Here is a 72089-nt window from a genome sequence, read left to right on the forward strand (position 1 = left end):
CGGGTCTGAGCCAATCACGTGAGGCCTTTTCCACTACCCAATCATAAAGCTCCATAGGTCTCCATGGCAACATGGCAAACAGGGTTGCCATGTTGCAACCCCAAGAGTTTTAAATGCAACATAATTCCATTGCTCAGGAAATAAACAACGGATTACAATAATATAACATTCCCTATAATCAGTAACATGTAGGTGATACCTATGTCTATCAAATATGGTTTTATTGAAAGGCAATTAAAGGCTAGATCGAGTTTAGAAAGCAAACAAGTCATGTCTGGGGGCCTCAGTGCGGCTGCAGAGTTTGATTGAGTGTGAGACTAGGACCCACATGCCATATGTCAAAATGAGCGGCTTCATCGGGAATCGTGCGCGTGTATTTTGCTAAGAGATTGGTTACATAGTTTAATTGATATTAATTTATTAGTGCATTAAATTTCCCCATCCACTTTAATGGGAAAATTTAAAAACTCGATTTCAAGTATTTTTTTCCCCAGAAACTGTAAGGGCTAGAGTTACAAGACTTGGAGGGGAGGTTCATAATTTAATCCGAAATTATCAAAAAAAGAAATACACCAGTCGGCCTCATGGTGGCGCTATAAAAGCCCCCTTTACGTTTTGGCCTATAACTCTTGAACCGTAGGTCGTAAAATAAAAATCATTTTTTCCCTAGATTCCTTGGGTCATGACGCAACTCCCCGTATAGGCCACGCCCATTTGCGTCAGGATAGATTTTCCTCCATTTTGAATTTTCTTCAAAACACACTTTTAGCTCCTCCTCCCACATATTTTGTCCACATTTCACAAAAATCGGTACACATGATCTCTGGACCCATGCAATAAACATCTCCAAACCAAATTTTGATAGTCCATACGGTTCTTCCATAAATGGCTTCCAAAATTTGCGGGAGGGGCCTGTTTTACAAAAAAGCCCCCACCCCCTCCTCCTCCTCCAGCAATAGGCTTGACAGCACTGCTACTGACCTATAGGGTGTACCAACGTCGCGTCACCAAAAGTTCGCCACGCTCACCTTTTCGATGCTACAGCCCTTGAGGGGTCAGACTGTACATAGAGACACGCTTAAGACTAGAGAGTGACGGTGGTTTGTGTTTGTAAACATTAACTTCTTTGCCGACTACATAGTGATCATTGCACACTGCACATGTGTGGCTGGTCTATGAGAAAGCTGTCGCAGCTCTCCTCTTCAAGATTGAATACAGTGTGAGGCTAACAATGTAGGCTATTCAAGAGACGTAGTATGGCTTGGATCTCAGCTGTACCACACAAAGATTTAACGTTCAAGAACCTACCCAAATACAGCCGTGTTTGTTCACGACATTTTCTCAAAGGTACATTTTTACCAAAAACATGAAACTGCTATTTTGTTTCTGCTAACTAAAAGTAACTAGGTAATGCAACTATAGGGTGGTCCAGAGTGTTAAGTGACTTTTTTCCCCCTCTCTAACGATTTGACATGCGGGCTGCTCTGCTCATAGACCGAACATTCCACTACCGTGCGAGGTCTCCAACTTTAATAAAAACTAGACGCGTAGCAATTCTGGGAAATTGCAAAGTGTGGTTGCGCCGACGCCAGTGGCGCCGGAGCCTGTTTAATTAAAGGACACTTTGTCCCCCCACTTTTCAGTCCAGCCAAAAAAAAAAAAATAAATAAATAAATTATTTTTTATAAATAATAAAATCAGTCCAGTCCCCCGCACCTCGCGACCACCGCGCGCGCGAGGCGAACCGAATTAACCGAAATAACCGCATTATCCCCCCCAAAAATCAACAAATCCACCCGAAATAACCGCAAAATTTCCGCGCGCGTGCATGTGTCTCGGATGTGTCCCCCCACCTCATATTCCGTTCCGGCGCCCCTGGCCGACGCCGGTCGCGGGTCTCGGCCGCGGGACTCGAGGGATACGCCGGGAGGAATACCGTCGCAGGCCGTGCGACGTGCCATTCGAATCGGGTGCCGATCGGATCCTGCCTTCGTGATACGTGCTGTTTTGATTTTAAGAAATAGGCCCCTCCCACTAAATAAATAGGCCCCTCCCACAAATGTAACGGGCCAATCATATTGTCACGTCACTCCTATCGCTTTTATTACATTTTGAAAGGATTGTTCCCCCCAAAAATCATGTTTTTTCATCAAACGGTTTTGTGCATTTGTGAGGCCCCCTAGTCAAAGTGGAAATGCTTTTGGGGATTCGTTGAGTAAACCACCCTCGACATGTGATTTAAATATGGGATTGACCGGACGTTTCGTTCGTGATTTCTGGCATTTTTGGTAAAACAGGCCCCTCCCACTAACTTTGGAAGCCATTTACGGACGAATAGTAAGGATTATCAAAATGCCGTTTGGATATGTTTATCGCATGGGCCCAGAGATCATGTGTACCGATTTTTGTGAAATTTGGACAAAATATGTGGGAGGAGGAGCTAAAAGTGTGTTTTGAAGAAAATTCAAAATGGCGGAAAATCTATCCTGACGCAAATGGGCGTGGCCTATATGGGGTGTTAGATTTTTATTTTACGACCTACGGTTCAAGAGTTATAGGCCAAAACGTAAAGGGGGCTTTTATAGCGCCACCATGAGGCCGACTGGTGTATTTCTTTTTTTGATAATTTCAGATTCAATTATGAACCTCCCCTCCAAGTCTTGTAACTCTAGCCCTTACAGTTTCTGAAAAAAAAATACTTGAAATCGAGTTTTTTTAATTTTCCCATTAAAGTGGATGGGGAAATTTAATGCACTAATAAATTAATATCAATTAAACTATGTAACCAATCTCTTAGCAAAATACACGCGCACGATTCCCGATGAAGCCGCTCATTTTGAAATATGGCATGTGGGTCCTAGTCTCACACTCAATCAAACTCTGCAGCCGCACTGAGGCCCCCAGACATGACCTGTTTGCTTTCTAAACTCGATCTAGCCTTTGATTGCCTTTCAATAAAACCATATTTGATAGACATAGGTATCACCTACATGTTACTGATTATAGGGAATGTTATATTATTGTAATCCGTTGTTCATTTCCTGAGCAATGGAATTATGTTGCAGTTAAAACTCTTGGGGTTGCAACATGGCAACCCCGTTTGCCATGTTGCCATGGAGACCTATGGAGCTTTATGATTGGGTAGTGGAAAAGGCCTCACGTGATTGGCTCAGACCCGGAAGTGCAGAGTGCCAAAAATAAAGTTTTGCAATCCTTAGAACAGATCTTCGAGCGAGCAAGCTGTTGTTTTTTTCTGGTCACAATGTTCATTGTAAATGTAATTCTACAATTACAACACACATTTTTATCTTACGAATACAAAACTTTGTTTTACGAAGACAAATATATTATTTACGAATACAAATATTTTATTTACGAATACAAATATTTTATTTACGAAGACAAATATTTTATTTACGAGTACATATTATTTTTACGAGTACAAATATTTTTTTTACAAATGCAAAAAATATTTTTACGAGTACAAATATTTTTTTTACAAATGCAAAATGTGTTTACAAATACAAATTATTTTTACAAGTACAAAATATTATTGGCACTAATTTAAGCCCATAAACAAACTATGTCCCATTTTGTTCTATCCCGGTTAGGGGTATCTCAAAAACTAAGGCTCTTGTTTTGATATGTCAGCTACCATTGTGTTTTTGATTGATTTGTACCATTGTGTTTTTGATTTGATTTTTGGTTTTGTACTCTTTGAGTTATTTAACTTTTAATCAAAGATATACTAAACAATAACACTTTTAACTTAATTGTGGGATCGCTAAAGCGATCACACTATTGTTATTGCCACTATTTATTGTGGGATCGCTAAAGCGATCACACTAATGTTATCTTCACTATTTATTGTGGGATCGCTAAAGCGATCACACTAATGTTACCTTTTCTATTTATTATTGTGGGATCGCTAAAGCGATCACACTAATGTTTCAAACCTTTCAAACCTTTCAAACCTTTCAAACCTTTCAAACCTATAACACTACTAACACTATCAATACTCAATACCAGCAACATTCTTAGCGATCCCACACTGTTTCTTCAGGAACAGTACTTTCTAGTTGTGTTTTTAGTCTCCGCCAGGAGACTATGTTTTCACTTTCCGTCCCCGTCCCCCCCCTCGGCCAAGCTAACATTGGTCAAGCCTCATGTGACACGTGACAATACGTTGAAAGAGTGTGCTCTGATTGGCTAGTGAAACGCATGACGTATATCGGCCTATAAATAGATGTGTCACTTCGGAGCGCTGCGGTGCGCGTTCCGAAGTGACATCAGTGCCATCAGCCAAGCTAACATTTAGTGGTTACATGTCGCCTTTCCGACAGACGGATAGGACACTTACACAGACAGGACGGATAGGACACTTACACAGACAGGACGGATAGGACACTTACACAGACAGGACGGATAGGACACTTACACAGACAGGACGGATAGGACACTTATACAGACAGTGTGTCATGTTACTATGACACAGTAACATGTTCTATTTTTTGTAAGAATTAGAACATAAGAATTAGAACATTCCCAACATTCCCAACACAAGTCTGCTGGCGGAGACTTGTGCTCCGAGGAGCACATTTTCTAGTTGTTCTTGTAATGTCTTTTCCTGAATTGACAGTCCTACAACCGAATCGGCAATTATGACATCAATGTTTGTATATGTCCTCTGAAATCCTTAAAGCATCAGCTCATATGCACATGTCTTTGGTGTGTCAGAATAATAATGGTATACAATAATCCTGTTAACTAGATCATCCAATGTGAAATTAAGTTTTAGAGTAGTACCCGGTCTGCCTTTGCCGTGGGGTGAACCATCAGGTCCTATGGAACATTGGTCAAATACACAGAATATCCCAGATTTGTTCCTGAATACAGCAATTACTAAACCAGTCATTACCAGCCATGCATAGTTCACCTCACCTCTGACACAAAGAGCTATGTCCTAACACATTGACTGCCAGTCGCGTAGATCTACGCGAACCGATTAAAAGCTGCCATGTGCCAATCGCGTAGATCTACGCCGACTGGTGAAATTTTGAAAATCCGCGTTAATTCGAAAAAGTGCACTTTCCGATTTGTTTGATCCCCTTCCGGTTCCGGTAGCACGACCGGAAACGAAATTAATCGGGTTCCGTTTTTTTCGATCGTATCCGCTTCCTGTCTGGGATCCGGTTTTAAAGACGATTATCTCGTTGTTATTTTTCCCCTCGCTGATCACTGTCTAGCGTTCACCGCTGTAGCTTCAAGATGGCGGAACGTAAGGGGACGCGGTTTTCACTGCTCGTCGCACACAGATCCCCTGTGTGTGTAGAACCAAATGAACGCACATTTTTAAAGGATTTAGCAAGGTCTATGGCGACATGAAAAAAACTAAAAAACAACAATAAAACCTTGGCACTGGTGAGTACATTATGAGATTAAACTCTGGCATGGAATGTGTTGGTTCTATGACATTCATTTTCACTTTTTTTTTATTGTCTCCGCCAGGCCGAAAGGCATGGCGAGAGAGTATGTTTTACCCCCTGTCCGTCCGGCCGTGTGTCCGTCCGTCCTTCTGTCTGTGAGCAGCTAATCTCCGCCACCGTTGCTCCGGTCGCTGTGCAACTGCGCACACACACTCCCTGGATGCCACAGCAGAACCTCTGCCCCACATTTTTCAGATCAGCCTGTCATAGCGCCACCATGAGGCCGCTTTTTGCAAAACACATTTTTGGATTTTGTCCAAAAAACAGGCAAATCGGTACACAGTATCTCCATAGCCATGTGATCAACACGGATCTGTCTGCTTTTCCAAATTCCTTCCTGATTGGCTAAAATTGGCTTCCAAAGTTTGCAGGATTGGATCATTTCGAACAAAATGCCTCAAATCAAGAACGCAGCATGCGATTTTCGTGAAATTTTCCACGTAGATTTCCCGGGAAGAAATGCCACTTGAAAACGTTCAAATCAGCCTCATGGTGGCGCCATAACAGGCCGATTCACGTTTTTAGCTATAACTGCACCGATCTGCGTGAAACTTTGCACGCACACTCCCTAGAGGCCAAGGAAAAACATTTGCCCTGCATTTTTCACATATGCCTTTTAGAGCGCAACCAGGAGGCTGAGTTTTTTGCTCTTACTCCTTCAGATTCTGTCCAAACATCACGCAAATCGGTACACAGTATCTCTATAGTCATGTGATCAAGATGGATGTGTCCAATATTTCATATTCCATCCTACTTGGCTAACATTGGCTTCCAAAGTTTGCAGGCTAGGTCCGTTTTGAACAAAATTCCTCAAATCATGAACGCAGTGTGCGAATTCCGTGAAATTTTGCGCGCACATTCCCACTAGGCCGAGGAAGAAATGCCACCCTTTTCACATTGCCCTGTTATAGCGCCACCAGCAGGTCTAATTTAGCAAACCACATTGTTGGAACAAAATGTCTCAAATCATGAACGCAGTGTCCGATTGCCTTGCAAGGCCTAAGAAGAAATGGCACCCTTTTCACATTGACCTATTATAGCGCCACCTGGAGGCCACAATAATCTACCTGACCTGGCGGAGACTTGTGCTCCGAGGAGCACTTTTTCTAGTTTTTAATGTTTTTGGTTTTTGTCACTGCTTGCATAGCTTACAGAGAAGTACTCTCTCTCTCTCTCTCTCTCTCTCTCTCTCTCTCTCTCTCTCTCTCTCTCTCTCTCTCTCTCTCTCTTTCTCTCTCTCTCCAGAGTCTGTGAGGTTGGTGAACGGGACTAGTTTGTGTTCAGGCAGAGTGGAGGTGAAGTATAATCAGTCGTGGGTCTCAGTGTGTGAAGGTGACTTTGACCAGCAGGATGCAGAGGTGGTCTGTAGGGAGCTTGGCTGTGGGGCTCCTTCAGTCCTCCAGGGGGCGGTCTATGGAGAAGTGAAGGCTCCAATGTGGACTGAAGAGTTCCAGTGTGAAGGCAATGAGACTATTCTCCTGGACTGTAAAACCTCAGACTCAACTAGAAACACCTGCTCACCTAACAAGACTGTTGGACTCACCTGCTCAGGTAAAAAGACTAGCCCCTTTTGGAACCCAGTTTATCTTTTTGTATTTTGGACGGAGGTAGTAAAGTGTTGAAGAGAGATTTCAAAGATAGAACTGCAGTAGGGTCCCGCAGATCGGCACTGATCAATCTTTTTTTATTTAGTTCTGCTCTCCCTGTTCCATGTCCCGCCTTCCCCGCCTTGTGATTGGATAGGCAGAGTGCAGCTAGCACTTTTTGCATTCTCTTCTCTTCAAGTTGATTTTCAGCTAAAATGACGGCCATTATGGCTAAGCATGTTGTCTTTGTATCATCCTGTTTGTACAGCATGCTGTGTATGGTGCCCTACCTACAGTACTGTATTATGTTTGTGTAGGAGCCTTCTTTTGCAATTGTTCAGTACATAGCTGTACTGATCCAAACGCCCCGTACTGAAACAGTTCGGTACGAATGCATGTTCCGTTACACCCCGGCTTATTCTACAATGAAAGTTATATTACATTCATGTTGCCTACTCTCTTGTCTCTGTACAGATGTCAGGTTGGTGGGAGGTACCAGTCACTGTACTGGTAGACTGGAGATGAAACACCAGGGAGAGTGGAGACCAGTGAATGGTTTGTCCGACAGGAACGTTAAGATATCAGCTGTAGTGTGTAGACAGCTGGATTGTGGCTATGCTATTTCAATGGAAAGGAGTGGTTCTACACATCTACCGGTATGGAGGATCAGATCTTCCTGTGTTGGATCTGAGTCTTCATTAAGGGAGTGTGGAACAATGGAGTCTGATAATTCAAATGGCAGACTGGAAGTGAACTGTTCAGGTACAACAAACTATGACTTCAATCTATGCATACATACATCCATCCATCCATCCACCCACCCACCCATCCATCCATCCATGGATGGATGTTTATATATATATCTATCTATATATACATTTCTAAACCCAAAACCCCCCAAAAAAACCTGCCACTGTGTGGGACTAAACACAAAAACAACATATCAATGTCACTAACAAGACACGCCACAACGTGCAGAATTACTACGCGCAGTCTGTAGGCCAATTCATACTGCTCAGCACACATCTGCCCCCTCGCAGCATAATTAATTGCGGCCAACACAAACTCACAACATTACAGTCGGCCATGTTGTTCCTTAGCGTCATCGCCGACCACCGCCCAACGAGACCCAAGTGAGGTCAGACAACACACTCCATATTTGGGCATAGCTCCATTGGGAACATCTCCTATTATGGCTTTATATATTATAGAGACCAACAAACACAAAGCACCGCGCAGCGGATAGGGGGGAGGGGCGCGCAGCGCCCCGACCCTCTAGTATATATATATATATATATATATATATATATATATATATATATATATATATATATATATATATATATATATATATATATATATATTAGAGGTGGGCATAGATTAATTTTTTTAATCTAGATTAATCTATCTGCAATCCTGGAGTTAATCTAGATTAATCTAGATTAAAATGGCTCATTTGAAATCTGCCGAAGGCATTCAAAATATGTGTGTTCTAGGGATGCACCGATGGGAATTTGGCCGATATCGATATCCGATATGATATATTGCTGTTATGACCGATAACCGATGTCGATATGATCGATAAAAAAAACTGTTTTATCCAGTCTGAAAAACATGTGTAAACACTGCATTTGAAAAAGCAAACCCTGTTTATTCCAAATTATTTTATATTATCATCTGGATAATCCCCAGAGCAAAAAACATATGTGTCAACTGCAAAAAGTACCAGTGACAGCAGCTTAGAAAGAAACTTGGCAAATATCATTGATATTGAATAATTGAATAAAAAGTTTGGGCCCCAATACTGACCTCTGGGAGACGCCCAAATGATTTGAGCTGTATTTGCCCAGCTTCACAAACTGTTGACGTCTGTCCAAATAACTTTGTTTTAATCCAGTCTACTGCAATGCCTCTAATACCAATTTTCTCCAGTTTGTTTATTAATATGGTGTGATAGATAGTGTCAAAAGCTTTTTTGGGGTAAATTAATATTCCAATTGCGACTGTGATTCTTTCAATGGATTCCATCAATGCCTGAGATGTTGATCTGTTAGTTCTAAAACCATATTGACTCTCTGAGAGTAGGCTACATTAAAAATTTCCAAAAAAGAATCTAGTCTGCTATTGAAAAGTTTCTCCAGTAGGCCTATCATTGAAAATTGTGAACAATTGGTTCCATTTGGACACTGAATTTACAGACCCATAAGGGTCCATTTGGTTTGTACACTCCCGAGTTACAGACCCATATAAGGACCCACTTTTAGAACCACTGTCCTACACTGTGTGTGTGTGTGTGTGTGTGTGTGTGTGTGTGTGTGTGTGTGTGTGTGTGTGTGTGTGTGTGTGTGTGTGTGCGCGTGTGCGTGTGCACCCGCACGCTTAATGGCATTTGTTGTTGTTAGCATGTAGCACTCATTAGCATGCTCTAGCAACAAGTATTACCAAACAGCGCCCAACTACTGCTATGTTTGTTCATCAACACGGTAGCGGAGGCTCTGCTTTTGTCCAATGACCACTTTAATAAGCTTCGCTGGGCTTACAGACCTGAAGCAAATGAATTAACGAGTGGAGCAACACGCTCGCACCGACACATACTCAGCCTCTCTCTGTCTGAGTGAAATGAATGAGAGGCAGTGCGCACGCCTGTACACCATGTGAAACCCGACACCTACCCCCCCCCCCACACACACACACACACACACACACACGCATTGCAGTCACACACAGACACAAAGTAATTCGCCCAGCTACATCAGCTAATGTTTTGGCTCCCAGACCCAACTTTGAGAATAGATTAACGGCGGTAAAAAAAATGTATCGCACGATAAGAGTCCGCGTTAACTTAGCCCGGTAACGGCGTTAACGGCCCGGCCTTAATATATATATATATATATATACATATATATATATCTTTCCTTACATTAATGAAAGAATAAAACAATTATTGAATAGCGCTCTCTCTCTCTCTCTCTCTCTCTCTCTCTCTCTCTCTCTCTCTCTCTCTCTCTCTCTCTCTCTCTCTCTCTCTCTCTCTCTCTCTCTCTCTCTCTCTCTCTCTCTCTCTCTCTCTCTCTCTCTCTCTCTCTCTCCAGAGTCTGTGAGGTTGGTGAATGGGACTAGTGTGTGTTCAGGCAGAGTGGAGGTGAAGTCTAATCAGTCGTGGGTCTCAGTGTGTGAAGGTGACTTTGACCAGCAGGATGCAGAGGTGGTCTGTAGGGAGCTTGGCTGTGGGGCTCCTTCAGTCCTCCAGGGGGTGCTCTATGGAGAAGTGAAGGCTCCAATGTGGACCAAGGAGTTCCAGTGTGAAGGCAACGAGTCTGTTCTCCTGAACTGTAGAACCTCGGACTCAACTAGAAACACCTGCTCACCTAACAAGACTGTTGGACTCACCTGCTCAGGTAAAAGACAAACTACACCGTAGGTTTGGTTTATTATTGTATAATCAAAGTAATATGTGACAGAGCCTGGTGTTTTGGGCATCAACTCGCCCATTGACAAAGAGTAGAAAAGAGCAAATTAACTTTTTTTTGTTTTCATATTAACACAGTTCGAATGTAATTAAGTACATTTACTCAAGTACTGTACTTAAGTACAATTTTGAGGTATTTTTACCTTACTGGAGTAATATCAACTGGGTGAATATTCAACCTGAGGCTGAAAGTAACTTCACCACGGTGGGAAGCGGCCAGTATTGCGTTTGTCTTTTTCGGGACAGAATCTAGTTGTATAAACAATATAACATTGTAGCGAACACAGCAGCTATACCACAATATAAAAATGCTCTGTTACAAGTAAAAGTGCTCAAAATGTTACTTGAGTTCAATCAAAGTAAAAGTACTAAAATATTGGTATCAAAATATACTTAAAGTACCTAAAGTATAAGTACTAAAATGTTTGAAAATAGCTGATCTACAAGCTCACAACGCATCGCAATGCGCATTGTGAGCTTGTAGATCGGCTATTTTCAAATAGACTATGTATAAATAGGGCTAAAGTGGTTAATGTATGTTTTATAATGTAATCATTTATATCTGCAAAGTAACTAGTAACTAAAGTTTAAAATGATTGTAGTGGAGTAAAAGTACAATATTTTCCTCTGAGATGTAGTGGAGTAGAAGTTAAAGTATTGGAAATACTCCAGTAAAGTAAAACATACCTTTTAATTAATTGTGTTGCTAGAGTGTTAGAGTGGACAGCTGACTAAAGATGTCAATGGGGGAGTGATTAGAGGAGTGGCTAGGTTGAATAAATTACCCATTGTTCACGCCCATTACCTGGAGCTGAGAGGTGTTATAGAAGTGGAAATTCTTTAGAAGGGATTATCTCAGTTTGGACTATTATAGATAACAAGATTCAAATGAGCACGTCTTCTTCAAATATATTCCAATTTCAATGAATGATACATCATATGAAAGCTTATATTATGTACTTTAACAATCTGTAATAAAATGAAAAATGACAAAATGACTAAAGCACTGTACCCGCTCACATATTAAATTGCATTTCTCATTTTCTTGTCTCTGTACAGAGCCTGATGATGTCAGGCTGGTTGGAGGAGCCAGTCACTGCACAGGTAGACTGGAGGTGAAACACCAGGGAGAGTGGAGACCAGTGATTGGTTGGTCTTGGAACCATCAGTCATCATCTGTAGTGTGTAGACAGCTGGACTGTGGCTCTGCTGTTCCCACCGAAAGTAGTAGTAGTAGTAGTAAACTTTTTACAAAAAAACATTTGAAGAGAATAAAACAGCCGTACAGATTGAGGCCTAGGCTACACGTATATGGATCTTTTACTAAACGGATTTTTTAGTCCTTCGTTTTTAAAAAGAATCCCTAGCCACATGACAAAGATTAAAAAAAAATCCCTGTCCACACGTAAACGCAGAAACGCATTGATCAGCGGCAAGTTTCAAGTTCAGATTTTATATTTACATTTATTTTATATATGAGGGGCGAAATACAAATACATTTTAATCACATGTTAAGGCCCAATACTGCAATAGCTGCATTATTTTAATAGCATACGTGAACAGCATACGTGAACATAAACGAAAACAACATTATTAGGGCGCAGCTGCAGCGCAAACAGTAGCCATGGTTCACAAAGCGTCATGGTGCCGAGTCCCTGGTTTATAGTGGTGTTCGTTTTTTTTTTTACATTGCCAACTCTCACATGTACATAAACGTTCAGATTTAAAATATAAAGTGCATATCCCCGAGCCACGGATGTTACAAGGCGATCCGGACCGCGATAAGTACCCGTATCTCCCGTATTGTTCAATAAAAAGCATTTTTTTGGTAATGTATCAGATTGCAATACACCTCCCAACCATTAGTGTCGCATTGTTGAAAGCATCGGAGAAAATATGGAGAAAATGGCCGGAGATCGGATTAAAATGCTTTTTATTGAACAATACGGGAGATACGGGTACTTATCGCGATCCGGATCGCCTTATAACGTCCGTGGCTCGGGGGTAAGCACTTTATATTTGACATCTGAACGTTTATGTACATGTGAGAGTTGGCAATGTAAAAAAAAATCACACCCTGTGTGAAGGAAGCGGTGCCTTTGGAGCGGGGCTTAACTCATTTCAGTTCGTCCCTATTGGTGGTCTGAGGCCACTTACCAAATTTGTACTTGGTAGCATGCTGCAAACTGGAATGATGGCTGTTTAAAGGCCAGCCAATGGGCAGACAGAGGGGGCGGGGCTTAAGTAATGACAGTTAGTCCCTATTGCTGGCTTTAGTCCATGTACAAAATTTGTACCCCATAGCATGCTGCGAACTTGAGTTATGGCTGTTTGAAGGCCAGCCAATGGGAAGACAGAGGGGGCGGGGCTTCAGCAATTCATGCTGGTCCCTATTGGTGGTCTAAGTCCACATACCAAATGTGGACTTGGTGGCATGCTGCAAACTGGAGTTATAGCTGTTTAAAATCCCGTGCTCATCCCGTGCTCATACGGGCGCTGGGGGTCCCTGGACCCCTCTTTGATAACTTCAGCAATGCATGCTCGTGCCTATTGGTGGTCTAAGTCCACATACCAAATGTGGACTTGGTGGCATGCTGCAAACTGGAGTTATAGCTGTTTAAAATCCCGTGCTCATCCCGTGCTGAAACGGACATCCCGTGCTGAAACGGGCGGACGGACATAACTTACGGGGGGGGGGGGGTCCCTGGAGCCTGCTTTGATAACTTCAGCAATTCATGCTCGTCCCTATTGGTGGTCTAAGTGCACATATCAAAGTAGGACTTGGTGGCATGCTGGGAACTGGAGTTATAGCTGTTTGAAATCCTGTGCTCTAAACGGGCGGACGGACATAACATCATTGGGGGTCCCTGGACCCCTCTTTGATAAGCAGTGGCACGTGTGGCCAAAGAGAGGAGAGATGGCATAGGCAATGTCCAAGGCCGTGTGTGTGTGTGTGTGTGTGTGTGTGTGTGTGTGTGTGTGTGTGTGTGTGTGTGTGTGTGTGTGTGTGTGTGTGTGTGTGTGTGTGTGTGTGTGTGTGCGTGTGTTTGTATGTGTTTCTTCTTTGCCGTCAGGCTCATACGGACGGACGGACGGACGGACGGACGGACGGACGGACATACGGACAAAGTCAAGTGTAGAGCGGTTGGCACCGCTAAAAATCGAACACCACTATAAAGCAGGGACTCTCGGCACCATGACTGTCATGGTATGCCAGTCATGTTTCAGGGCTGAGTTTTACTTCATCAATTCATTCCATGGGCGGTCGTCCCAAAACTCCCCGCCCCACGCACCTTTGGAGCGGGCCACCCGCGGCCGCTCCATGGTCGCTGGATTTTGACCCGGGGCGATTGTGTTTTAGGACGACAGACCCCAGGCATTCAACCTGTGTGCGCGCCGTGTGCTCTACTCGGCGCAGAGAAAGGGGGTTTTCGTCACACAGTGAATGAGCTACTTTTCCCACCACTGTCTTATTATTAATTATGACATTATTTTGCCATAAATGAGCGTGCCTTGTTTCATAGACTGTAAGTGTTGCTCTCTCTCTCTCTCTTCATTTATTATTATAATGACCATGAGCGGTCCGGTGTGTATTATTATATGATTTATTATTATAATGACCATGTGCGAATGCGCGATGACGTCATCGTTTCTCAAAATCTCCGGATTACATGTCCACACAGATCCACTGAAACGCATGGTTTGGAAAACCTTCACTTATTTATCAGTTTACAAAAATATCCGTTTTAGCGACCAAAAACACCGTTTGCGTGTGGCTGAAAGGCCCAAACGCACACAAAAATGTGCGTTTAGAAAAAGTAATGTACGTGTAGCCTAGGCCTTAGAAATAGACCTACTGTATGTTAATATACATGTTTCAGGCCCTATTTGATCTGCCCACAAGTAGGACTGTAACCTTATTTATTGATATGACATCATAGACGTCCCATGGTTAACCACCCACATTCCAATGGTTACACGATCAATATCATTGGCTTCTGTTACACATATGTTGTTTCAGCCAATTACCTGTGTCTTGTTACAGATCTGCTGTTTAAGCCAAACATCACTGTCTCCCCCTCCATACATGGGGTTTCTGAGGGCCAGCTGGTGTTTGAGGGTTCCAACTTCACCATCATCTGCTCCATCCAGCCACAGTACCCAGGAGGCTCCTTCCACCTCACCTTCACTGGATCCAACTCAACGCAAAACCACACCCAGCCAGCTGACAATCACTCTGCCAACTTCCTGTTTACTGCAGCAGACCACACCCACAAAGGGAACTACAGCTGTGCTTATCGCGTCAATGTTTTTAATCATAACTTCTCCTCTGAGAGCAAGCTCCTCTCTCTCACAGTCACAGGTAAACCAAATGAAATGGACTTTAAAGTCAGAATTTGAAACTAAGACACACAAATGCCTGACAAATGTCAAATACAGATGTGCCATTTCAAAACTTCAACTGTCCTGCCATCGGCAAGACAGTACATTTTCAGGGGATTCCCTTAATAAGATGGACAAAGAAGGGCATTTAAAATGCTGAATTATTTTGATGATCACTGCTTCTATGATGCTAATTAATTTGAGCAACTGGTCAAGGACCTCTTCAAATCACCTTTCGCCTCATAATGAGTCTGACACCTTCTTCAACACACATTCTTTTGTTCTCATGTATATGGATGTCTGTTGAAGGTAAAAACGGGGGTGTGTAGTGACAACTTCTTTTCAGAGGCAAAACAGTGCATTTTTAAGGGCAGAAAAGGGAGGGAAAAAAATGCATTTTCAGGGCACTTTCAGGGAAAGAACAGTAACGTGTGAAGTTTTGAAGTGGCACATCTGTAAACATTTTTATGTTCAATGATGTTTGATGATGTTCTTATTCAAACATATATTTTTCACAGCCCCTCACCTGACAGATGACATCATCAGAGTTACAGTCACAGCGGTGGTGGTGCTACTGCTGCTGTTGGTGGTGTTAATCATAACAGCAGTCCTATGCCTCAGCAGGGTAATTATACATCTTCATTCAATACAGTATTGTAATGCAAATGAGGTAGTTAGACTGTTTTGTTCTTTTATGGTAAATAAACAAACCTGATCCAGAAACTTCAAGTTGGGTGCTGCTGTGTTTCTCCAGGCCACCAGAGGGCAGAATGCAGGAGCAGAGAACATTGAGCTGGTTTATTATAGAGTCATTGGTTCTGATGCTGAAGCTGGGCCGAGTGAAGAGGAAGAATACCACCTGTACTCAGAGATTGATCTCCTAGGAGGTGGCGAAGCTGGACCCAGTGAAGAGACAGAATACCACCAGTATTGAAGAGCTGGATATTCAAGGTGCTGAAGCTGGACCCAGTGAAGACGCAGGAGTCCAGGAAACAGAGTTCTAACTCCAAGGAGCTTATCACAGAACTTTCATCATCTCAGTCAAGGTTTTAACATTGACATAACGTCACACTGAAATCAAACCAGGAAGTATTCAAAAGGAAGACAAAATGTGTGATTTGTGATTCAGTGTGATTGTTAATTTGTCATTAATTGCATAGGGTCTGAGGTACAAAGTATTGACATCTCGCATGGATCTGGATGGATTTTTCTGCTTCTGTTTGGCAGAATACAGTTTGTAGGTTTGTTAATACAGTATATTATAGATTTTTACTATGTACTGTATATGACAAGAAATCAGTGATCCCTGGTGGGGTTAGAGAATCTGCAAACAAGTACTATGTTTTGCAGACTTATCCCCCAGACCCATCTGGGGGATAAGTGATGTCCTGTGCAAAGACAGCAGCACGAGGCCTTTATAAATGTTGCATGGTAACATGACATGACATCCCGAACCAGCGTGCATGTGGCACATTATTAAAAAAATAATAATAATCCAGCCTGGTCCGAGGCCCTCTAAGCTCGAGGCCCTGTGAGAGGCCCCTCGTGGTGGCCCTGGGTTGGGGTTAAAGGAGAAATCCGGCCATTTTCAGTGTTATCTTTGATGTGTAGTTTAGCACTCACCAACATTGAAAGGGTCATTGCGTTAATCCCATTGAGTCCGTTTCGTCGGTTCTGACGACCCCCTCCGTCGGCATAATGGAGGCGCCAGCATAGCAGCAATTCGCCTATTTTAACAAATGCAAAGTCTGTTTTTTTTCTTCTAGTACTCATTGTGGAGTCTCATGAGACCCTAAGAAAGTTCCCGACGAGCTAATGCTAATACAGAACGGAGCTAATGCTGGTTGCCGGTTTCTCTCCCAACCTGGCAACTCTGTGTTGCCAGGTTGTGTTGCCAAGCAACCAGCATGGGGGGGTCGTCAGAACCGACGAAACGGACTCAATGGGATTGAATGATCCTTTCAATGTTGGTGAGTGCTAAACTACACATCAAAGATAACACTGAAAATGGACGGATTTCTCCTTTAACTATAACTATAAAGATATCGTTTAAAAAATAAGTCAAGTGGATGGCAGAGTCCACACCACAACTATAACAAAGACAATATTGAACAATAATGGTTGCAGATTCACTAGGGAATCAGCCAATTCCTTAACCCACCAGGGATGTGGGGATCGCTGGGCTCGCTGGGCTCATTCAAAACAGCCCTAAAAACTCATCTTTCTGGAGGCCAAAAGAGGAGCTAGTACCAGTTTCCATGTAGACAGACGACCCCCCCCCCCCTCCCCCCTTTTTTTGTACATAGTGGTATTTTTTCTCTGTATTTTATGTTACTTTTTGAACTGTTTGGTTGCTACTATATATGTCTATGAAATTAATTCAAGGACCCCAACGGAAACAAGTCTGCAAGGACTTTTTTGGTCGGACCTTTTAGACAAAAGTGTTATTATGTAACTGTGTTGTTTTACATTATTTTGCCTAATAATAATGTCAATCAATCAATGTTGCGGATCCACTAGGAGTGAACCTGCAGAATCACTGATTTGTCACATTCACCATAACATATACAATCCTATGTGTTTATGGTGATTTATAAGCACTGCTTTAGAAGATCCTGAAAAGGCATCATCATTTTATTGTAAATTGTATGTATCTGTATTTGATATATAACATTTGTATCAGTGATGTGATTTCTATACTTTAAAAAAAAAAGTGTTTTGTTTTGTTATTTCTTTTTTATGATTTATGACATTTTATTTTATGATTCATGACCGAAGGCGCGCCTCCGCCCAAGTGGAGCTTACTATGAAAGTCTGCTCGGCTTGTGTGTGTGTCTGTCTGTCTGTCTGTGTGCAGTGCACTGCCTGGGTGCGGCCGACAGAGGGCGCCAGAGTGCAGCTACAGTCAAAACACAAACACACACACACACACACACACACACAGAGTCCGTAAATACACAATATTTTCGAGCTGCGTTCGCTTCCAGCGTTCGCGCGTCTTACTTGTTTGTAAAGCACATGGACCTGTAATGTTGACTGTTATGTTTCAACTGACAGCAGTGTTAATCCTTTGAATTCTTTACAGCTTTATATAGTTTTACCTTGATATAAAACATGATAAAAAATCAATAAAGACAAAGTCCTTGAATAGCATGGAAGGTGTAGTATTCTCATTGTTACCATGAACAGAAACAAATCCAAACACACCGTAGATCAGTGGTTTTCAACCTTTTTACACCAAGTACCACCTCAGAAAATATTTGTCACTCGAAGTACCACCATTATGACTGATGTTAAAATACAGTCTACACCTACGTCCCATCCTATGAGCTATGCACAGTTCACACAGGAGGCAAATTAATTCCTAATAATAACATACAAATAATATATAAGAATATATATTTTTTCTCAGTTTTCAGCCAAAGTCATGCTGTACAAAATGGTAACAATAAAACTGGCACTTTAAGAGAGAAGGACAGAGAGACAGGCAGACGCAGAGAGACAGACAGAGAGACAGGCAGGCAGGCAGGCACGCACGCACGCACGCACGCACGTACACACACGCACACACACACACACACACACACACACACACATACACACACACACACACACACACACAGACAGAGAGATACACGCATGCACACTCTTGCGCGTGTGTGCACACACACACACACACACACACACACACACACACACACACACACACACACACACACACATACACACAGTGTGCGAAGACAGCTTTTTACCACAACTTTGCAATGCGCGACGCCGACGCATGTCAATGGCTTTATTGGTCACAGATGATTCAGTTTGTCTCGTTATTAACACATCAACTCTTTTCAGTACGCTACGTGTGTTTGGTTGTAAGATGCTGTTTGAAATGGGTTTCATGCATGAATGTTTCATTAACATACCACTGTCTGTAGGCTAACTCCTCCGCCCCACTGCAGTTCTGTTGAATCCCAGTTTCCGCGTCATATTAACTGGGTTATTGTGCCATTTGAACGGCACCAATTGGTGCTGGGAGTCTGAGACCACAGGTACCGGCCCGGGTGCGATTTCACTGTGCTCCTGGAGAAAGTGCTGTTCTGTGACCCAAGACATCCACCACTTCAGTTTATACGTGCTGCTGGTCAAAATATTATCCTCTTGATCCACACTTAGTTTCAGTTTTGAGCCACGATTATATAAATGTATATTTAAAAAAGCATCCATAATCGTTAAACTCATTATTGCATAGCTAAAAATCTGCCCCAGGGAAATCCCCTCAATGCAGAATTTTCAGTGCAGCTGCTTCACAATAGGGCGACAAACTAAAATAATGGGTTCTTTAGTTTGGACAGTAAGAACAAATGTTTAACTGCTTCTATGTTTGTTTTGTCACGGTCCGCTCCTCGGGCCGTGTACTGTGCCCTTATTATTTGGACCTTGAATGCCCTTATATGGTGTTGAACTCTTAAGGGCTGTTCTGTAGGCCTGTGTAGGCCATTGTTCTTGATGTTCTGTATGTATTCTTGCATTGTTGTAACTCTGTTACAGGGCGACAGGGCGAGGGTATGAATCCAATTCTACACAATCTCTTGCGTACTTTACCCACTTCCCGTAAGCGGGATTGGGTTGACTGCCTTCCGCAGATGCTCTTCTGCTATAACAATACTCCCCATCAGGCCACGGGTGCGACTCCTTATTTCCTGTTGTTTGGTCAGGAACCGCGGCTACCTGTGGACTTCCCGTGGGGAAGAGTCCTTGAACCGGCAGTGGGTAGTGTAAATGGCTTGGTCATTGAACATCAGACCCGGCTTCAGATGGCTTTTGAGGGGGCCCGGGACCATTTGAAGGTTGCGGCAGACTGCCGAGAAACACATCATGGCCGCAGGGTAGTCAGAGCTCCCAAGCCCGGTGGTGCTAGGTACACCATTGCACCGGTGCGTGAACCAAGCAGAGTGAAGCATGTGCATCGCACCTCCCTCAAACAACGGGTTGGGCGAGAGTTTCCGATCGGGACCGCCCCAAATGACCAACGGGTCGACAGTTCACCACCCTTGGTCGGCGAAGACCAGAACGAGGGTGACTGGTTTGTTCTTCCTTCAGAAAGGCCCCAGTCCCATCTGGCTTTGCCTGCAGATCCACTTCTAGCAGGGGCTCCCCTGCGTCCTTCTGGCCAACCAGACCACGCCTTGGTTGGGCCTGTTAACCCGGATGAGCAACCTACTACACTAGTAGTCTTACCTTCGGGATCCTCCGTTTCTCGGTTGGACGAACCACCCGGCAACAGAGACAGTGATCCACAGATGAGTCCAGAGCGTGGGGAATCCACCGGCTTCGAATGCTATCAATGCATTGAATGGGAGATTATCACGTTTTATCAGACCATTGAATGGGCGAGTAGGTGACGGAGTAGGCGATACACGGACCTACCCGCGATTTGTCAGACCATTCATTGGGTGTAATCAGGAGCTACTACTGGAGCCTACTGACCTAGGCGGAGCAGTCCCCACAACAATATTTACGATTCTGTGCCTATCGGTACATAACTCCAACGGCGCTGAGTAGGCTCAGGCGAGCGTCGCACCGATCAGGACGGCAACTCGGTCGCTTTCGCTCCCTCGGTGGTCCTTCGCGGGGCTCCAGCTCGCCTGAGACTGCGCGCCTCCGTCATGGTCCGAAACCAAAACAACACATAAAACAAATTTCAAGAAATGCCTTTTTTCACCTGCGTAATATTGCAAAAGTTAGGCACATTCTGTCCCAAAGTGATGCAGAAAAACTTGTCCACGCATTTGTTACTTCTAGGCTGGACTATTGCAACGCTTTACTATCAGGCTGCCCAAGTAAGTCCCTAAATAGCCTGCAGCTTGTCCAGAATGCCGCTGCACGCATACTGACAGGAACCAGAAGAAGAGATCATATCACTCCTTCATTGGCCTCTTTGCACTGGCTCCCGGTTAAATACAGAATAGAGTTTAAAGTTCTCCTCCTCACATACAAGGCTCTCAATGGACAGGCACCAGTATATCTCAAATAACTCATCGAGCCCCATAATCCAACCAGAACACCACTGCGTTCACAGTATAAAAAAATGCTTAAGGCTCCAGTAAACCCCAAAAAAACTAGAACAGGAGGCAGAGCATTTAAGTTTCAAGCACCTCAGCTGTGGAACCTTCTCCCAGTCTCAGTCCGTGAAGCAGACACACTCTGTATATTTAAAACTAGACTAAAAACCTTTCTCTATGATAAAGCCTATAGCCGAAGTGTATAGACTCAGTCTCCCTATAGTCATCCTCTCTCCCCCACCTCCCCCTTTCTCCTCTCTCCCCTTGTCCTCTCTCTTCTCGTCCTCCCTTTGGTTGTGTGGGTTTGTGTCCCATTGGTACAATCGTAATTAACCCTGTACGGATTCACGCTCTAGTAAGGCCTGCCACTAATTCTACAACCGGGGACTCGTTCCCCGGAGTTTCTTCTACCTCCCACGTCGCAGGTCCATGGACTATTACTATGGACCCCCAGCTGCGGCTCAAGACTGTGACTGCGGACCGGGCCTGGGCCTCTCCATGGAGTCTATGGACTGTTACTACGGACCCCCAGCTGCGGCTCAAGGCTGTGACTGCGGACCGGACCGGGCCTCTCCATGGAGCACGACCCTGGACACGACCGTGGATTTCTACTACACTACACTATACCACTACGCTATACTGTATATTATATTATCTTAAAGATTTTTATATTATTCCATTATATACTGCATACACATTATTGCTGTACTATATTATACTATCATATGCTAGTATCTTACACTATTATATTTGCTATTATTGTTATTGTTACTACTTGCACTGTATCTCTTTCTGTCTCTCCTCTGTCTCTCCCTCTCTCTCTCTCTCTTCTTTCCCCCGACACGGTCGAGGCAGAAGGCCCCCACCCTAGAGCCAGGGTCTGCCTGACGTTTCTTCCTGTTGAATTAAGAGGGAGTTTTTCGTTGCCACTGTCGCAAAATTGCTTGCTCAGGGTGGGATGTTAGGTCTCTTCTCTACATGTAAAGTGTCTTGAGACAACTTGTTGTGATTTGACACTTTAATAAAATTGAATTGAATTGAATTGAATTGAACCAAAACCGAAACTGAACTATTTAAGTCATCTCCGTTGGTAGGTCAGTATCTGTCTTGATAACACCCAATGAATGGTCTGATAAATCACGGGTAGGTAAGTAGGTCGCCTACTTCGCCCATTCAATGGTCTAATAAAAGGTGATAATGTCCCATTCAATGCATTGATAGCATCCGAATCAGGTGGGGGAATCTTACGATGATGATTCGGTCCCCATCGTGCTGGTGGCTCTTCAACCATCTGCGGTTGTGCCGGTGGACTCTGGTCAAAGGGACCATCCCTCGATCATACCTTCCATCTCAGTCGAGTCCAGCATGGTACTGCCATCACTGGTTTCTCAACCTGAGGACACATCCGGTAGTAGTGAAGTTGTCCAACGGAGAACTCCAAGGTCTACAGCTGGACACCATTCCAACCCTTACCATCTCCCACAGGCAGTAGAAAGGGGGCTTAATGATTCCCCTAGTTTGGCATTGAATGCGGTCTCGGCCTTGTATAGACCCTGGAATCAGGGTTTGGATGTAACTGGTGTGAGTCATCGTCGGGCCGACGATGCAATTGGGGGGGATGGATTGTAGCAGGATGGGCGTTGACTCCCACTATACCCACGGCCCATCCTCCGCCCACTCATCAGTGGGCTGATGGGCAACAGTATAAAAGCAACACACCTCCAAACACAGTTAGCTGTCTGTCTTCTCCACACTGGTCTATGATCCGTCCAGGCTGGCCTGTTGGGCTCGCCTGTGTCCTCATCGTGCATCAGCGCAGGTATGTCTCTCCATCTTGCTGTTTATGCACTTTGCTTTATGCGGTGTGGTACATGGTCGTGAACTTGACCATGACCGTTTGTTGCCCTTTGTAGCCCCGGTGTGTCTACCATCCTATTGGCATTTCGCTCCGGGTGTGTGGTGTGGTTTCAAGCTGCACAAAGGGTATGTTGGTGGTCCTCCTTCTCTGCAGTATAATAAGTTGATTTTTATGTCAGGCAGACACTATAATAATCATGGCCTTTATTATTATTACTACAGTTTATTCCTACCGGTGTCCGCCGCTGCAAGCGGGCCATCGTGGCTTCCGCCTTTGCTGCATAGTGGTACGTTAATGTCTGTCTCTCTGCTCCTGTCTTAATGAACATTAGTATTATAAATTGGTTGAATGACACGGCCATTTATCGTTTCAGGCACCGTGATACTTGCTGCTGCTTTGCGGGTTTTGAATTACCCTCGCTTTACGAACCCTCTCACACTGACGCTCCACTCTGAGGTTCCCCTCCAGCTGAGCGTATGCCCTTATATGGGTTAACGTGGGCCTACTCTTTTCGGAAGCATCGGTCCACATTCTCAGGCTCACAGCCAGCCTCCTCGTTTATTTTGCTTATTTAGTGTTATTGTTTATTCTGTTATTTTGTTATTGCTTATTTTGTGTTATTGTTTGGTTTACTCTGGTGAGACCATAGGCCTACAGACGGCATCCTATTATAATAATTAATATACAAGTTAAATCTATTTCCCTGCACTGCCTAAGCTTTATTTCCTGTCTTTCAGGCCTGTGGCTGGGGACCCCTTGGTGCGAGGGAGCAGGTGACGGCTGCCCAGTTGGGTTGTGGTAATTCCCCTCCCCCCTTTGCTGTGCTTTTAGTGTGAAGTCATTTTAATTTTGTATTGCTGTGCCATATTGGGGTGCCCTCCTCTGGGTCAGCCGGCCTGCTCATCCTCCCCCTTAACCCCCAGCACTGGCCCTATAGGCGAATAGGTTTTATTATTAAGTGCATTATCATATTGTTTTAGCTAATGAATGTCATGCTCTTTTATTATTGTTTTAATTAATTGTACCAACGAACCTGTGTGAGGAGCAATATATGTTCAGGCGGTTGATTTATATTATACATATTTCCTGGGGTGCAACTCCCCAGGTGGCGTAGTTGGCTATATTATATATTAATGCATACCGCCCTGCTACACATACCTATATTAAATTGTTCATAGGGTCAATATGAGTAAATAAATATATGATAACCTTTCCACAGTAGTAGCTTTTTCATGGTTATCACACATTTTGTTATGTTCCCCATACGTACATGACAGGTGAAAAAATGACAAAATTTAAAAAAGAGTTATCATAATGAAACTTCCTGATTTGATTACTTACACGAAGACATAGACAGGAGGGATTTCTGAAATATGTGATTGTTAGAGGCATTTGGGGGTAAAAGTTGGGAACAAGGCCATTTTACATAATTCAAGGGTGCTGAATCAGAAAAACACTGTTCCCAAGCAAAATTCTTAGTGCTTAACCTCCTAATTTGCATATCAAAATGGCTGCCGATTTTGAAGTATTTCTTAAACAACTCTATAACAAAGCAAGCAAATCTGACAAATAAAGTATATATATTTATGTTCTGAGGGTCATACAATGTGTGGAAGGTAGTTGTAATGTAATAGATGTAAATAAATGTAAATAATGTAAATAAATATGCAAATTAGAGGCCACCATTACATAAAACGATTTACCGTAGTACTCAAACGGGTCCATGTGCATCCCCCTTATTTTGTTTCTAATTATCTGTATTTTTGCCATCCTTAGGACATCTAAAATACATACTTTTTCCCCATGCTAAATGTTTAGTTTTTGACCTTCTAATCTGCATATCTGAATGGCTGCCAAATTGGCAAATTCGCACCTTTATCTTCAATAACTCTGTGGCCAGGCAAGCAAAATTGACAAATGAAGTGTCTATATACATTTTCTACAATGTGAGTAAAGAATTTGTAAGTAATATAATATGATAATATAATAATCAGCCTACTCCGAAATATGTAAAATAGCGGCCCCCATAACAGATAACGGTTTAGTACTCTAAAGATACTGGCCATTGTTGAACGAAAGTCTAGACACTAGACCACATTCATACAAGGAGGTTGATCATCACTTCGTTGCTGACATGCACACATGGCTGTGCATCGTAACCCAGATTTCCGGCATTTGCAACGACGTGTTGTGCATTGCTTATGGCATGCACATGAAATCATTTCTATAGGCTATACTAGCATGGAACAGGCTGGACTAGGCTAGACTAGGTTGTACTAGGTTGTACCAGACTCTAATAGTCTCTATTAGGCTTTACTAGTCCCTTGTCAGCCCTGTAGATACTCAGACCATAGGGACTAACAACTGTGTACACGGGCCATAGCTTGTGTGTGCACGAGCAATAGTTTTGCATGAACCTTTGTAGACCATAGTATAGATCTGCCTTGTAAAGCCTAATATAGCCTAGTACAGCCTAGCAAAGCCTACTAGAGATTAAAACAGCCTATTAGAGACCAATAGAGTCTAGTACAGTACAGCCGAGTACATCCAAGACTAGTCCAGCCTTTTGGGAGAACAGACTAGGGGAGGGTGGTATAGGCTATACTAGAATGGAACAGGCTGGACTAGGCTAGACTAGGTTGTACTAGGCTCTATTAGGTTGTACTAGGCTGTACTAGTCCCTTGTCAGCCCTGTAGATACTCAGACCATTGGGATTAACCACTGTGTACACACACCAACCAAACCAATGGTTTGTGTGTGCACGACCAATAGTTTTTTTTCCCTGTTGGCCATCTAAGTGTACCTATAGCCATCCCCATCCCACTCTATATAGTTGTGTTGAAAGTAGTTTGTGTTCAGTTATCAGTACCAGTTCTGTGGCTCTAACTCCTCCTGGGGGTGAGTTATACAAGGCAGAAATCCCCATGATAGCGTATTTATGGAACGTCACATTTATTTTTTGGTCATCAGGGGCCAAATGTACCAGGATTTTTACATCATCTAAATATATATTTTAGATGTCCTAAGGATGGTAAAAATACAGATAAGTAGAAATAAAATAAAACTAGAAAAAGTGCTCCTCGGAGCACAAGTCTCCGCCAGCAGACTTGTGTTGGGAATGTTAGAACATGTTACTGTGTCATAGTAACATGACACAAGTGTCCTATCCGTCTGTATAACTGTCCTATCCGTCCTGTCTGTATAAGTGTCCTATCCGTCCTGTCTGTATAAGTGTCCTATCCGTCCTGTCTGTATCAGTGTCCTATCCGTCCTGTCTGTGTAAGTGTCATATCCCTCCTGTCTGTGTAAGTGTCCTATCTGTCCTATCTGTCCAATTATGTATCCTATCCAATTGTTACAGTATCCGCCATTTCGTGATTGTTCCTGTCTTACCTCACTTTGAAAGAGGCACAGACTCTTTCAAAGTGACACATGTATTTATAGGCCGCTATACGTCACTAGCCAAACAGATCACACTATTTCACCGTATTGTCACGTGTCACGTGAGGCTTGACCAATCTGTGTGTCATATTTAGAAAGTGAAAACAAAGTCTCCTGGCGGAGACAATAAGGGGGATGCGGATGGATCACTTTAAGTACGAAACCGTTTTCTGTAATAGTGGCCTCTAATTTGCATATTTATTAACATCTATTACATTATAAATACCTTCCACACATTGTCTGACCCTCAGAATATAAATATATACACTTTATTTGTCAGATTTGATTGCTTTGTTATAGAGTTATTTAAGAAATACTTCAAAATCGGCAGCCATTTTGATATGCAAATTGGGAGGTTAAGCACTAAGAATTTTGCTTGGGAACAGTGTTTTTCTGATTCAGCACCCTTGAATTATGTAAAATGGCTTTGTTCCCAATTTTTACCCCCAAATGCCTCTAACCTCCTTATAGAAGGCCTTTTTTCTGGAATCCCTCCTGTCTAACAATGATTTATCGTATTACAGGTTTTCTGAAATTGTATATTTAAATATGCAAATTAGGCATTACGAAAATATGCCCGAATTTGTATTAAACTTTCCAGAATCAACATTGGAACATTGGACAAAGCCAGAGTGAACATTCTTATTTCATTTTGTTAAGAGATGTTGGAGTCAAAGGTTTTTAACGAGGGAATATTCAATATCTGGCTCAATTTTGGGGCTCTGGCTCATGGACTAAATGCCTAATTTGCATATTTAAATATACAATTTCAGAAAACTTGTAATACGATAAATCATTGTCTTCATGCAAGTAATCAGCTCAGGAAGTTTCATTATGATAACTATTTTTTAAATTTTGTCATTTTTTCACCTGTCATGTATGTAGGGGAAAATAAAAAAAATGTGTGATAACTATGAAAAAGCTGCTCCTCTGGAAAGGTTATCATATATTTATTTACTCGTATTGACCCTATGAACAATTTAATATAGGTTTGGTTTTGCCCACTCTTTCGATAATCATTGCTCAATTTTGGGGCTCTGGCTCATGGACTATCACAGGTGTATTTCATTTGTGTTTGAAAGTCAGAGGCACGCGCACGTGGAGAATCATTTGCATTGCTCCACACCCCATTTAAGACCATAAAAGGCATCACTCCTCAAATTGGACAGATCTACAAAAGCTTACAACGTGGCGGGACGCACTCATTTTACAATTTGTAGATCAGCACAATCAAGTCCCTCAATCGATACGTTAATAAAGTAAATAGCCTACTCTCACGTGTAATGAGGATAAGAAGTTAGTTTACAAGGTTTAACCTCACGACCAAAGGCTAATACAACTTGGAAAGGATATTATATATTGCCCTTTCTATTGAACATTGATCACTCACCTTTAGCGAGGTAAAAATATTATGCTGGAATCCGCCAGTATCGGATCATTTTGCATCCTATGTCTATATTATGCATCCAAGCAATAGATCGTTTGACATGCATCTTTTTCCTTTTTTTATGTGTTATGTGTTGTGACAAATGTGGGGCACATAAATATTTTATTTCTACACTACATCTCCACGACTACATCTCCTGTCAATGTCATACTGTACCTCTGTTTGTGCCATAACAAACTCACATACAAATGCATCGCATTACAGCAATTGTATTTAACTACAGTGCAATATCAATATGTTGTTGGCAATGTAGTCAAATAAGACACTCTGTAATGTGAACAAAACAAAAACAATTCGGCCTTTTTTTCTCCAGCCTTTTTCACTTGCATGCATTGCAAGTGCAGTCTAAAAAAATATATTTGGATCAAACAGCAGTGTAGTCAAATTTAACTAGGTGTGACATTGAAGTAATTCTGCAATTAAAATGTATTCAAATTAGGAATTAGGTTAGGAATACTTACAAAGTCTACTGAAAAATCTGCCCAGGTTAATTTAAAACACTCAGAAATGTGCATAAATAATACATTTGTGACCGCTTACAGTGTTTGGGTACAGAACTTTTTTTTTTTTTTTAGAGAGAGTTTCTGTGCGTATTTTGGGGGTTGAACAACATTCCAACCAGAATTTGCATAGAGTTTCGATTGGCCTGGCTAGTCATTGTTCTCCAGTTTCACGCACCAGAGTACCACCCTTACGTAGCAGCGTGTTTCTGTCAGAGAGTAAACACAACAGCATTCTTCATGGCTAGTACAACTGTTACTATGTACAGAAGTTAATAATGTCGCCGTGGACAATGATCGACCAGCAGAAATGGAGAAGATTAAAAACTTGATTGCAAATGCGAAAAGAGACCCAAATCCAAAGAGAACGTAGAAGGGCTGCATGTTGCATGTTTCGTGCAGTCAACAACTCGATCCAGACATGATTTGGGAGACCAGGACGGACATGGCATCATTGTCGAAGGACCAGAAAGACATGGTTATTTTGGGGATTATAAAGACGCGTATGAATGACTCAGAAGTTACTCAGTCCACCAAGAAAGTGAATAAGAAGCGACTGATCAACAGATCAACGTACATGGTGAATGCCGTCGTGGTGTGCCGCGCTACATTTTGCTTCGTCTATGTGTGAGTTTCAGTTTATTATTATTGTCTTGTTTATATTCAGGGGCTAGTCTCTGAAACCAGTGTGTTTATGATGCCTTTAGAAAGACGGTTAAGAGAAAAAAAAGAGCGAGTGTTTTGGTTTTACACTGTGCTGTTAGCAGCAACATCCGGCCTAGACGGACACGGAAACAGTTAGTGAACGTTATGCATGTGTATGGCGTAAATAGCGGATACAATGGGCGGGCTCTAGACCGGATCCAAACGCTGAACAGTAAATAGAAACCAAGCATACAGCCACGTACAATCAACATCCGGTCTAGACGGACACGGAAACAGTTAGTGAACGTTATGCATGTGTATGGTGTAAATAGCGGATACAATGGGCGGGCTCTAGACCGGATCCAAACGCTGAACAGTAAATACAAATCATGTATCCATGTATTAAATGACGTTGTTAGCTGTTAGTTTGTAACCAAGTGTTTGTGTTGTTGTTTTGTCCAGGATCAGCAACAACCTTCTCCATGCCCTTAAGCAACACTACAAGGAGAATGGTTTAACACCACGCCAGAGAAAGAAAGGCCCAAGGACAAACAAGAAATTCCTGACTACAGAGGACATCAAAAGTGTCCTGACATTCATCACAAACTATGCAGAGATCCATGCCATTTCCCTGCCAGGTCGACACCCTGGTCACAAAGATTACAGTTTAAAGTTGCTGCCAAGTAATGTCACCATAATGTGGCATCTCTACAAAGCTGCTATGGAAGATGGTATGTGATTATTCTTTATTTGTTTTAATAAATAAATTAAAAAGGCACTGAGCTTGTAGATCTGCTATATTTTTAAATATTTTACTTTTTTGAAGTATTTATATAATTTTTGAATATGGATTAAATAGTTTATAGGATGCACCCATGTACACAGCCCATTTTATTCTATTTTGTGAAAATTATGTGTTGTAACAGTGGACAATATTCTTTTTTTAAATGTTTGCTTCTACTCTATTACAGCTTTGATGCAGATAAACCTGGTGTGGTGATGGCCCAAAAAGACCGTGACGCAGAAGTAGTGGAGTTTCAGCTGCTCAAGATACCTGGTGTCTTTCCCCCAGTAGATGGTTTTCCAGTGCAACCCCCACCTGGACTGGACATGGCCCGACAGGAATATCTTTTTAAGGAAATCAGAAAGTTCTGTCGCGATGATGCAAAAGACACCACATGCCCCAAACCAAAGTCCACAGCACCTCAGAAGAAGACTGTCCGAGTATAGCACCATGGTTCACGAACAGCTTTCACCTGGCTGCCGTCAGGCTGCTGAGCTAACTGTGGATTATACCAGGGACAAGTGACTTGACTTTTTGTCTTCTGTATGTGGATTATGCGGTCGACGCACACTGACATTTTGCACATTTTGCACCTTAATTCCATGTACAACGCACCGACTGGTCTTTTTTTGGTGAGTTTTTCTAGCACCTTAACGTCCACGAGTATATCATGCACATGCATTATGCTCACTCTATCTAATCTCAGGTACTATGTGTAAATATGTAGATACTTTGTAAAGCTCTATAGTTGTATAGCTATACCCTCTGACCATCCAGTGTTTTTAGACTGCACAAATGCTGTTTTTTAAGTAATGTGTTTTGTTCTTTCTTGTAGTCATGCACTGTGAAAATAAACAAACTAGTTTTATTCTCTTCTCCCTTTATTATTATTATTATGATTATTTGATGATCTACTGACTTAAAAACATCAAACGTTCTAGATTACTTTATTCTTCTCGTAGGATTTTCTCCTGGTTTATGCCAGCTGCCCTGCCACATAAAAATACATACAAGGTCTCTGTTTCAATTATTGACAGCTGACAGTTGACAGTACAGCAAGTGGGGGAGTGGTTAGGGGCGTGGTTAGGGGTGGAGTTAACACCTATGTCACTCCCATTTTCACACCCATTTTCAGGGCCCCAGAGGTGTTGAAAGTTAAAAATCTTGCCAGGGCATTTTCTTTACTTTGGGGTTTCTGGTTCAACAAGTTTAAAATGATCACATCTTCTTCAAATATTGTCCAATTTCAATGAATGATACATCATATGAAAGCTTACATTCTGTACTTTCATATATATTTTTTTTTTTGCAGGGCGTTGCTGAAAATGAGCACTTGTGCTCAGCTACTACCCTGGGTAAATAAAGAAAAAAAAAAAAAAAGAAAAAATAATATGTAAAAACCTGAAAAATTACCATGGCCCCGTTGTGTCTCAAACCACTGTGAGCGGTCACATTTTAGGAAAGTTGGGCCACGATTGGCCCGCGGGACAGCATTTGGACACGTCTGTTCTATTCAGTGGTCATTGTGTCGACTAAAACTATGACAAAAAATGTTTGCCGACAACCGTTTTTGACTGACGGAAACTAAAGAAAAACGAAATAAAAACTAACCTATGATGACTAAAACTTTTACTGACAACAAATGAAAACTAGAACTAAGACACGGCATTTAATGATTGGCTGCGTGTGGGTGTCACACTCCGAAAAAAAAGCCGATCTACAAGCTCACGTGTTTCAGGCAGTATATAAATCAGGCATTTCGATGCCATCAACGCGTCTAAATCAACTGTAGTCGACGAAAATGTGACTAAAACTACATGGAATGTTATTTCTTATAAGACTTTGACTTAAAGTATGTCAAAATGAACACTGGTTCTAATGAATGAGCAGACCTTAATGTTTACATTTATTTCATTGTGTAAATAATGAATTTATGAAAAGATTGTTTCAGCCCGACAGCAGTGATGTACTGCGAGTCAGTGGTTCTCAACCGTGTCTGCATCAGGGCCCACTTGAAAATCACAAAGGCATTTGCGGCCCACCCATTTGTAAGCGGTCACATGGGTGGACCGCATGCATTTTCAGAGCAATTTTATTTTAATGATCAATCCATTGATTGTGTTCTGGCTTAGATAAATATATACTTTAAAGGAGCATTTCACCCCTGGAAGAAACTGCAATCACTCAATGGTAATAGTATTTGTAGTAGATAACAGTAGCACAATTTAAAATTTGCACCCTATGGCCAGAAAAATAATGAAATCTGTGTGTTTGACTAGGTTTTGACTGGACTGCTTATCTTTCCACTCAAACAGAGAGCGTCTCCTTTCAAACCCCAATGGTTCTAATCAGCCCCCCGCCCACAGGAGTGGCCCAATTCTCTCACAACTTGCTACAAAAATCCCTCATGAAAAACTATATAATCTCCTACCTTTCATTTTCAACCTTAACATGTGTCTCCTTCTCTAATAATCAAAAAGTGCTATATCTTTCATCTCGCAATTTACTTCCGGATGGTTCGTTTTGCACTTTTTTTGCCACATCGGTCACGGGAAAGAAATAAGCGCTGCCGTGGTCTATGGAAACGAGCCCAAAAGTGCACCCAAATAAGACCAAAATCGCTTATACAAACAGTCAGACCTGGCAACGCAGCCTACGCCAATCATGCGTGAGAGATCTACAAGCTATGGGGCAGAGACGCCACCGTATCTTAGCAACAACTACAGCGCTCACTCTCATTGGTCGTGTCACGCTAAGAGCAGTCTCCAGACAATGGCATCGCAGACAGCTTGCTGTTACTGCTGTAGCCATCACAGCCAGTCCCAGCGACGACGGACAGGGCGCTGTGATAGCTGCCATGTCGCTAACGCTAACGTGGTTGTCATGCCTGCAGCGGCTGTGCAATCACTTTGTGAACAATGCACGTTCGTGTGGTGAATGTCAATATTGCTGCTCAGTTAGTCCATTGTAGATGGTGTATGTTTGTGTGTGTCTTCTGGAGAACTATAGCTCCACAGCAACTACAGTAACTCACGTAATGGCAGGACCGCCCCGTGCAATGCATGTTAGGCTGCATTATGGTCATGTAGTAATTTCAGATAATTTCGCTCCGATTACAGCAGTGCTTATCAACCCTTTCACGCCGCCCCCCCCCCCCCCCCCAAATAAACGTACTTGATCTGGGGACCCCCCCATTCTGTTTGACTCCGTTCCACAAGTACATATTGTGAAAATAGCCGATCTACAAGCTCAAAACGCCTCACGTTGAGAGGCTTTGTAAGCTTGTATCGGCTATTTTCTACATGCTTGCCTCTTTCTTACATTCTTTGACAATGTGGCCCATGTTTTCATAGTATAGTTTGTTGACTACTTTTGTTGCAGAAATGCTCATTTCCTTTACTTTCCTTTTTTTATTGTCTCCGCCAGGCCGAAAGGCATGGCGCAAGACTATGTTTCACCCCCTGTCCGTCCGTCTGTGATAGCTATCTCTCACATCGTTGACTTAACAGCCCGATGAGTCAGTGAGAGCTGGATAAACGAGGTAAAATGTGTCAAAAGGAGTCTGTACGGCTGTCGATAAATGAACACATGACGTCGGTGGGAGAGGAGATATTGTGTCTTTTGGACAAACAGCAGCGTCGTGCTGATGTTTGTTGTGTGAAGCAGCTTAATGTCAGAGTGTTTGTGTTGGAGCGCCTCAGTGCGGCTGCAGAGTTCATGTGCAACCTCTTCCAGAGAGAGACAGAGACACTAGAAACTCTGCTGGGGAAAAAAAACACTGCTGGGCATTGACTTTCATATGGACATTGATCTACACACTGCAGGTATATCTGCTACACACACAACATCAAACTACACACTGCAGGTATGATGCAGCGTTTGCATTACAGCCAGCATGCCAGCGTAGTTCCCATATGGTTTCAAGGTGGGCTAAACCATATGGACCCCATGTCAGCAATGTCAGCGGCATCCACTTCAGTCCCAACTGCGATGCCCATGCAGGCTATAAGTAGCTTCTACCTGGCCCTTAGGTGGGCCCCAACTACCCATGTTTATGTGGGACCAAGGCGGGTCCTACCTGGGTTTGCCCATGCAGGCTTTAACTGGGTTCTACCTGGGCCCTAGGTGTACCCTAACCAACCACAGTGCAGTGCCCATCGCTCCAATTGTTGTGACGTCAGGGCTCTCAATACTGCACATTGGTGGAGGAGGAGGGGCCGCAGGGCGACCGCACACATCGCTGAACCAATGGTAGCCCACGGATGTTTCCTCTGGGGATTTACAATCTGCCCCTCTATGCCACATATCATCCGCACTACAGGGTCTTCACTGACCGAGCCACGGCCCCACTGACCCTCATGACGCTACGCCACTTATATGAGTTGCCAAGTGGCCGCGGGCACTACGTGGGCGTGGCCGCGGGCTAGACGCGAGCCCCCGCGTAGCGGGGGCGAGCTTCTAGTTACTACAATGACCATAATGCTTTTGGTGCACTGCCCCTCCTTGTGGCAGGGGAGGTGCGGTGTGGGTGGGATCTCCAACAACAACGTTGAAACAGCTGGGCAGTGTTGCCATGTCTGCTTATTATAAGCGGCTTCTTTCTAAAATGTAGTTGATATTTGGGCTTGTATCCAAATGTTTTGATTGTTGTTTAAACCAGTGGTTCTCAAAGATGTTCATGTATTTTTCCACGGACCCCGATCTGAAATTATATTTTGTGCCAGGAAGCCCCAACCAAATATGTGTTGTTAAACGATTAAAAAATACTCCACATTTTGCACTTTTTTCCCCTCAAGATTTTTTGGAAAATAGCAGATCTACAAGCTCACAATGGGTAACATCGCAACGTGTTGTGAGCTTGTAGATCGGCATTTTTCAAATATATAATATCCCATGTTAAAGTGCTCTTGGCTTAGTTATCTTCTTTTGGGCTTGTTTTCATAGACCTGGTTTCTTATTTCTTTCACAATATCTGGCAACACTGGAAGTCAGTTTGTTTACCATCTCCACGTTGTATTTGGATTCTTTCACGCTTGCGCTTATGAAACACTACACAGGATTATTATTTCATGTCAACATTCAAGTACAACTATCAGAAGATGTAACTCAGGTAAAGTAATGCGTCACTCTTCAAATTTAACAAAAGGTCCGCGAACAAATGCGCAGTTTGGGCTGTTTTCTGTGTTCTGTTGTGTCTAAAATCTCTGGCAGGAGGGGGGTGGGGGGCTGTCCGCTGGCTGCATGACGCGTCGAGACAACATGTAGTGCGGAAAGGAATGATGTAACATCTCGTGACGTAAATAACGTCACGAGATGTTCGAAGATTACTATATATCTCAAAACACAGATCATTCACAAAAATAATAATAATTGAGTCCTAAACTTCATTACCATTGGGTCAGTTTCTTCCAGGGGTGAAATGTCCCTTTAAGTTCCTGTTTATCACAATGAAAACTCATTTTTCCAGGTTTGAAAGAAAATACACAAATAACTCTTTTTTTTTTACTCTTATTTTCCTTTTGTATTATATTGTTTTACATTAATGTTACATTATGGCACTTGCAATATCTTCACGGCCCACCAGTGGGCGCCGGCCCACAGGTTTAGAACCACTGCTGTATCATCGTGTACAACACATTCCATTAAGGCCAGTCACAGCAATTGCAACGTTCATTAAAAACGAGGTAAGCGTGGCATTTCTGCAGGTGGGTGATTCCATTGTAGCAGTTGTAGTAGGAGTTGTTGTCGTCGGCGTTCCTATAGAGGCCATTGGGCCTCCCTACGCAGAAGCCGGTGCGAGGCCAGTCGCAGCATTTGCAGCTGTCTCTGTACACCAGGCCGGCACCGCATGCGTGGAGGTAGGTGAGTCCGTTGTAGCAGTTGTGGTAGGAGTTGGAGTCTTTGGCGTTCGCGTAGAGGCCATTAGCCCTTCCTCTGCAGAAGCCAAGGCCAGGTGACACAGTGGTGGTGGTGGGGGTGGTAGTAGGGGTAGTGGTGGTAGTGGTGGTAATGGGGCCATCAGTGGTGGTGATGGCAGCCGGGTTAGGGATCGTAGTTCTGATTGCCGGAGGAACGATGGTCGTCGGAGGGGCAGAGGAATCTGACACATAGGGATGGGATGGATATGACAATGACATGTCATGATTATTGTGGGAAAAACGTAATGGCGATTAACGATAGTATCACGATAATCAAAATATGCTTCACTCTTTGATTGCCAATGACGAGATTTCCTTTCATATTTTGCAAAGGCTCAGACTGCTAATGACGAGAATGATGAGATTTTGTGTTTTCAGTGGTTTTATGCTAGATGGCGTGATCGCAGAAAAAACAGCCACACTCACTTCCATGTTAATGGGTTTGGAAAATTTGCTTTTTCTCTGCTTTCTGTTGCTTGTTGCAGAAAACAACCCACTTTCACAATATTTTACTTTTACTCCACTACAATTATTTTAAAACTTTAGTTACTAGTTACTTTGTAGATTTAGATTATTATAACAAAACCACTTCAGCCCTATTTAAACTTTGACAATTTGAAAACAGTGAGCTTGTAGATTATTTTCAAAGGATTTTTATACATTCTATACATTTGAAAACGTGTGAAATGGGACCTTCTGCAAAACGAGTACTTTTACTTTTGGTACTTTAAGTACATTTTGATACCAATACTTATGTACTTTTACTCAAGTACATTTTGAATTCTGGACTTTTTCTTACAGATTATTTCTACATTGCAATAGTGATACTTTTACCTAAGTAAAAAAGATGTAGCACTATTATAGTTCCACCACTGAAGATTTCTACCCAACAGTGACAATATGAATGCAGTGGTCTTGTTTACCTGAATCCAGTAGAGACCGCAGGTGGCTGATGAGGGGGTATCTGCCCTGGCCACACATTGCTCCAGTAAAGTCATCCAGGTCGATAGTCCACACTAAGGCTCCTCCAAAACCGTTCTGCTTCAAGTACTTCACCTGTGGACATTTTAATTTATCGTGAGATTGTCCTCCGTCATACACTAGGTCTAGGATGAATTAGCTTTTGTTGAGCTGCACATTCAGTACCACTTAAGTTAAACCCTCTGTACTTGATGAAACGGACCTGAAAAGAGAGCATTTGGTACGCTCGTATTTCACTCAAATCAAAATCACAAATCAATTGAAATCAATTAAAATCAATTAAAATCAATTAAAATCAATTAAAATCAATTCGAATCAATTCAAATCAAAAAAGCAGATCTACAAGCTCACAACGCATTGCGTTGCAACACGTTGTGAGATCTGCTATTTTTGGCGTTTTCCCAGAATAGGGATGCTGGGAGTTAAAGTTAATGTTTTAAGCATTATTTGTATTATCTAACTATCGTCAATCACAATTATTTTTTTGCCACTATAATTTATTCCCCAAAATGTAAAGAACATAGTGACTAAGTGTTTGCTTTTGGTCTGAAATGAGGTTGCGTATACAGGATTTGAACATGCTATTTCAACAATTCAAACACATTTCTACAAAACCAGTATATCCAGTCATTATGGGTATAAACAAGAAGTTGAAGGGTACATTTAGGTCCGATAATGACGTACCGTGCATGTTGAAATCCTGTATATTGTACATGATTTGAGTCCATTTCAAAAGCACACTTTTATTCATCACTTTTTCACATTTTGGAAAAAACTCAATATCACATGAATGTGCCCAGACTTATCAGGTGCCCACTCTTCCTGTATCCATTTTGACTCTGAGAGCAATTATGATCAAATTCAGTCATTGAATTTGATGTGTAACATATATAGCTGGTATCATCATCACAGCTATCAACTAATGATACAAGCAGAAGTGTTATACTTAAAATAAACACTAAAGAGTTTTAGATACATTTTAGTTATTTTATTCATCTTCGCTTATGTTTACATTTTGCCAACTTCAATCTCTGATGGAAACACAGCAATAGGCAGAAAGAAAGGACGTATATGTTAAGCAATACACTTTTATGTCTCAAAATGCAGAAACAGTTCATGGTGTCACAATATTTGAGATGTACTCATAGTAGTTATTTGTGTGGTATTAATTTGGTAAGAATGAACACATCCATGATATTGAGATATTTTTAAATGTAAGATTAAATCGTAAAGCTGCTGTGTATTACCTTGTTTGCAAAACTCTGTTTGTTATCAAATCCCAGCCATTCTTTGCCTTTGGTGGCATAAGGCACTATTTGCTCATCAATCCAGTGGACAGCGGCCCCTTGGAGGAAGCTACAAATCTGTTGGAAGAATGAAAAATGTATATATGTATTGAATCCAATCCAAAAGACTTGACATTATTGACCATATATGAAGCCATAGAAAGAGCAAAATTGTTCCCATATCGTTCCTGTCTTGTATCTCCATGTTTTCAAGTTGTTGTTTCCCCTCGTAAAATATCCTACTACAAAAGTAGCAAACATAGCAGATCTACAAGCCCACAACGTGTGACCGCATTGTGAGCTTTTAGATCTACTGTACCATGTCCGCTACTTTGAAAACAAGTGAAAGTGGTTACATGTCTGTGGGTTTATATCGAACCAATAAAAAGCATGAACCCATTCAATCTGGGAACAGGTCTCTGTCATTTTAGATTTATTTGGCTATTTTTTTATTTTTTTATCTTGAACATTTGTGCAAATCTTTCAATATATATTTTTTTAAAGCAAACATTTGTAACTCAAATCTTTGCTTCTGGGGGTCCCTGGAAGTGTTCACAGATTTTCAGAAATAGCAGATCTACAAGCTCATAGCGCGGCACTCTGAGCTTGTAGATCTGCTATTTTTGAATAGCTAAATTAATCTAAAATGACAGAGATACGTTCCCGGATTGAAAGGGTTAACTAGAGCTTGTGACTAAATAATAACTACATTGGATCCATTGGGACACAGGTTCTTTTTTTCCTGTTTCCTAAAAGGTTACAGTTTTGTTCAAGGTTCCCACCCAACAGCAACAATATTAACCCATTAAGACCGGGAATGGAACCCATCTGTGTCATTTTAGGATGTCTTTGGCTATTCAAAAATAGCAGATATACAAGGTGCCGCGCTACGAGCTTGTATATACAGTATCTGCTATTTTTGAGAAAAAGTCGTGAAAATGTGTGCAAATCTTTGAATATATATATAGGTTTTAGACATGTTTAACTAAAATCTTTGAATATAGCTTATATATACATGTTTAACTCAAATCTTTGAAAATAGGTTATATATACATGTTTAACTCAAATCTTTGCTTCTGGGGGTCCCTGGAACAAAACTATTTTCAGATGGGGGTCCGCGGCCAAATACCTAATGTTGGGAGGTGCTTGACATGAAAAAAAAAGTTTGAGCACCACTGATATTATAGCAACATACGTTTGTTTTTTTGTTTTTTCCAAAAACTGTTAGGATTCAGAAGACATGTGTAGAATCCCCCAGAAGCAAATATTTGCGTTACAAATGTTTATTTTAAAAAACATATTATATTCAAAGATTTGCACAAATTTTCACAATGAAAAATAAATAAATAGCAGATCTACAAGCTCATAGCGCGCCACTCGGTGGCGCGCTATGAGCTTGTATATCTGCTATTTTTTAATAGCCAAAGAAATATTAAAATGACACACAGATGTGTTCCCGGTCATAAAGGTTTAAGCTTCAACATTCACTCACCTCATAGTAAGACAGGAACCCAGCCTCTCCTGTATAGCGTCCAGCAGAGCCAGCGCCGCTGGCTGCCGAGCCCACGGCGCCACCTGCTGACCACGTTTGGAACGTGCGTCCGTATGTAGCAAAGCCAAGCAGGAGTTTCTCAGCAGGAGCTCCTTGATCTCTCCAGTAATTCATGGCAAAGTCCTGGTGGCAAAAACACACAATATTCAATCAGCTGTCACGTGGATCAGCGATTCTCACCATTTTAACGTCGAGGTACCCCCCAGTTTGATATTCATTATTACACCAGGGGTCTTCAAAGTTTTTTAGGCCAAGGTCTCCTTAGCTGAGGGAGAGATGAAGCAGGGACCCCCCACGTCATATTGTATAAAATTGTGTTGCAGATTAAACCTTATGGTTTCATTATGGTACCTTATGGTAGACGAGACAAATATTGTACTTTTACTCCACAACATTTTAATGAAAACTTTAGTTTCTAGTTACTTTGTAGGTTTTGATTATTATTACAAAACATACATTAACCACTTCAGCCTTTGAAAATAGCCGATCTACAAGCTCACAATGCGTTGCGATGCGACGCATTGTGAGCTTGTAGATCGGCTATTTTTCAAAAGATGTGTGTACATTTTATACATTTATAACGGGTGAAATGGGACATTCTGCACAATGAGCACAATTACTTGTGGTTCTTCAAGTACATTTGGATACCAATACTTTTGTTTTTTTACTCAAGTAAATTTAGAATTCCGGATTTTTTGAGTATTTCTACATTGCAGCATTGATACTTTTACTTAAGTAAACAATTAGAATACTTTTTCCACGACTGCATACTGGTAATAAAGTGTGAGTTGTGATATTTCTACTCACCACATTATTAGTATCTTGTGAAGAAGTGAGAGGGCTGTTGTGTCCGGTGGTTTTCTCCCATGCTCCGTGGAAGTCATACGTCATGACATTAATAAAGTCCAGGGACCTGTTACACACACATACAATAACACACAGTTATGGACAGTGGTGTAAAGTAACTAAGTACATTCAATTACAGTACTTAAGTGCAATTTTGAGGTATTTCTTTACTTTACTATGTACTACTTTAGTATTTCCAGTTTTCAGTACTTTTACTTCTACTCCACTACATCTCAGAGGCAACTATTGTACTTTTACTCCACTACAATTATTTTGAAAACTTTAGTTACTAGTTACTTTGTAGATTTTGATTATTACTACACACCATACATTAACAACTTCAGCCTTATACACATTTCGGCAATTTGAAAATAGCAGATCTACAAGCTCACAATGCGTCGCAATGTGGCACATTGTGAGCTTGTAGATCTGCTATTTTCAAAAGATTTGTATACATTTTATACATTTCAAAACTTGTGAAATGGGACATTCTGCATAATGACTTTCTACTTTTGGTGCTTTAAGTACATTTTGATACCAATACTTTTATACTTTTACTCAAGTAAATGTTTAATTTCTGACTTTTACTTGTGACAGAGTATTTCTACATTGCATTATTGATACTTTTACTAAAGTAAAACCTTTTCCACCACTGGTTATGGATGTCAAGTAAAATGTTGCAATGTTGGAATGAGAAGTTTGTTAGAAAACGTGGCAAAACTTTGATATAATCCATTATAAACATAATTATAATGCATTATAATCTCCTCCTAACACTATATATAATTATAGTTATAAGAACTCATAAATACTCATAAGGCTGTGTGACATGAATCATAACACATTTCATCATGACTTAAAGGGATTCTAGGCAACTTCAGAGATCAAAAAAAGAAAAAAACTGTTGTCAAACACCGCCCCTCCACTCAAAACATAAATAGTTGGGAAAATACAGATTTCAGAAAGAGGACTGTGTTTCAATGCAGGAAAACACCCCAGCATAATTATATAGTGGCTGATAGAGGGGAAAGAATGCTGAGAATATATATATATAAATATTTTTAAATTTAGGCTTAAAGTTACCTAGAATCCCTCTAAGCAAAGATTGCTGATCTACAAGCTCACAACACGTCATGTGATGTGTGTTTTTCCCCTCTACACCAAACCTCTTTGCTGAAAATACTGACAGGTTGTGAGCTTGTAGATCGGCTATTTTCGTTATGTTCCCAAAAGAATAGGGACGCTAAAATTCAAGTTGCTCATTTAAAAAAAAAAAAAATCTAAAAAAATTGGCAGCCCACCTCTAATAACTCTTAGGACACCTAATGGTCCCGGACCGCCTGTTGAAGGCCCCTGTTATTATAATTTCTTGGCCTTTTCTGCCTTCATGTATAGTTTGTAGATGGACCCGAAACCTGTGGTGCGCTGTGAGGCTACTTATGAGCCTAGGTGCCTCGAACGCAAGGCCAGCGGTCAGGGCCGAAGACCCACGTTCTAAACCATTATGAGTATTTATTTATCACAATTATAACTATAATTATACAGTGTTATAAGCAGATTAAAATTCATTGTAAGTACGTTTTTAATGCATTATATAAAGCTGCTGCATAGTAAGTGTTAGTGAAAAGGCTTTGAACTCACCTGGCGATCTGAGCGACCTCATAACCGGCGTCAATGGTTGCCTTCCCAGCAGCCACTGCAGCTGTGAGCAGCAGTCTGGGCCTGCTGTTCAGATTCCCTTCCTCCTCGAAGGCAGAGCGTAACTCCTACATCCAAACACACAATAATGCAGTGGTTCTCAAAACCTTTTCATGTCAAAGACCCCCAAATTGACACTTATTAACCCGCGGACCCCCATTTGAAAAGATATGCCTCAGGGACCCCCATAAGAGAAGATATTTACGGCTCTAGCAGTGATTCTCAACCATTTTAATTTCAAGGACCCCCAGTTTGACATGCATTAGGCTACGGACCCCCATTTAATGACATTTCTATCTCTGGGACCCCATTTATATTGTAAAATCTATGTTAATTTAACTCTGAGAGTGTACAATTGGAACCAAATGGACCCGTTAGGGTCCATTTGGTTGTATACACTCTCAGAGTTACAGACCATTTGGTTCCTAAGTATCCATAAGTATCCTAAGTATCCATTATTTAGCGAGGGACCCCCTGGAACTCCCTCAAGGACCCCTGGACTCCACTTTGAGAACCAATGCTATAATCAGTCATAATGATAATAGTATATAGTGCAGTGGTGCTCAAAACTCATTGATTTCAGGGACCCAGTGTTAATTGTGTTGACTAAAACTATGACGAAAAATGTCCGTCGACTACCTTTTTTTCACTGACGGAAACTATATAAAAACCTAGGCTATGATGACTAAAACTATGACTAAATATACTGACAATTTCATCAGCAAATAAAAACTAGACTACAATGTTATGGAGGGACAAGTGGAGGAGAGATTCAGTAGAACTAAGACAAGTCATTTCATGTTTGGTTGCGCTCGGGTGTCGCGGCTCAAAAATAGTAGATCTACAAGCTCACAAAACGCCTGTGGTGCGTTGTGAGCTTGTAGATCGGCTATATTCGGCATGCAACTAAGTATAAACTGAGGCATTACAACGCTATCACGGACCTCCAAAATACATTTAGTCGAATCAACTGTAGATTTAGTTGACTAAAATCGTATGATATTTAGTCGACTAAAACTAGACTCAAACTAAAACATTTCAGATGACAAAAATATGACTAAAACTAAATGGAATTGTATTCAAAAGACTATGACTGAAACTAAATCAAAATTTGTTGTCAAAATTAACACTGCAGGGACCCCCATAAGTCTGAAAGAGTGCAAACGGAACCAAATGGACCCGTACGGGTCCATTTGGTTCCGTTTGCACTCTCTCAGAGTTTACGCGCCATGTAAGGGTCCATTTGGAACTCCCTCCAGGGAACCTGAGGGTCCCTGGACCAGACTTTGAGAACCACTTCAATATAACAAGGATGTTGTGCTAACAGTAACAACAGATAGAGTAGCATTGTTGTGTCGCGGATGAAACAGAAAAAAAAAAAGAAATCACCAAAAATAATCTAAAACGTTTTCAGGAAATAAATCCATGAATGGTTAAAAACAAACCAAAAAAAAAACTTAAGAAATATTGAAAATAGCAGATTTACAAGCTCACCAGGTCACACTGATATGTTGTGAGTTTGCAAATAGTCTATTTTCACTTTTAAATAGCTCACAACACGTTGCTATACGACGCGTTGTGAGCTTGTAGATCGGCTATTTTCACAGGTTTGGGACTCCAGGGAGACATAACATTTCTCAAACCAAAAGGTTTGGGAATCAGACAGTGATATATAACAGACCTGGCAGAGCAGTGTGAACCTGTGTTTGTCCACCGGGGGGCTCCCTCTCGCCCCTGGATACTCCCAGTCCAGGTCCAGTCCATCAAAGCCATGCTGTCTCAACAGCTCAATGGCTGATGTGATGAAGGTCTGCCGGCTGGCAGCCGATGACACCATTTTGCTGAATCTGCACGACACAACACCACATCTCAACTGTTTATGGTTTTATTGATAGACAGCTAAATGGTGTTTATCCACCAGCCTCAGGACTAGTGCCAGTGGTGGAAAAAGTACTCACATTCTTTACTTAAGTAAAAGTATCTATACTGCAATGACATGCTCTGTTACAAGTCAAAGTCCAGCATTCAAAATTTACTTGAGTAAAAGTACAAAAGTATTGGTATCAAAATGTACTTAACGTACCAAGAGTAGAAAGTAATCATTATGCAGAATGCCCAATTTCACAAGTTTTCAAATGTATAAAATGTTTCTTTTGAAAATAGCAGATCTACAAGCTCACAATGCGTCGCATCGCGACGCATTGTGAGCTTGTAGATCGGCTATTTTCAAATGGCCGCAATGTAGGCCTATATAGGACTGAAGCGGATAATTTATGTTTTGTAATAATGATCAAAATCTACAAAGTAACTAGTAACTGAAGTTTTCAAATAAATGTAGTGGAGTAAACGTATGATATTTGCCTCTGAGATGTAGTGGAGCAGACATAAAAGTACTGAAAATTAGAAATACTCCAGTAAAGTAAAAATACTTCAAATGCCTCAAGTACAGTACTTGAGTAAATGTACTTAGTTACTTTACACCACGGCTTTGGTGAACTCACTGTGTAGATCCAAAGTTCCAGCCGCCAACAGCCAGTAGAGTTTTCAGCCCAGGGTTGCTGCAAAGTAGACATGGACATGTTTAATGAATGACACATAACGTATACTACTAACCCTAACCCTAACTATAAGCCATTATTAAACATTTAAACCCCATATAATGTGTTGACCACAGATCCGTTGTCTAATCGCCTGTTGTGTGATGTGTGATGTATGTCAGTGGTTCTTTTTTCTCATGTCAAGGACCCCCAGATCAATATGTGCTTGACCACGGACCCCCTCCCCCCACCTGAACATGTTTTGTACCAGGGACTCCCATACAAGATCTGTGTTGTTAAATGTTTAAAAAAAAGATTAAACATTTAACATTAAACAAAAAAATGGGGAAAAAAAGCAGATCTACAAGCTCAGAGGGAGAACAACACAGGCCTTGAATTGGATTTAAACCCACAGTCTTTCATTTATACTGTATGTAAATACATAGACATAAAGTGAGCTTGTATATCGGCTATATTTCATATATATATATATATATATATATATATATATATATATATATATATATATATATATATATATATATATATATATATATATATATATATATATATATATGCACGTGCGCGCACGTGCACACACACACACACACACACACACACACACACACACACACACACACACACACACACACGTATGTATATATAGAAAAGGACACGACTCACCTCTGCTTGAGTCCATTGAAGTCCTTGTAGAGAACCTCATCGTTCCACTCATAGGTGTCCAGCTGGTTGTTCTGGTTGACGATGGAGAAGGCGTAGATCAGATGGGAGCACAGGTTGGGGTCAATGTCAGCAGGCAGGTATCTGCCAACACCTGGTCTGTACTGGGCCCAGTTAGTGAAGTAGCACAGCAGTGGTTTGGTGGAAGACACTGTCAACATGAATGCATACATGAATGAATGAATGAATCATTGAATGAATAAATGAACAAACAAACACACACATGCATGTATTAATTAATTAATGAATGAATGAATGAATGCATGAATGAATGAATGAATGAATGAATCATTGAGTAATTGAATGATTGCCTGCATGGAAGAATAAACTGAATGAATGAATGCATGAATGAATGAATGAATTGATACATGAATTAATAAATAACTAAATAACTAAATAACTAAATAACTGAATAACTAATTGTTGTGTTTTTGTTTTGTTTTTTGTAACTGAATGTCCTACTTCATCGTGAAAATAGCCAATCTACAAGCTCATCGCGACACGTTGTGGGCTTGTAGATCGTCTATTTTAATTGTTTTGCTTTTATATAATAATGCAAAAGGATCGGTTTAGGACATAAACGGTTTCCACCTGACAGTGACGATTTATTTGCTTACGTACAGTACTGTAAGTGTTAAATAGCTCTTTATTGTGATAGTAATCATTGCTATAGAGTGTTTGTTCAGTAGTCTCTTCAACTCTTTAGTAAACAGAAACCGGTCGGGATAACAATTGTATCCAATCAGGGGAGAGAATAGTGCAGGGCTGGAAATGAGCACGTATGATCAGTATACAACCCTGGGTAATACAAATAAAAATCATACAGTATACGGAATAAGTGAAATTGGAAGTGATTAAACACAGGAGTGAGCAGATAAAATGGAACTGGAACACTAATGATAGTGTGATAAAGCTGATAAATGGGTACTCTCTCCTGTTTGGATGAAATTGACAACCCACCTGAACATGTATTTACTGTTTATTAAAGAGCTGGAGAGATGGGGAGACCCCTGTTACTGAACAAATACTCTATAGCAATGAGTACTGTCAGATTATACTGTAACCTTTTAATTAAAAACAAAAAAAAACGTAAAATATCACTTACAGCATTATTATTACCTTTCAATTCTTATGGATTTAAATGGAATGAATAAACAGATACATACCCTCTTGAAGACATAATAAAAGGGTTAGACCTGAAAGCAGAAAATACATTTGAGTAACTGCACTACATTATACTGTTAAATGAACGTTAGATTTAATTGAACTAACAATGACTTCAACAATGATTTCAACCTACCAGCCACGATGGTTAGTGAAGCCATGGTTTATTACAGCAGGACGTATCCTTTATAGTGGCCTGAAATGATGAAAGGTGTTTATGATTCATGGAGGTTTCCAATGTTGCCAATGATAGTGTTGCCAGTGTTGCCAATGATACTAATTAAGGCTCTGTTCCATTTAGTGTGGCATAGTGGTTGTCTTATTTTCAAGGACCCCATAACTCTGAGAGTGTACACACCCACCATAGGGGGCCATTTTGGAACCAAAATGGAGTGTTTCTAGTGAGCCAACATGCACAATATCAGCAGCCTGACCAGAATGGAACAGAGCCTTCATTAGTATCATTGGTAACACCTGTGAAAGAAGTAAGAAGTAACAATGGCTGCTCTACATAGAGCCTATTGGCACTGGGTGTAAAAAATGGGGTTACAAAATCGTGGGATAAAAATGAAGATACAAAAAAAAGTTCTCAACCTGTGGGCCATGACCCCCAAGGTCATGGCCCAAAACACAACACAAAAGAAAACATAAAAACAAGTAAAGAGATAAAATAAAAAAGAGCATTACTGGCATTAAAAGTAATCATCAAACTATACTATACAAACTAGTCAAACATTTGCCAAATTGTCAAATAATATAAGAATACCGTAGTAATCATACTGTACTACAGTATCACACAAAAGTATCAACAACATCCAATCTACAAGCTCGAAACGCGGCGCGAAGTGACGCGTTTTGAGCTTGTCGATCAGATATTCCTTCCAATTTGTTTTATTTGAATCCTGAAAAGTAACAGTTTAGGTCAACCCAACAGAGACGATAACTACAATCTAAAATGACACACACTTTCCCGGTTTTAAGGGGTTAAATAAAAGGAGCCATGACGTACCTGTTTCTCAGTGAGGGACTGGAGACGTACTCTGTGAGACAACTGTGTTGGTTTATATACTGTAGGAGGATGCATTCCAGCTAAGGCCATAGTGTGTGTGTGTGTGTGTGTGTGTGTGTGTGTGTGTGTGTGTGTGTGTGTGTGTGTGTGTGTGTGTGTGTGTGTGTGTGTGTGTGTGTGTGTGTGTGTGTGTGTGTGTGTGTGTATGTGTGTGTGTGTGTTTGGTATTAGGTGGCGGACAGTGCAGGAGTGTCCCACGCAGAGATACAGACCAGCCTTTGTAATCTCATGTGGGTCATAGGTGTTTGGTTATGTAAATAACGCCTCTGTCTTGTACAGTGACTCCCAACATGTTGTTGTTGTTGCAGCCCCCCCCCCCCCCAAACAAGGAGACACAGATATTAAAGGTAGTTAAGGTTACATTCACTAAATCATGGCATATGTCTTCATAATACAATAAGCATGTCACTCAGTACTATGGCTATAAGTAACAGCGTCTCTGCCGTATGTGGCGGCTGCCAATTATAGCAGAGAGACAGCACAATACTTTGCCAGCCTTTTTGCCTCCTTTTTTTGGGCATCCCAAGTTGTTGAGACACGCACGCACGCACGCACGCTCAGGCATTAGTAACCACCAATTGCAGACAAGCTTGTGGGTCAGTTATTTTCACCAGGTGATCCATTTGCAACGAATATGGACCAGACCACCATTCTATGACCACCACGACATAGAATCCAGAATATGGATGCTAGGTTTCATGTGGCTCTTACAATCGGATGTTACATGATTCTAACTCCCCACACAAGTCCTTGAAACTGAATATGAGCTTTTTCCCTTTTTATTTTGTGCAAAACTAGCGATCCCACCCACTGTGTTGCTGATAGACAGACCCTCTCTGTTCATGCTGAAACCTCAACACCCATTGTTTAGTTTAGGTGTTATTTTTCAATGCATATATATACTGTAGCTGTAATTGTTTAAGTCAATCTAAACACTTAAACCCTATACTAGTTGGCTCTATATCTGGTTCTCTACCGGGTCGCATTGCGACGCGTTGTGACCTAGTACATGGCTCTTCAACAGGGGGTCCAGGACTAGGGGTCCTCAGAGCTCTACAGGGGGGCCGGAACATCTTTTTGTGATAGGAACTTTTTTATTTATTCATTCATTTATTTTTATTATTTTATTATTATTTTACATTAAACAATTGAACCCTAGCATCCCTGGGGCGGATAATTGCCAAAAATAGCAGATCTACAAGCTTGTAGATCTGCTATTTTCACCAAAGAGGTTTGACCTGCAAGTCGCGGCTATCGGTGGTCTGATGAAGTAGAATGTTTTATTGTCCATTTACTCAAGTACTATACTTAAGTAATATTTTGAGGCATTTTTACTTTACTGGAGTATTTCCAGTTTTCAATACTTTTACTTCTACTCCACTACGTCTGAGAGGCAAATATTGTACTTTTACTCCACAACAATTATTTGAAATTTTTAGTTACTATTTACTTTGCAGATATAAATGATTACATTATAAAACATACATTAACCACTTTAGCCCTATTTTATACATAGGATATTTGAAAATAGCCGATCTACAAGCTCACAACACGTCGTGATGCGACACGTTTGTAGATCTGCTATTTTCAAAATTGTGATGCCAATACTTTTGTACTTTTACTCAAGTACATTTTTTATTCCATACTTTTACTTGTAACAGAGTATTTCTACATTGCAGTATTGATACTTTTTCTTGAGTATAAAATGTGAGTACTTGTTCCACCACTGATGATGTGTGGCTGAAGTAGAGTGAATGTGTTAAGATGTGTGGTGTAATCTCTTGGGACAATGACAGTGTGTGGTTTGGTGTCGTCTGCATGCTGAGAGCAACGGTGACACCCAGTGTCCCTGCCTTCTTAACACGTAGACAGGTTGACACTTTAACATGTTAAGTTAACATCAGTGGCTCCCAAACTGTGTGTCGGGACCCCCAGAGGAGCCAAATGATTTTGGGGGGCTGCCAGATGATTAGCTTAATGTGCCACATTGTTTTCTGCCTCAACAGTAAACAAACCAACATACAGTGTAAGTGTAGCCAGGATATCTGCACATTTATAAAGTTACAATTTAATGACTTTTAAGACTTTAAGACAAATTGGCCAAATTGGCAAATATTACGTAAGAAAGAGGCAAACATTGTCAAACTAGCACATCTACAGTACAAGCGGTGCGAGGCGTTGTGAGTTTGTAGATCGGCTTTTGTCACAGTATTTATCTGTGGAACCGAGTCTAAAAGTAAATGCTTACAAGTGCTTGTCAGGGTGGGGGGTCCCCACTCAGTTCAAATATGATTATTTTGGGGGGCCGCGGCCTGAAAAGTTTGGGAACCCTTGGATAAACCGGACACTCAACTCAATGAGATCCTCATACAACAGGTTAAAGATATCAGGTAGAAATATATTTATTGTAGGGTATAACATTAAAAGTGACGTTTAGTTAAAACAAAACGTTTTTTGTTGAAAAGTTAATGTATATTCTGATAGTAATCATTGCTATAGTGTTTGTTCAGTAACAAGGGTCTAAACAGGGCGGTAAACAGAACCATTTTTTTTCAGGTGGGATACCAATTTGATCCAATCAGGAGAGGGACAGAGTGCTGGCTGAGCACACCATCTGCACAGCTTCTTCCAGAAATGGGGTCATTCAGCCTTTACCTATGGAGAGCTGTATATATTTGGTGGCGACAACTGGGACCAGACTCAAAGACCTCAAAGGCGTTCAAAACAAAACTGCAGACCCTCAAAACAAACTGGTCATGTTACTACTAGGCCTTACACCCAGAAGAACTCACCTAACCCCTGCTCATTATGCTAGGGTGGGATGGCTCAGGGTAGAGGTCAGAGTACACAGGACCTTAATGGAAACAAGCCCTGAAGGCTTATCTGGGTTATCCTTTTTAGCATTCTTTTGTATAAATCTGTGCCACCGTGCCTTGTTTTTGCAAACTGTTAATAAAGTATTCAATCAATCAATCAAAAAGACCTTCAATAATCTGTGGAAATTCAATCCAGAGACCTTCTCCTGGAAGCAGGTTGAGCCCTAGGGGAAAGGAGGCCCAGGTCCAATGTAGCCTATTGCTGTTGCATGGTGGGAGATCGTATCACCCTCTTGGTATAAGTGAAAACACGCAATGACCTGTACATTTTACAGACTTAAAGGGATAGTTCACCCCAAAAAAAACATGTTTTTTCTATCGATTAGTCACCCCATCGAGACTTGAATTCATGGATTTTTTTGTTTGTTTTCGTCGCATTCCTAGCCAATAATCTGATGACCAGCGGACCAGTAGGGAACGGATTCATTAACCACAGATGTCTTGAGCACAGTTCATAATGCTCTTCTGTATTTTACAATGGAACCTTTTGATGATCAATAACGAGGTAGAGTCTGACGTTCCAATATAATAACTGTAGCTGTTGTTTAACAGTAAATAATAATACATCCCTGGCCTATTTAATGGACAGACATTTTTTTTTTCTCCCTGGGAAGTAGGCTAATAATAATATTCTAACAGTCCAGTGTAATGTAAAATCTGATATTCAGTGAGATGTTTCACAAATTTTAAAATAAAAATAATAATCAGCAGAAATGTTTAAGGTAGGGTAAGTGATATGTTTTGGTTAAAACAAAAAGTATTTTGTTAAAAGGTTAAAGCACTATATATATATCTAGTAATCATTGCTATAGAGTGTTTGTTCAGTAACAGGAGTCTCCCTGTCTCTCCAGCTCTTTAATAAACAGAAAATACATTTTTTGGTAGGTGACAGTATTTCAGCCAATCAGAAGAGAGTACCCATTTATCAGCTTAATTTTTATAGTGTCCCAGTTCCCATTGGGTCTGCTCATTTCTTAGTGTCATCACTTCCAATTTCACTTGTTTAATCTGTATCCTGATTGAGTTCTCTATCCTTATTGGATAAAATTGGAAATTAAACTGAAACTGAAAAGAAAATGCATTTTCTGTTTTATAAAGAGCTGGAGAGACATGGAGACTCCTTTTACTGAACAAACACTCTATAGCAATGAGTACTATCAGAATTTAGAGCTATTTAACACTTATTTTAACCAAAGAAAATCACTTACCCTACCTTTAAATGTTAAATGTTAAATGTGTGTGTGTGTGTGTGTGTGTGTGTGTGTGTGTGTGTGTGTGCGTGCGTGCGTGCGTGCGTGTGGTGGGGGGTGGTAATTAAGGGACCTGGATTGTTTGTTTGCGTGACACTCTTGTATGACCAAAGTAGGACATTAAAGCTTCACTATGTCACTTTCCTCTTCTACCCGGGATTTGAACCCAGGTCTCCTGTGCAAGTGCTGACATTTTTTACAATTGCGCTAATAGAGCCGGCCTGCTTGCTCAGGGGATAAATTGAATCTTGACCATCAGGTCAAAATTCGTGTCAAACCAGAAACAGGATGGTGTCAAAGGTCAAGTCTCACCTACTGTTGACACAGGATCTAAATGTCTCAATAGAAGAGCAGGGAGACAAAATACAACCACCCCAATTGTATAAGTTATATTGCATTAACATACTCTACCATACAGACTGGACAACATTTAATGTATTCATAAAAGTGACATAGGGCCGCTTTAATTTATGAAAAAAAACTAAACAAATATCATAAAAAAAGAGATACAAGGTTTCCGTCCGACAGCAACGCTATCAAACATTATAATGATGAACAGAGGACAGCATTCATGAGCTGAAGGTGGCTGCATGAGGCAGGCTACAGTGATGCCTCTATGTACCTTTAGATTGTGTCAAAGGTCATGTCTCACACAGATTCTGACACAAATGTTGACCTGATGGCAGGACACAAGGCATTCAGCACACCAATTGTTTACAAAAGTGAATGCTCTCGGGGACATGGGTGGGTGTATTGGGCTGTGTTTTCATTGATTGTAATATTATTCCTTCACTATGTGTAGTAAGTATAATAGCATTAAAGCTGAATTATTAATTTTAGTGCTACATAATTCTATTGACAGAAAGAAACCTTGGAGTCCCAGTATTTTCCAATTCACTCTGTAGCCAAACATGGCAGTTGATCTCATAATCTGCACCAAATGCATTTCCTCTTTGGGTGAATGTGTCCACTTCCATGTATTAAAAAAGCAATGCATTAATATAGATTACTATTTGATCGACACTTCCTACCGGACTTTTGCGAGTTGACTTGTTGAGCTCGACGCACATGGCATAATAGTTTTGTTTGTTTTAAAGCAATTTATTCTGACAGTAATCATGGCTATCTAAGTGTTTTGTCAGTAACAGGGGTCTCTGTTTAATAAACAGAAAATAAATGTTCAGGTGAGTTGCCTATTTCATCCAATCACGAGAGAGTACCCATGTACTGTATCAGCTTCGATTTTGCACCGTTCCGGTTCCAAATTAGTCTGCTCATTTCTTTGTGTCATCACTTCAAATTTCACCTGTTTATCCTGTATCCTGTGTGAGTTCTCTCTCCTGTTTGGATCAAATTGGTATCCCCACCTGAAAATGCATTTTCTGTTTATTAAAGAGCTGGAGAGACAGCAAGACTATCAGAACATAGAGCTATTTAATACTTATTTTAACAAAAAGAAAAGTATATATATATATATATATATATATATATATATATATATATATATATATATATATATATATATATATATATATATATATATATATATATATATATATATATATCTCAATTATATATCAATTACCCTACCTTTAAATCCTGTTCAAACTGTTTTGTTGTTACATTTTGTGTCAATGTATTAATTACTTTATTAAGTAGCCGTGTGTATGCAGTATAATTAATGGCGAGCAGGTCATTGTTGAGAAATAAAGCTCATAGCGCGGCACCGAGTGCCGCGCTATGAGCTTGTAGATCTGCTATTTTTTAGAAAAATCTTGAAAATTTGTGCAAATCATTTTTAATTCAAATCTTTGCTTCTGGGTCCCTGGAACAAAATGTTTTTAGATGGGAGGGGGTCCGCGGACAAATACATATTATTTTGGGGGTCCTAACACTCGGTGCCGTGCTATGAGCTTGTATATTTGCTATTTTTATATAGCCAAAGAAATCTTACAAATAATGAAAACAATAGATAAATGGTGACATACAAGATCTGCCCGACAGTGACGATTATACATCAGGGCTGCCCTGATGATGATGATGATGATGATGATGATGAAAAGGCTGAGTGGAACTTGCTCGATCGTAAAAATCTTAACTATTATAAACTGTAAATCAGAGCACATTCTGCACTTTGTTCAAACTCTGCTGGGAAATCTTCAGTTTAAGGTTTTAATGATGACACACACACACACACACACACACACACACACACACACACACACACACACACACACACACACACACACACACACACACACACACACACACACACACACACACACACACACACACACACACACACACACAAACTGCAGTTCACCTTCCAGACCATGTGGTGGCGGTGATGCACTCACTATTAAAGTCGGCAGTCTTCAGAAGAAGCAGCAGCAACGCAGCATCAGGGTTGCCATGTCCGCTTATTGTAAGCGATTTTGGGCTTGTTTTTCTGTGAAGTTGTTCGTAAATGGACCCCCAAATGAATATTTGTCCCTAACCCTATCTGAAAAAGTTTTGTGCCTTCAACCTGGTGTTTGCGTTGTCTCCTTTTACAACCCGTTACATCTACATAAACGTTCACATTTCAAATATAAAGTGCTTACCTCATGGTCACGGATCATATGGTCTTATTAGAAGAAAAGAAAAATCCAAATATTCCACACTTTATTGCAAAAGTTTTTCTTTTAAATAGCCGATCTACAAGCTCACAACGCGTCGCATTACGACGCGTTGTGAGCTTATAGATCAGCTATTTTTTTTAAAAGTCGATGTATATAGGTTTATAGTAGCCTGGTAAACCCTCCCTCCGGAAATCTCATTTCCATTTGATTCCAGGAAATAAAATACAATTGAGATTTCTGGAGGGAGGGTTTACCAGGCTAGGTTTATAGAGCTTTTGTATAGAACTGTAACATTCTGTGCTTCTTTTGCAAACTGTTAATAAAGTATACAATCAATCGACCAATCAAAGCCTCATGTAGGCCTGCGTCTGGGGTCTATTAAATAGACCCCTTAACAGACGATGTCACACTGATAAGAACCAGGATGCGCACGCAGGCCAGCACCAAATGAAACCCATTCTGTCATGTTTCGCTAGGGGAAAAAAGTGGTCTATAGTCGCTTCTTTTGGGCTTGTTTTCCTGGACCTGGTTGCTTGTTTCTGGCAACACTGAGCAGCAGTATTAGCATTAGAGCTCCGTTCCGTTATCAAATATAAGACATCTGGTTCTTGAGCTATCAAATATATGGTTTCCGACTGCCTTCAAAATAAGAGCATAGTATTTAATGTTTTTTTTTCAAAGACATACATTTATTTTAAAAATAAATGTATGATTTATGCATTTTTTTTAAATGGCTCTTAAACTTGCACTCCAGTGAACAGCATGTATTCATTTAGATGAGTTCTTAGTTTTAATTTGCAAATGAATCGTTTTTCAATGGCTTCTTTTTACTCTAGAGGGCACTCTTATTCTGAAGAGATCGTCCACCGGAAGTCTCGTATCTGCTGGCTTAAATTTGATGAAGGAACGCAGCTTAGCATTTAGCATCATGTCTGCATCGTGTGTGAATAGTTTGTCTAAACTCCAGTCTATAAACGGACTGTTTGCCATTTATAAGAAACCAGGAGCCACTTCCGCTGACGTGTTGAACACACTGAAACAGACCTTACTGAGAGGTGAGTCCTCTGTGTACTACACACACCACGTTTAGCTTTACTCAGTGCTGGAAAGTAACTACTCAAGTACTGTCCTTGATAGCCATGGTTCACATGACGACAGTCATGTTTCAGGGCTATGTCATTTTGAGTTTTTTTTATTTTTATTTTATGTTTTACTTTGCTGGAGTATTTCCAATTTTCAGTACTTTTTCTTCGACTCCACTACATCTCAGAGGCACATATTGTACTTTTACTCCACTATGATTTGAAAACTTAAGTTACTAGTTACTTTGCAGATTTTGATTATCCACTTAACCACTTCAGCTGTATACTCTGGCTACAAGGCGTTGCTTGTAGTGAGCTTGTAGATCTGCTATTTTCAAATGATTTTAAAACTGTTATTAAAGTGAAGTGGGCACTAGAGAACTGTAAAGTGAAGTGGCCATTAGAGAACTGTTATTAAAATGAAGTAGGCACTATAGGGCTGGGCGACATGACCAAAATCTCATATCCCGATATAGCTCATTTTATATCCCGATACAATATACATCACGATATAGTACATTTTTGGTAAATTCAATTAATGAATAGTTCACATAAAATTGCAATGTGGAAATGCAGTTTGAAATGATATACTCAACAAATAAAGGTAGTAGGTACTAAATATTTGTTTTATTTAGAAGAACCTGTTTTCCAAGCATGTATTCATGCAAAAATATTTGTTGGTCATGATAACATCTGCCATTAAATGTATTCAACTCAACATGTAGCAGTAGCCTACTTCGTAAACAGTAACACCACCCAGACGTCTCAGCATCATCATGTAAGTGTAAGTTGCTTCCAACTCAAGTATTCTTTGTTCTCTAGTCTAGAGGGTCACCAGATTTGTCGACCCAAGACAGCTCGACCAGCCGCGATTTTGAGACAGCTCGACCCAGATCGACCGGGTCTGGTTGTCTGAAGTAGTAGCTCTGTGTAACCCCTAGAGGGTAGTAGAGTACAAGGTACAAGGTGATGGTGAGGGAGGTCCTGAGTATATTTATAGTATATTTAAGAGTAAATATTGTAAGCATGCTCAGTCATACTATCAACACAATTTCAATGATTGAAAAAAAGGTCAAAAATAGTAGTATATTACAAAAAGGCTGAGTCTGATCGAATGTGCACTATTTCAGTCATACTATCAAACTATCAAAAATAGTTATATACAAAAAATGGGGGAATAAAAAAGAGAAAGGAGACCAGGCTAGACCTCGCTGTCCGCTCTTGCCAGTCCGACCCCGTGTGGCATCGTGTTCACCTCAGCAACAGCTGCCAGCAGCTGGGTGATGTCCAACTCCTTCATTGCATAGGCATCCCATAATTTCACCAGTTTGCCCTGTGTGTCCTTAGTTTTCTTTCGCTGGTAGCGTGCCACCATATCCATTGAGTTGCATTAGGGGTGTGCCGATACACTAATTTCACCAAACGATACGATACGATATTTGGCTCACAACTTCGATACGATTTCGATACGATACGATACGCACTTTTTTTATTATGAAAATAAATGGGGGAGAAAAAAATAAAATGCAAACAAATAATTCTGTTTTTGCATTATTCAGACATGCAAACTTGTAGCTTTTCAGCTACAATAGCCGTTTTCAATCCAAATAGTGTGACACCTGACCCGAAAAAAAAACATGTTGTCACTCTTTTCACTTCGGGGCCGTTTGCATGCCTGATTATTATGATTGTAAAAAAAAAAAAAAAAAAAAAAAATTCAAAAACGATATTTTTTTCCCCCAAAACGATACATATCGTCGCGAAAACGTATCGCGATATATCGCGGGACGATATATCGGCACACCCCTAAGTTGCATACTTTTTTTAAAGAAGTGTTATAGTATATTTAAGAGTAAATATTGTAAGCCTGTTTTGTCCTCCTCTCCTCTAAAATCATTTGAAAGTAGCAGATCTACACTAGTTGCCATCATTAAACACAACACAAGAGGTGAAATGAATTAAAGTAACTGTTATTTTATTTGACAAAACAGGGCAGTGTGAAACAATTTCAATGATTGAAAAAAAGGTCAAAAATAGTAGTATATACAAAAAAATGTGAAATAAAATGTATATTACAAAAAGGCTGAGTCTTTGTGCACTATTTCAGTCATACTATCAAAACAATTTCAATGATTGAAAAAAAGGTCAAAAATAGTAGTATATACAAAAAAATGTGAAATAAAATGTATATTACAAAAAGGCTGAGTCTTTGTGCACTATTTCAGTCATACTATCAAAACAATTTCAATGATTGAAAAAAAGGTCAAAAATAGTAGTATATACAAAAAAATGTGAAATAAAATGTATATTACAAAAAGGCTGAGTCTTTGTGCACTATTTCAGTCATACTATCAAAACAATTTCAATGATTGAAAAAAATGTAAGCATGTATACAAGTCTTACATCCATCAAGCTATGGGGATGAATGATGGTGCTGATGATGGGTGCTAGCCTTAGGAATGTGATTGATGTTGTTGATGGCCATTGGCCAGTGTCTCTGTGTTTCTCTGCATATATCTGCATTCTATATACAGTTTTAACTTTAAAGGGACATTAAGCATGTATACAAGTCTTACATCCATCAGTGTTTGAGGTGATGAAAAGGAAATAGGCTGAAGCTAAACATTTATGATAGCCTATCCTTCCTTAAATGTATAGCTCTCATTATTAACATTAAAAAGATATGCCAATAATAGAAATACCAGATCTTTTAGATTGATTGAAGTTTGCACAGGAAAAGGTACCAGTACAGTACATGAGTTTACTGTTACAAGGTCAACTAAAATGATATAACCAACAAAAAAAGCCTATAGTAACTGTAGTTACTAGTTACTTTCCATCAGTGTTTGAGGTGATGAAAAGGAAATAGAGTGCAAGAATAATTGTCAGACAACACAGAGCTGCTGCTAATGTGTAGACTGAACGTCACTTTATGACTGAATGACAAAATAATCATTTCCATAACACATACAAATAATATAGTGTATTCAAAGCACAGCATACAATCAATAAAGGCATTACCATTATAACTATAACTTTTCTTATATATCAGACTTTTATACTTCATGTGATTATTCACAAAACCCCTAGGAGAGGTCTTACTCTGCTATGGGGATGGATGGATGATGGTGCTGATGATGATGGCTGATAGCCTTAGGAATGTGATTGATGAGGTCATACTCTGCTATGCTATGATCAACTCACAGTACAAGCATACATGTATACAAGTCTTACATCCATCAGTGTTTGAGGTGATCAAAAGGAAATAGGCTGAAGCTAAACATTTATGATAGCCTATCCTTCCTTAAACAAGGACACGGTCATATGCTGTGTAGCATACATATTCACCTTGTAAACAAAATGTAAGTAAGATGAAATATGCAATATAAATGAAATCCCAATTATAATATTTGCATCTCATATACGACAACACTGACTGGGCTGCTGCTAATGTGTAGACTGAACGTCACTTTATGATGTTCTGTAAACGGCCTCTGGGTGGCTCCCTTTAGCTTCCATTAGCCTCCATTAGCTTTGTAACGAGTGCAACAAAAACACCAACACAGTCCCACACCAATACAGTCTTGAAGCTAAAGCATTCATAGAAACTTATTATAACATGGCAACTTTGCACTTTACCTGAAAAGGGGAGAATAAAGTGAGTGCAAGAATAATTGTCAGACAACACAGATTGAGGATCGCCAGGCTGAACCAATTGATAATAGACACACTGTAAGGATTTAGAGCTGAGGTAAGGAGGTGTCTAATGGCTGTGCTTGAAAGCCTTATCACATCAAGAAGACAATAGGGCTTGAGGTAAGGAGGTGTCTATCTCAATGGCTGTGCTTGCTTGAAAGCCTACATATTATTATTATTATGTCTCTCTCTCTCTCTCTCCCTCTCTCTCTCCCTCTCCCTCTCTCTCTCTCTCGCTGTCTGTCTCTCTCTCTCTCTCTCTCGCGGTCCGGGTCGAATTTGGGTCGAGTTGTCGGGTCCAAGCGGGTCGACAGCGGGTCGACCGGTCCGGGTCGAGCTGTCTTGGGTCGACATGTCTGGTGACCGTCTAGAGTAGGCATTCTAGGCATTGGCAATAGAAAACACTTTAGAACTGTGGTGAATATTTGCCTAACAGTAACAAATATTGGTATTGGCCTATTAGGTATAAGAAATAACATATTGAACACTTCTTAGTTTTAAAGAGCATTGTGCAGGCCAGGGCCAAATACCAAATAAACTCCCAAGTTTAAAGCGCAGCAACAAAATCAGGCTCACAATATAATTAACAAAAAATATAAAATCTAACAAAAAACAAACAAAAGTAATACAGGCCTACTGGCCGAGCCCCTAAAATAAATGTAAACATGGAACCCTTCCAAGTTAAAGTGTAGCTGCAAATGGATCACACAAATATTATACATATATAATATGAGGCATTGAGGTATAAAGGTAAACAAAACTACTTCAAGTAGCATGGATGTGCATTATGAAAACATCCAAACATTTGGCAAATCTCATGCTTCTACAGGTTGAGTGCTAGGAATACAAGCTGGTCAACTCTAGCTGGTTTCAGAGCTGACCTCTGGCATGACACAATGTTCCCACTTGTACTGAAAGCCCGCTCTGAAGGGGAACTTGTGGCAGGGATGCAAAGATATTTCCTCGCTAGCTTGGCCAGATGGGGGAAATGTGCCTCATTCTCCTTCCACCATTCCAGTGGATCTGTGTCTGGACCAGTGTCCAGAGGGCAGAGATAGAGATAGAGGGTGAGCTCTTTTTCAATGGATTCTCTGCTTGAATCAGGGGCCGCTTGGCTTGGCCTTGCTGCTGCTGTTTCAAAGTAGCTGCTCAAACTCTTCTTTTTCTTCTTAGCAGGAACCTCTGGCTCGTCCTGATCTCTGGCAGTGGCAGCTGACGGAAGGGGGACTGCCTCTGGCTCTGCTTGTTCGGCCACCAGCTTCTGCAGCTCTGCAGCAGCTCTTGTCTTGATGTAGCCCACCCTCTCTGGTTTGATGTATGTGGTTTTGAACCGAGGGTCAACAAGAGAAGCCATGTGAAGCAGCTCCTGGGTTTTCTGGTCATCATACTTCTCATTTAGGTATTCCAGTATGCCCTCTTTGATGGTCGTGGTGAGCTGAGTGTCACCATCCTGATGCTTGAGTATCTCGTTGTTGAACAGATGGAGGACAGGTTTCAAGTAGGAAACACTTGGGTAGAGCTCCCCAGACAAGGCATCCGTAAACACTTTGAGAGGACTCAGTGCCTTGTTCATGTACTCCAGAACGTCCATGTCCTGCCAAGTTGGGACCAGGTGACGCGTTTTCTTGTCGGCACGGAGAACCTGTGAGATAGCTTTCTCCTGCTCGAGCACCCTTTCAACCATCGCTTGCATAGAGCCCCACCTTGTAGGGGTTTCTGTGATCAGCTGATGACGGGGCAAGGGTGGATTTTGCTCTGCTTGAGCTTTGGCCAGCTCCCGTCTTCTCTTCCATGAATTGGAGAAGGCAGCGACAATCTTCTTGCAGACACCGACTGCTCGTTGCACCTGCTGTAGTTTCACAGCCCTCCCTGTGGAAATAAAGGAGAAGTAAATGTAACGTTCTATACTTAAAAAATATTACACTGTGTACAGGACAGGTAAAATGTATGAATTAATTACATGTTATGAATTTAATTTATTTATTCATATATATTTTTTTTTTATTTGTATAGAGGTCCACACTGACATCATGACTTTACAAAATGATGGATTGGATGGAGGAGTATTCTGTAGAGGGCCCAATATGCAGCCACGCCCCGAGTCGAATGGGCCCCCAGTCTCTCTGGAACTGGAGTGCCACCACTCCACTCCGACCGACTCCTCTCCGACCGACTCCGGCCAACCCGCTGAACCACTCCGCCAGCCTGATGGCATCCGCGATCCATCTGGACAGCGTCGGTTTAGCCACCGCCGTCCTCTGACCAACCCGGCCAAAAGAGACAAACGGCTGCGTTGACAAACGGCCGGCCGCTGTCCTCTGGCATTAAAGCTTGGCTGGGCAAAGACGGTTCAACCATCTATCCTCCGCCGAAGTGAAAGGAGGTGGATGGAAAGCCACCAGCTCAACTGGGGCCTGGGCCACCTTCCCAGTCTTAGATACAAACGGCAAGTTGGGTTTAAGCAAAACCCTCTTGCCGTCGTTCGAGAACCACATGCATTCCAAACTCACTGAGAGCGCCTGCCGCCCTGCCCGCGGACCTCTCCTGGCGAGGTCGAGCCGCGGGGGGGAGGGGGTTGGTGCCAGGATGCCAGACGCTGCCTCCTTCCTTGCCTTTTCCGTCTCTGCGCTGTCGCGCAGCAGCTTGGGGGCGCCTGGGAAAAGGTTGTCTGGCTTCAAGGGAAGGTCCATCAGCTCATTCTTAATCTTGTCCTCCTGCCAGACGGCGAGGTCGAGCCACTTCGTCCTCTCCATGGCTGCGCAGAAGTCCATGGCACGTCCCGTCCACATGACGTCGTTGCAGGTGCAGAGGATGGAGATCTGCATCAGCCGATGTAGCTCTTTAGCGTCCTCGGCCCACACGGGCTTAGCCATCAGCTCCTCGAGCCTTGCGCTGGCTGAGCCCTGGAGAAGAGACACGGCGTTGAAAGCCTTGGCGGAAGCCTGGGACGGGAGCCTCTGCGGACACCTGGTGGTCCTCCATCAGCTGCTCGAGGCCGCACCGGGCGATGGTTCTCCGGAACATTGCCGAAACAGGCTCGAGGAGCTCCTCCTCCTCCGCAGGAGGCTCCGCTGTGGGCCCAGGAAGATCGTCCCGTTCGGGGCTGGTCATGGTGACCTCCTGGGCCTCCTGGTAGGAGGTGATCTCACCTTCCTCCTCTCCGCCCCCCTCCTCCATGTTGTCGTCGGCTCCGTCGTAGTCTCCACCATCGGAGTAGACGCTGCCGTCCGGTGTGTCACCCCACCACGGGAGGGAGAGGAGGAGAGAGAGCAGCAGGGGTTGGCGTCGAGGAGACGGTCCTGGGAGTGACGCCGCGGCGTCCTTGGCTAGCACCGCTGCTCCCCGGGGCGACGTCTGTCGGGGGGCCCATGGCCCCACGGCTCTCCTCCTCTAGCGGGGCCGTTAGCCCCGCGGCGAGGGGAATTCCGCTGCGTCCAACCCCTAAATGATTTTGATTTATAGTCGGATAAATTTGCGCGACTGTAAAGACGAAACGGAAGTGGGGAGGAAGCTTCACATCCGGTTTATATTCTAATCATGATCAGAGCTCCCAGACTGTATGACCGGAAACATTTGAAAATTGTGGGAGCCAACAGTCTGGCCACGCGAGACTACTTCAAGGCTAATCTTGAGCCACGGAGGGAAAACTTTAAGGAGACAGGAAAGAAAGAAATAAGCCGGGGGAGCGTGCTTAAACGATAAATAATACGTTACGAAACTCCTGTGGGGGACACAAGTGACCCCGCTTTGGGTTAACGCTGTTTTTTGTAGAATTTTATCCGGAGTGTGTCTTGGCTCATGCGCATTCGCGCAGCAGAGTAAAGTAAGAGGGCGTGGTATAGTTACACAAGGGGTTATAACTTATATACCTCTTCCGGACTGCCGGATTGCGTAACATGACCCTAACCAATCAGAATTGTCGCGGGAGTCAATGTGTGTTACTCTGTGTATCGCCAGGGGGCGCTGTTATCCCATAGTGAGTATATAGTAGTGGAGCCCGGGATCGAACTGTGAACCTCGCAGTTGCCATCCGACCACTCGACCAGCCACTCTACCCCTGAGCCACTGCCGCCCCCTGTACTCACACGTTCCAAAGACTCAAGGTTTTTCCAAAATAGCAGATCTACAAGCTCACAACGCATCACATTGTAGATCGTTTTTTTTTTTAATAGTTAAAGTATGACAGAAGGGGTTATGTCAAGTGGTGTGGGAGGTGGAGGGGGGGTGGTAGTTTTGGAGCTTGAAATCTACATATGTTTTAGCATCAAAATATACGTTCAGTACCAAAGTAAAAGTACTCAAATTTTCAGAAAATAGCAGATCTACAAGCTCATAACGCGTCACATTGTAGATCGGCTGTATGTGGTTACTGTAGGTTTTTTATTAATAATAAAATCTGCAAAGTAACAAGTAAAGCTGTCAAATGCTTTCACTGTAGTGGAGTAGAGGTAACAAAAATGGAAAGGAAAGTAAAAGGACCTCAAAATTAAACTGTGCATGGTAAGCACTTGCATAGTACGTGAGTAAATATACTTAGTTACTTTGCAGCACCACTGCCTGACAGCCAATGACTGACAGATTAGGTAGCACTAGCTACCTAATCTAGGTAGCTAGTGCACTGCACTGCACTGATTGCTAGAGTGTGTAGGTGCATGGGTTTATATTAATGGTTTTAACTAAAAATGTATACATCACACAGTTTAGGATTAAATCGGAGAGCAGACCTGTGCGATCTTGGTGATGTAAAAAACATGTCTGTGGTGTAAAAAATGCGGCCACAGTGACTTTACGAAAACACAGGCATTTCTCCTCTGTCCTCTCTCTAGGGTTTTCAGTTGAAATAACATTGACTTTCCCATTGACTTTTTGGGGTGTTTAAAGTTAAATATTTAAAAAACTACAAATTATTTCAAAAAGAAACACGCATAGATGTCCACAGTAAGCTGATTTTTTTTGTACAGTTTGAATGGAGTTTCTAAGTGAAAGTATGTAGAAGTAGTTAGGTGCCATACTTTTGGGAGAGAAAGAAATAGTGACAACAGCTATAGTGTTTGGGGAACAGTGCACTAGAGAACTGTGTACTAAAATGATTTACCCGTACGTTAATAATCTTACCAGCTAAGGAAAACTTGAGAGAATATGAGTTTCCATTAGGACAGACTCAATTAACTTTATACTTTACATTTAACCACTAGAACCCCATCATCCTCCCCTATTCTGGGGGGAACAATCTTCCAAACAGTAGCTGATCTACAAGCTCACAACGCGTCGCAAGGTCATGGCACCCACTTTGAGGAAGCCTGCAACAGTGTTGCCAGACTTTGAGAGAGAAACAAGCAACCAGGTCTATGAAAACAAGCCCAAAAGAAGCAACTAGATCGCATGATCGATCACACACACACACACACACACACACACACACACACACACACACACACACACACACACACACACACACACACACACACACACACACACACACACACACACACACACACACAGAGGAGGCCCCCAGCAAAGAATCAAAATCTGTTTAGCTCTCATAGACTTGTTTGACAGCACTATCACAAGTAAGTCGCGCGAACGCTGGAAGCGAACGCAGCTCGAAAATAACAATAAGAAGAATAGAAAGGAATGAGCAATTACTTGCCATCCGGCCTGAAATATGCACAAATGACATGGAATTCTTAGATATCCCAATAGAGCATCGCAGTTGCACAGAATCCGGGTGCCGGAAGTAAATACTCAATGCATTTTTCCCATTGACTTTTCCAAAAATATTTATATCAATGAATTTAAGCCTAGAATCAAGCCATCCAGGATTCTGGTGAATCATGACCATAAAACCTTTTTTTCTGTGATTTTTTAAATTTTATATTTAATGATATGATATACTATGTTTAATAAATACCCAATCAAACGTTTTATGGTCATGATTCACCAGGATCCTGGATAGCTTGATTCTAGGCTTAAATTAATTTATATAAATATTTTCGGAAAAGTCAATGGGAAAAATGCATTGAGTATTTACTTCCGGCAACTGGAAGTGGGCGGGAACTGCGACGCTCTATAGATGAACTCGTGTAGATGCTTATAGATGTGTTATTTTTGTCTGTCGCTGCTATATGTTTCTCAGAGGAGTGTAATGAGTCACCCAGGGGCACAGGCGAATTTCAGCCACACTGTAGTGCATGCAGGCAATGAGAGCGTGACTCACATGGGGGCAGCCAATGAGAGCGTGAGTGACATGGGGGCGCGGCTGCACACATACTGCACACAGACAGACACACAAGCCGAGCCGAGTGTCATAGTATGCTCCACTTGGTCGGAGGCGCGTTCGCAATCAGTAGATCTGCTATTTTTGGCTAATGTTCCCCTCAGAAAATGAATTTTAGCATTCAAGGAGTTAATGTAAAGAAAAACTTCCTATCACACAAACATGTGGTGGCCCCCCTGTAGCCCTAGGGGGCCCGGACCCCCTGTTGAAGACCCCTGCCCTATATACATCAACTATCTAAAAACTAGACCATACCCGGTGAAGGGCGCAGGCGAAAGTAGTTGCAAACTTGGGGTTAATGCACGTCCTGTCGCGCGGTTTCTCCCCCGCGCACGTCCCGTCGTGGCACCCCCCCCCCCCCTCCTCCCCCCCGTGGGTCCCGTCGCGGCACCCCCCGGCCCGCGGTCACCCCTCCCCACGGGCGTGTGTATATATATATATATATATATATATATATATATATATATATATATATATATAAGCCCGGAGAATGGCGTAGGCATGTTACTCGCCCCCCCATCGCAAACAAACACACACACATACATACATACATACATACATACATGCGCGCACACACACACACACACACACACACACACACACACACACACACACACACACACACACACACACACACACACACACACACACACACACACACACACACACACACACACACAGAGATCCGTAACGGCCGATCGACACCAGCCTGGCTTTTCAAAGCGAGCGTGTGCGTACAGCGCGTTTGTTTAGATCCAAGTGATTTGCAATGCTAGCGGCTACACCAGGCGCGCGGATACGCGAGTCGCACATACGCAGACTTTTAAAATAGGACTGGGTCTAAAAGTGCGCGTGTGCGTATGTGCATCGTGTGTGCGTGTGTGACTGTGTGCGAAAAAAGTCTGCTGTGTTTACTTTCCACAGAAAGAATTGTACTCAGAGAGTGGGCGGGGTCTATGGTGCAGCGTGGTGTTGCCATGTCGGCCTACTGTAAGCGCTTTAGGGGCAATATTGGTGGTATTGTGTTTTGGCGTTGGTTGTGAAAGTGCAGGTGGGTGTGGGGACGCGTTGTGAGCTTGTAGATCGGCTGTTTTCCAAGAGGCAAGGTATATGTGTGAAGGCGCTTCGTTTGGCCTTCTTTTCATAGACCTCGTTGCTTGTAGGGTTCGTTTGGTTTGGCCTTGTTTTCATAGACCTTGCTGCTTGTTTCTCTCGCGAAACCTGGCAACGACGCATGCGCAGTTTGATCAAGAGGCCACCCAAGACACAGGCTACCTACCACCGTGAGGTTACTAGAATTATAGTAGGATGGCCGATCTGCAAGCTCACAATGTGTCGCGTTATAGAGCTGCTATTTCCAAAGAATCTGGGGGGGGGGGGGGGTGCATATTTGGAAAAATGTTTTAATAACAACATATCTTGTATGGTGTGGGGGGGGGGGGGGGCAAAATACATGTTAATTTAAAGGGTCATTGACATGAAAATGTTTGAGAACCACTGGTTTAAACTTTAAACAACATTGGGAAGCAAGGCCAAACAAGCAGAGTACACTTTAGAATCAACCCCAAAAAAACGCAACTACCACATTTACAAGCGACTTTGCAGAAAAACAAACCCGCTAAGTCAGTTATAATAAGCAGACCTGGCAACTCTGCCTTGCACGAGAGAGGCACATATTGTACTTTGTGCTCTCTCTCCTTACACCCAACACTGCTGACTGGACATCTAACATTAAATGTGTTTTATTTGTTTGTTTGTTTGTTGTGTAGAAGCTGGTTTGAAAAATCCCAATCCACGGAAGAGAAAAAAACAAGAGTTGAAAATGGGACACGGTGGGACCCTGGACAGTGCTGCCTCTGGTGTACTAGGTAAAATCAGTGGTGGAAAGTAGCCAAGTACATGTATCAAGTACTGTACTTAATAGGCTCTATGCACAGCAGCCATATTGGGAATTAATTGGGCCCCTTCCGTACTTCCTTCACAGGTGTTACCAATGATACTAATTAAGGCTCTGTTCCATTTAGTGTGGCGTAGTGGTTGTCTTATTTTCAAGGACCCCCATAACTCTGAGAGTGTACAAATGGAACCAAATGGACCCGTAAGGGTCCATTTGGTTCCATTTGTACACTCCCACACTCCCATACTCCCATACTCCCTTATGGTTACACACCCACCATAAGGGGCCATTTGGGAACCAAAATGGAGTGTTTCTAGTGAGCCAACATGCACGATATCAGCACCCTGACCAGAATGGAACGGAGCCTTCATTAGTATCATTGGTAACACCTGTGAAGGAAGTAAGAAGAAGCCCAATTTCTTTCCAATATGGCTGCTGTGCGTAGAGCCTATTACAATGTGCATGCACTGAACTTGAGTGTTGAGAAAATGTATTCTGTTGAGTGCAGACTGTTTCTTGAAACAAAATAAATAAAATCAAATAAAAAAGCTGCTATTGCAGGTAAAATAATGAGAGTTCCGAGTTAGCATTGTTGTTGTTTATTTCACATTGTGTCTTTTTGCAGTGGTTGGCATTGGCGGCGGCACAAAAATGCTCAGAAAGATGCTGGCCGGTTCAAAGGTGAGTTAGTCTTTGACGAGGCGTTTATTCATGGTGTCTAAGGTTCCTTAACGTCACTGTTGGGTGGAAACCTTGTACTGCGGTGGTTCTCAACCATTTTCATATCAAGGACCCCCAGTTTGACATGCATTAGGCATGGACCCCCATTTAATGTGATTTCTATTTTTATCTCTGGGACCCCAATTTATATCGTAAAATCAATCTTAATTTAACTCTCTCACTGTATTTGGATTATCGCGTATAGAATGTTGTACAGTGTGAGGGATTGTGTTCCAAGTGGTTGGAAGCTTGGTAACACTTCCTGTGTATCCCATGTATGTAAGGTGTTATAATTGTTTTTATAATGCAGTATAATCTATGTATAACACTATATAATTATAGTTATACAAACTCATACATACTGACTGTGGTGGGAAAAGTACTCAAATGATTTACTTAATTAAAAGTATCAATACTGCAATGTAGAAATACTCTGTTACAAGTTAAGGTCCGGAATTCAAAATTGACTTTAGTACAAAGTACAAAAGTATTGTTATCAAAATGTACTTAAAGTACCAAAAGTAGAAAGTACTCATTATGCAGAATGTACCGTTTCACAAGTTTTCAAATGTATAAAATGTATACAAAGCCTTTAAAAATAGCAGATCTACAAGTTGTAGATCTACAACATAAAGCACATGAAACGTTCTATAATGACTCATAAGGTCAAGTGTAAATGCTTTGTAATCTGCTTTAACATTATATAGTTATACGCACTCTTTAGTACTCATAATGCAATCAACCCGCATTGGATAATTACTTGTAAAGCCAATAATTGTAATACTTAGATTGCTGGTCGCTGGCAGACTAACATGCATCCCATGTTAATTATCTCAAGTTGTAATGCATTGTAATTTTATAATGCTTTATAATCACTGTTATAATGTATTATAATCACTGTTAAAATACATTATACTGTGATTATAGGGCACTTGCTTTAACCTGTTTAGACAAGTTTTCTGAAAAACATTGAATATTTATTTTAATATTTAAAAAAGTGTATGTTGCTATATACTGTACACATTAAATTCTTTATATAATTAGAAGGAAATGACTTAAAAGCATGCATTTTAAAAAGATGACTGTGCAGGTACAGTAGGAGGATGGCATTGCACAGTGATGACATCACAAGCAGAGGAACTTGCTAGTTGCGCATAATTGTATTAACTATGTACTTGGTACAACATTGGCCTATAAATGAACATTGTAAATGCGTAGGGGAGGCAGTGGCTCGGGAGGTAGAGCGGACGAAGTGTCCTTGGGCAAGACACTGAACTGCTCCCAATTAGCAGGTTGGTGCCTTGCATGGTTTCCTCTGCCGTTTGTGTGTGAATGTAATGCACATTTTAACCCATTAAAACCGGGAACGCATCTGTGTAACCATTTTAACCATTATTTTATACCATGGCTATTCAAAAGTAGCAGATATACAAGCTCATAGCGCGGCACCGAGTGCCGCGCTATGAGCTTGTAGATCTGCTATTTTTTTTTTAAATCGTGAACAAATCTTTGCTTCTGGGGGTCCCTGGAACAACATATTTTAAGATGAGGGTCTGCGTCCCAATACATATAATTTTGGGAGGTCCTTGACATGAAAATTGAGAACCACTGATATATATATATATATATATATATATATATATATATATATATATATATATATATATATATATATATATATATATATATATATATATATATAGCAACAAATATTTTTCAAAAAACTGTAAGGATTTAGAAGACATTTGTAGAATCCCCCAGAAGCAAAGATTTGAGTTACAAATGCTCGCTTTAAAATATATATATATATATATATATTCAAGGATTTTCACAATTTTTCAAAAAATAGCAGATCTACAAGTGCCACGCTTGTAGATCTCATATTTGTGAATAGCCGAAGTATAAGATAATGGTTAAAGTGGTTAAAATCTAAAATGACAGACGCTTTCCCGGTCTTAATGGGTTAAAGTACTTTAGATAAAGGTGCTATAATAATGCACCATTTACCATTTTCTAGCATTCAAACCCAGATAAATGTGCAATGCTCTGAAAGCCTCTCTACTGTAAAAGGTTAGATGTACTAGATGTATATTGATGATTATAAATATCCTTGTATACCCGTGTCTCCTAGGGTAGTTCATGCCCTCACAAAAACATGCAGTAATCCTGGTCACTATACTGCCTCCCCCTGGTCAGCCGGGGCGCCTGATGGAGGGGAAATGAACTGGTTGGAATAACGTGTTCCTTCCACGCGCTACGTCCAACCAGGGACCCCCCCCCCTGTCAGGTGACAAGAAGGTCAGTTGGCTCTCATGCATTGAAGGAGGCATGAGCTCGCCCCTGGGCTCCCTAGCCTGGTAGGGGGAGTGTAGCGCCCAGGATCACTTAGAAAATTGGCACCGGGTGGAAAAAAAGGGTTACAAAATCGAGGGATAAAAATGATGAAAAAATAAATAAATATCCTTGTATTTGTTTATAGGGGGTTTAGGTGAGTTTACCAGTGTGGACTTCTTCCACTCCTGACATTACACATCTGCTCAAAATTAATGTTACGATATAAGCAGATTATAGTACTTTATAAGGTATTATAGACATGGGATTCATGGCAAGTGTTACCCAAGTTTCAACTTGGCTCACCAAGTCTGGCTCAAGGCAACAAAGGAGAGAGTCCACACACTGGTTAAATAATACAAGATGCGTCGTATTATCCTTACTTTTCAGTATTTGAGTATCTAGGTTATCGGTGTCAGTAATCAGTAGCGTAGTGGGTCTGTGTGTGAAGTCTTGTATGCAGAAATAAAGCAAAACAAACGGAGAACAAACCATTCAATCCGGGAACGCAACTGTGTCATTTTAGATTTCTTTGGCTATTCAAAAATAGCAGACATACAAGCTCGTAGCGCGGCACCGAGTGCCGCGCTACTAGCTTGTAGATCTGCTATTTTTGAAACATCTTTCAAATATGTGCAAATCTTTGGATATATATATATATATATATATTATTTTTTTTAAGTGAATATTTGTAACTCAGAACCCCAGAAGCAAAGATTTGAGGTAAAAACATATATATTCAAATATTTGCACATAATCTTCGAGATTTTTCAAAAAATAGCAGATCTACAAGCTCACTCGGTGCCGCGCTGTGTAGCTTGTAGATCTGCTATTTTTGAATAGCCAAAGTGTAAAATAATGGACGAAGTGGTTACACAGATGCGTTTCCTGTCTGAATGGGTTAAATAGAGGAGGCGGCCATGTGTAGGATAGTAGAGAGAGAGAACTGTAATCCACGTCGCAAATACTTTGTCTGCATGATGATGCACTTAGTGCAGTGGTTCCCAAACTGGGGGTCGGGACCCCCCAAATTATTTGGGGGGGTCCCCAGATGATTAGCTTAATGTGCACCATTGTTTTCTCACTCAACAGTAAACAATCCAACATACAGTGTAAGTGTATACACTGTACAGGGTATCTGCACATTTCTAAAGTGACAATTTAAGGCCTTTTTCTAATACCAAATTGTCAAACATTGTGTAAGACAGAGGCAAGCAAACATTGAAAAAATAGCCGATCGCAGTGTGAGGCGTTGTGAGCTTGTAGATCTGCTATTTTCGCAATATTTATCTGTGGAACCGAGTCAACCGAGTGCTTGTCAGGGTGTCAGGGTGGGTGCGTGTGTGTGTGTGACTTGACTTGGTGAACACTTTGAACCTCAGGTTTGAATGATTTTGTTCTTTCATTCCATTAAACAGTATATTGGTTCTTTTTTTTATTCTTGCAGAAATACTCTGTCACAGCAGAACTGGGGAAAGCCACAGACACCCTGGATAGCACTGGCCAGGTCACTCTGGAGAAGGACTTTGGTAAATGATTCCTACATGTCAAATATTGTCAGGCTATCAAAAGATCAAAACGAGGAAACAAACAAAGAAAGAATTACATGAATCATGTCATGACAAATATGAATACCAATTGTGCACCCTTTGTTGTGCTGCTGAAAAGGAATAATGGCTTCATCTACTCAGGCACTCATTGAAAATCTAACATGGTTATCTAACATGGTTAAAATGGAGTTTGAAGTTACAATGGGCGGGCGTGTTTGATAAAATGAATACCAAATATCTAAATGAATCAAACAACTTAAAAACTGTCCGTTTATAAATGTTGAACTATTGAAAAATATGTGCTAGTGACTAAATAATGATTACATTGGATCCATTGG

The 72089-nt window shown here is 41.3% G+C and overlaps 4 protein-coding genes across 4 annotated transcripts in view; 3 read left to right on the forward strand and 1 right to left on the reverse strand.

Annotated features, from left to right (window-relative positions):
- Positions 1–5268: 5268 nt before the first annotated feature.
- LOC311053280 (uncharacterized protein) lies at positions 5269–15858 on the forward strand (the record flags this gene model as incomplete). The annotated part of the gene is made up of 6 exons (XM_084068740.1): positions 5269–5278; positions 10165–10470; positions 11601–11690; positions 14587–14904; positions 15443–15549; positions 15679–15858. The coding sequence occupies 6 exons, from the start codon at positions 5269–5271 to the stop codon at positions 15856–15858; spliced, it is 1011 nt and encodes a 336-aa protein (XP_083924866.1).
- A 12602-nt stretch (positions 15859–28460) lies between these two features.
- LOC311053212 (uncharacterized protein) lies at positions 28461–30359 on the forward strand. The gene is made up of 3 exons (XM_084068668.1): positions 28461–28857; positions 29338–29606; positions 29847–30359. The coding sequence occupies exons 1-3, from the start codon at positions 28613–28615 to the stop codon at positions 29873–29875; spliced, it is 543 nt and encodes a 180-aa protein (XP_083924794.1). The 5' UTR covers positions 28461–28612; the 3' UTR covers positions 29876–30359.
- A 4942-nt stretch (positions 30360–35301) lies between these two features.
- On the reverse strand, positions 35302–45379 carry LOC311053282 (acidic mammalian chitinase-like; the record flags this gene model as incomplete). The annotated part of the gene is made up of 8 exons (XM_084068742.1): positions 35302–35759; positions 36501–36633; positions 39337–39519; positions 40204–40309; positions 41884–42008; positions 43622–43787; positions 44442–44498; positions 45162–45379. 8 exons carry the CDS (start codon positions 45377–45379, stop codon positions 35302–35304), a joined length of 1446 nt encoding a protein of 481 aa, XP_083924868.1.
- Positions 45380–55117: 9738 nt separating this feature from the next.
- The window catches only part of LOC311053954 (pseudouridylate synthase TRUB1-like), a 29295-nt gene continuing 12323 nt past the window's right edge, over positions 55118–72089 (forward strand). Inside the window, exons 1-4 of the mRNA XM_084069767.1 lie at positions 55118–55253; positions 67023–67121; positions 67776–67831; positions 71649–71730. Coding sequence (XP_083925893.1) covers positions 55127–55253; positions 67023–67121; positions 67776–67831; positions 71649–71730 — 364 coding nt within the window. The 5' untranslated portion in view covers positions 55118–55126. The remainder of the gene's footprint in view (positions 55254–67022; positions 67122–67775; positions 67832–71648; positions 71731–72089) is intronic.

The sequence above is a fragment of the Gymnoscopelus microlampas genome, assembly GCF_963454915.1.
Source record: "Gymnoscopelus microlampas genome assembly, chromosome: 10".
Taxonomy (NCBI): Eukaryota; Metazoa; Chordata; class Actinopteri; order Myctophiformes; family Myctophidae; genus Gymnoscopelus; species Gymnoscopelus microlampas.

Coding starts and splice junctions, on each gene's coding strand:
- LOC311053212 (XM_084068668.1), top strand. CDS start 28,613: ATGTTGCATGTTTCGTGCAGTCAACAACTCGATCCAGACATGATTTGG. Junction 28,858..29,337: donor ACATTTTGCTTCGTCTATGT/GTGAGTTTCAGT, acceptor TGTTTTGTCCAG/GATCAGCAACAACCTTCTCC. Junction 29,607..29,846: donor CAAAGCTGCTATGGAAGATG/GTATGTGATTAT, acceptor ACTCTATTACAG/CTTTGATGCAGATAAACCTG.